General features: G+C 37.3%; 1 protein-coding gene across 4 annotated transcripts; it reads left to right on the forward strand.

Annotated features, from left to right (window-relative positions):
• The first annotated feature begins 18,395 nt into the window (after window positions 1-18,395).
• LOC121414226 (palmitoleoyl-protein carboxylesterase NOTUM-like) lies at window positions 18,396-60,205 on the forward strand. 4 transcript variants are annotated; one of them, XM_041607330.1, is made up of 16 exons: window positions 18,396-18,627; window positions 35,053-35,191; window positions 41,396-41,852; window positions 43,569-43,621; window positions 44,375-44,470; window positions 44,798-44,858; window positions 45,855-45,913; window positions 46,342-46,444; window positions 50,031-50,225; window positions 54,309-54,403; window positions 54,854-54,992; window positions 56,382-56,429; window positions 56,923-57,053; window positions 57,985-58,122; window positions 58,769-59,155; window positions 59,811-60,198. In XM_041607330.1, the coding sequence occupies exons 3-16, from the start codon at window positions 41,461-41,463 to the stop codon at window positions 59,969-59,971; spliced, it is 2,058 nt and encodes a 685-aa protein (XP_041463264.1). In that variant the 5' UTR covers window positions 18,396-18,627; window positions 35,053-35,191; window positions 41,396-41,460; the 3' UTR covers window positions 59,972-60,198. The 4 variants fall into 4 exon arrangements, with proteins under 4 accessions (XP_041463264.1, XP_041463265.1, XP_041463266.1 ...); XM_041607331.1 differs by lacking the exons at window positions 18,396-18,627; window positions 35,053-35,191 and adding an exon at window positions 24,534-24,900 and having other exon boundaries at window positions 59,811-60,203; XM_041607332.1 differs by lacking the exon at window positions 18,396-18,627 and having other exon boundaries at window positions 34,616-35,191; window positions 57,988-58,122; window positions 59,811-60,205.
• The last annotated feature ends 743 nt before the right edge of the window (window positions 60,206-60,948 follow it).

The raw sequence follows: 60,948 nt of genomic DNA on the forward strand, positions 1-60,948 counted from the left end.
TTCCGGTTTGAGACATCTTGGTATCTTGATCTCTGTCAGTCTGGGAAGATCATCAAGCCATTCTTGCCAGGTCTGGAGATCCTTCTCATCCACTGGATCATCCCATGCTAGGAACCCAAGGGGGTCGTATAAGGAACTTACCTTAGACAGTATCCCTCGCCTGGTTGTAGGTCTGTCCTTCAGACTTACCTTAAAGCCGAACTTGTCAGAATCGACATCCCACAACACTCCTAGCGTTCTCTCGATTGGGAGAGTATCCAGATCCATATCGATTACAGATGGAGCCTTTTCCGTTTCAGGTATTGAGTTAAGCACTTCTCTACTATTACTTACCCATTTTGTTAAGCGGAATCCTCCTTTCTGCAGAAGACTTCTCAGTTGCTGGACTAGCCTTACCCCATCTCTGTCAGAGGGCACTGATTTGAGACAGTCGTCAACATAGAAGTTTTCCAGCACTGTGTTGACGACGTCTCCGTCATATTCATGTCAGTTATCTTCTGCAGTTCTTCGAAGAGCGAATCCTGCGCAGCTTGGTGATGACGTTGCACCAAAGAGATGCACCTTCATTCTATACTCTACCGGTTCTGTGGCCGGGTTACCACCTTCCCACCATAGGAAGCGGAGAGCATCGCAATCTTTCTTCGGCACCTTTACCTGATGAAACATTGCCTCTACGTCACCAACAACCGCCACAATTTCCTGCCTGAATCGCAGGAGTACACCAACTAAGCTATTGGTGTGGTCGGGTCCTTGCAGCAATGTGTCATTTAGTGAAGTTCCACGATACTTTGCTGCACAGTCGAAAACAACTCTTACCTTGTCAGGTTTGTGAGGGTGAACGACCGGATGATTAGGGAGATACCATGTACAGGAAGTCTGAAGATTTGCTTCCTCTTTCTGTCTTGGTACCTTCTCCGCATATCCCTTCTCTATATAACCTTGGACAATCTCCGTGTACTTGACGGCTAGATTAGAATCCTTCTTCAGCCTCCTTTCCAAGTACTTGAGACGGACTTCAGCCATGTGGCGATTGTTCTCAAGTCCGAGGTCTGGATACTTCCAAGGTAGCCCTACTTCGTAGTGGCCATCGACGAGCTTGATGCTTTCCTGCATGAGTTCTCTCGCTCTCATGTCTTGGATGGACTCTTCCATCCTCCCTAGATTATCCTCAACCACATGGTCTAACTCCCAGAACTTCTTGACCTGGCTTTGAAGTCTTTCATCTTCAAGCCGGGCAAAGTTCACATGGAAGGCTGTAGTTTCCTTAGACCTTGTGGGTGGCCCATTAGCGTCCAACCTAGAGGGCAGCGTATCGCATAAGGTTCCTTCCTTTTCCCTCTCCTCTGTTCCAGGACCCAAAACGCTTCAGGGGTGTCGGCTCCTATTAGAAGCTTGACTGTGGAACTTTCCTTTGTCTTCTGTTGCCAAGTGGGATAACTTTGTGGTATCTCCTATTTCTTGGTATCTCTGAGTCATGTTTAATTTTGCATGCAGGTAACTTTTTTCATTAATAGACTTGGGTTTCAGACCTTATTTATATTTCATGCCGCAACAAGGATTATCAGTACCATATATTAGCTTTTACAGAACACTCTAGACAAATAGCAATGTGCTTTTTGCATAAATGGTTATTATTTTCTCATTTTATTTTACTTCACCATGTTGGTGTAATAGTTCATTGTCTTTTATTTCAACTCGTGTGAATAAAATCGATTTTGTGAAATTGGGCTTCCAAAAATTAGCTTTGATGCAAACACAATTGAATGTGGTTTAATCATTTTGGGTAGGCTAAATTTAAGGAGGCCTACAGAGCTAATTAATGTGCTTTAAAACATACAGCTGACTTTGATATTCTATATGCTCATGGTAAAACAATACTTTTAAACTACTTTTGTGAATTGGTTTCTGTGTTGTATCACATTACTCTCAGGCAAAAGCCAGATTTGGTGTGTGACCAAAAAAAAACCAGGTTACCCTTAAAATTGGACTGTAATGTTGTGAATTATAATGCAATATCTTTACTTTCATATTATTTCTATTATTATTATTACTATTATATTTATTATTATCATTACTATTATTAGAATTATTATTATTTTTATTATCATTATTATAATTATCATCATCATTATAATCATCATCATTATTATTGTGGTTGTTATTATTGTTATTATTCATTTATTCATTTTGGCAAATAGATATATATCAAAATTTGTACAATGCAATACAACATAATCATGAATATAGCAGAGCATAGATTGAGCACCCACTACCAGGGTCAAATAAAGTAATATGCATTACTGTAGTCAGTAAAAATAATTTGACCCTATCCAGTGGGTGCTTACGTAAAAAAATAAAGTGGGTAAAAAATTAAGTACAAATAAAAACGGTGAACAATATATACATGTAGAAGATTAACATGCTTGATGTAATAAATGTAACCTTCACTTTGACTTAGCTATACATGAATTACAAATTTTGTTTAGTTTTATTCCTTGATATATAGTGCTGGTTGATAGTATGCCATGAATGTAAATAACAATATAATTTTTTAGGATATGTTTCTTTCGGCTGCTAAGCATGAACTCTTATGAATGGTAATTAAATAATGAATCAGTAATTCAGGATGTAAATATAAATGAATGAAAGAGTGAATAAAGAAATTAATAATGTAATACATAAATAAATGAAAAGTTACATGACCAGATGAAACATAGGAACATAAGACAGAATTGAATTGATTTTGAATTAATTGAAAAGTAAAAATGAACTGCCATGTATACTCCGAAAATACAGAACGGAGGAATGTTGAAATGAACAAAAATAGAAAGCCATCCTTTTGTTAGCCAAAGTAGTATTTCAAATATTGTTGTTAAGTTTCTGTAGTGTTTTCTATTATTAGGATTGAAAAAAAATGCCTTACGAAAATATAGGGCATTAATCAAGACTCGTATGTCATTAAAAGACAGTTTTGTAGTGTTTTTTTTACTTTCACAAAGATGCAATTAAATATATTTTACTACAACTGATGTGTGAAACACATGATGTAATGATACAAAATAAATTATGAATAGAAAAATAAACAACATCTTGTTTTTTCCGTTTAATAAATCTGTATTGCCATTATCTTTAAAGGAGAATGAAACCATTGGAACAAGATAGCTTATGTGAAAACAGAAAAATAAAAGAAACAGATCAACAAAAGTTTGAGAAAAATCGGACAAATATAATGAGAAAGTTATGAGCATTTGAATATTACGATCACTAATGCTATGGAGATAGCAAATTGGCAATGCGACAAAGATGTGTGATGTCACTTGTGGACAACTCTCCCCATTACTTTAGTATATATTTCACTTGAATTGCCTCTTTTATCACATCTATCCATAGATCATGTGTTCTTTCTACATGAGGGCATGTAATACATATTTTTTAAGAATACATCTTGGATAAAGAGTTTGTATCATCATCAGAAAAAGTAAAAAGAGACATTTTGAGGGTATTTTATAGTCCACCAAAGGGAAAGTTGTTCATCAGTGACATCACACATCCTTGTCGCATTGCCAATGGGAGGATCTCCATAGCATTAGTGATTGCAATATTCAAATGCTCATAACTTTCTCATTATTTGTCCGATTTTTCTCAAACTTTCTTTATTCTTATTCTTTGATTTTTCTGTTTCTACACAAGCCTATTTGTTCCAAAGGTTTCTTTCCCCTTTAAATGAAATTGAAAATATCTTTAAATGAAATTGAAAATAGAATTTTTTACCCTTGTGAAAATATTTGATTCACGTATATATATTTTTTAAAGAAAAATTTGCAAGTACGTGTACTACCTGCAAAAAAATATTGTATTTCCTTTCATACAAATGTTGTAGAGAATGTTACAATTGTGAATATTTTACTAACATATGTGTAGATATAAGTATATATGAACAATGTCAACCAGGTATCAACCGCCACCCCCCCCCCCCTTCAACTAATTTTTTTCAACTTTGTTTTTCAATGAAACGGGGGAAAATATTTGTTTGGCGTCACCTGTGCCTGGGAGGCGACAAGGGAACTGAATTACTATGACCCACACGTCTCTCATAACGATGGTTACATCCGGGGGGGGGGGCACTTCCATTCACGAGTGGATACCATGCGCGACCGTGGGGTCTCGAAAAGCACTCTAAACACGTAATTTCCATAATCTGAAAATGCACCCCTTAACCCCTTGGTGTGTGAAACCCTACCCTTAACAAGTATTGGAAACAAAACGATACCATATTCCCTGAAATGAACCCCTAAACAAGTACAGGAATGTTTTTTTGTTACGGGTCCTTCGGTCGTCGGTCTTACCTTATTTGGTTTAGTGCGACCCCACCTTCTATATACACCTCGCGCTAATAGGACTCTAAACACGTAGTGTTGGGGCAAAAATGACATCCTTTACATAGCATTTTAATTTTGTTTTATCATCCCCGCAAATTCGACCCTAAACACGTAATTTTCCTAGCGAAATAGATACCCTTTTTTCATTATTTTTGTGTTTTTGACACCCTTATCACGTTACGTACGTAACGTTCCCTATCGTGAAAAGGACATCCTTTTTACGTGTTTTTTTGGTCGCGCATGGTATCCACTCGTCAATGTAAGTGGCCCCCCGGGGGTTACATGACATTTGCTCCGGCAACAATTGCTCCGCTGTGAATTCCACTCACAAATCGAATGACCAAACTTCAACCCTGGGTTTAACACTATACCCTACCCTAAATATAACATGAAACCCTGTCTTTTCGAAGACGAAGTCAGGAGCAATTGATGCAGGAGCAGGTTTCGTGTCGATCCCCCGTAATTACTTGTGTACCCGACGCGAGAGGGCGGTCGACCACCACACACAAGGCCCTATAGGGCCTTGACCACATAGGGGTTTCCCCGATAAGGTCAAAAGAGAATGCATGAAAACACCTCAATTCTTACTTGGAGCCTCTCCCCGTCCCCCCCCCCCCCACCCCTTCCCTCTTCATTCCTTTATATATGGTTAATAATGTATTAATGAGGTAATATCTTGGGGTCCTAATTGCCTGATTCCCACAAAATTTGGGTTGTGTTTTTACCATGCCCCGTCCATGTTTTGTATAAAGACGCTGAAATAAAAAAAAAAACCAATGTGACATCACTTCGGTGATATATTGTCTTTTATTCAGCTGTAGCAAAACCCTCCCTCCTAAATTCTGAAGAAGGAAACATAAAACAAGAAGTATAATGAGAAGAGGATGAAGAGTTGGAGAAAGAATCTGAATAATGTGAAGAAAAATAAAAAGAACAGTAAGAAGAAAGGAGATAGAAGAAGAACAGAAAGAAGCAAAAAAAAATGAGACAAAATTTGATCTGATTTGATTTATTGTTGTTTTCTGCATCCATAACATTTGCATAATACATTTTTCATAACATAATAAACATAATATGTTAGCATTTTTGGCATGAATCATAAATAAAGAGTACTAAAAAGATAATTCCAGAAAAAAAAATGATTAACTATAGTGATATTCACAATTTGCAGGAGGATTGTCATCATAAACAGATTGCTTGAAAAAAAATGACAATCCCAAACTTATACTAATTGAATTGATTAATACATTTATAAAAAGGGACAGGAAAGAAAAATAAAAAGAAGGGAGGGAACAGGATGAGAGGAGGTATATCATGGAGTAGTGAGAGAGATAGAATTAATGAGAAAGGAGAACGAAAGGGATGGGGACCAAAGTCCATGGGGAGACACTCCAACAAATTATGTCAAAAAACTCATGATCTATATTAGGCATTTTAAGGACATGCAGTGCCATTAAACGGATATGTATCTCACTGATTAAATAATGCGAGCGCGAGCTGAACATTTTTGACATTTAGACCTAAAAACGGACATTATAAGCAATTTGTTTGTAATCATGATGCGTACCTCTAGCTAAACAAACAATGCGAGCGGCGAAGCGCGAGCTGAAATTTATGTATATATTGACCCCAAACGGACATTTTAAGGACTATATTTTAAGAATCCATTAAGAGTATACATATCTCATCATAGTCATCTAATGCTATGATGCCATCCTTTGCTGATTTTGTTAGAATTACATCTAAACACATGAAGCACATTTGTTGTCATAGTCACACGCATCTCATTATTAAATTACTGCAAGCGCGAAGCGCGAGCTGAGAATTTAGGAAATTCAGACCTCAAGAGACTTGTTTGCAGGGATTCATTAAGACCGTACGTATTTCACTTACCAAATGATGCGAGCGCGAGCTTAAAATTCTTAATATTGAGATCAGAAAAGTTGACATCTTAAGGACTGATTTTAGGAATTTAAGAGCAGATATCTCACCAATCACCAATGTGAACGTTAGCACGGACAGGAAATGTTTTATATTAAGACCTTAAAACAGGGCAATCACTTTAAGTGGTCATGAAAAGAAGCAAATGTCACTACATAAAACAACTCGAATTGCGAGGAAATATATTTGACGTACAGTATATGAAAACGGGAGGTTTTAGTCAATACAGGGTTATAGATCTCGTTAAAAAGTCTATGCGAGCACCACAAACAATGAAGACATAGGCCCTGAGCAAATAATGTTTCATAAAGTGATGAAAAAAATGTTTTTTTGTGATATAACATAACATAATGTAAGATAACATATTATAATGAACAATAATTTCTTCATTTTATAAAAATAATATAATTTCCTTCTTTCTCCCTCTTTTTTCTCCTTTTCAGCGTTATTTTTAGCCAGCCGATTGGGGGGCACGTGCCCCCCATGCCCCCCCCCCCCGTAGTTACGCCACTGTGCAATATCAAGTGGCACAATGAACAAAAAAATTTGAGGGGGGCAAGTTACACTGTATCGTAAAATTTGAAAAAAAAAGCTACGAGTGAGTGAAGCGAGCGAGCCAAAATTTCGATCTTTTTATTACAAAACTCTAATTTTGTGATAGATTTTGACATAAATTAAAAAAATAATATAATATTTCACCCTTCTGTCTTTTCTTTTCTTTCTTTTTCTCTTTTCATTTCTTGTAGATTTGTTTTTATTTTTTTTTGGGGGGGGGGCTTGGGGACCATGCCATCTCTTCGCAAGTGTTAAATTGTTTGGTCTTCAACGAGTGTATTTAAAAATGTAACCAATATTTATGGAAGAAAATGCATTTATTCAAGCTGTTGAAAATCATGGAAAATCCTAAGAGATCAAACATACCTATTGCAGCACAAACCAATTCAAAGAAATTTAATGGATTTTCCTCAAACTTTTACCAGTATTTTGATTTTATTTTTTGTATTGTTACAACAGATTTTTCTTCAGGGTGAACTACATCATCTACTACCATGCCTGTATTCATCTCTGTTCCCCAAGCATACATCTCTTTTATATCATCTCTTGCCAACTCGGGTAGTGTTTTACAATCACAGTTCGTTCCATTTTCAATCTCCCTTGTGGTACAAAGTTCATGATTAAGGTCAACATCTTCATTGCGGGCAGACCGTTGAGCGGTCCCATTCTACTCCTTCCTACCAAGATTTTCCATTTTGACCAAAAAACCACATCCCTCTATTTCCCCTCTTTCTATTGATTCGAGAGGTACGACAGAGGGAGAGAGAGAGAGAGTCAATATTGCGGAAACAAATGGAAACAAAATGACAACACGGGGTAACAAAGTAGCGGTCAAGGCGCTTGTACGCCGAAAATTGGGTTAAATTGATAACTTGGAAAAGGATATGGCGCCGATTTGAGGAGCCGTTTGGGAGAAAAGGGCTGTCGGCTGCGCCGGGCTCCTGGTTGGTGTTAACAGCGGAGGACGTCGAGAGTGGGGCGCGGCGAACATCAAAAGCCCCGCGCAAAGAGGGTTGTCGTTGCATGTAGCACAGATATCCCGGGCAACAGTTGTCGGGGAAAAGCCTTTGATAGATAGAGCCATTCCATTAATGATGTTTTAAATTGAGCCAAGTTTGTTTACTGCTCGAGTAGAATAGAGATATATCATGCCCATGAAATTGAGAGATATGTAGTTCAACCAGGATGCTACTGATGTATTTTAAAGAGGTTAAAGTGATCAGGAAGGTAGAAATCTTTTATTCTTATCTCAGATATTGCCCGTGGCGTAATGATGAACCAAACAAATGGCGGGACAGAATTTTGGTCAACTGGGGAAAAAAGAGAAGATGATTAGAGGGGAAATGGCAAAAAATATCATTTACTTAATATTGAGACAAAATCTCATGATTGAATATTTTAGATTTTCATTTTGAAAAGTTAAGAATTGTTGCCAGCCCTCTTCGCTTGCTCATGACATTAAAGATTTTTTGCCGCACAGCGCCATCCCCCCCTAGCTTACAGTTTGGTTCATAGCGCCACGGGTCAATCTTCTTCTCAGGTAGTCGAATACCAGATTGATTTAACTGATTTTGTTTTCAATTGGTTTAATTGCCGTTGGGTCTATGCTGCAGTGTAAAAACTGTGGTGTTAAAACTGACACCAGTTGGTGTCCATAGAGGACCACACCCTGAAGTGTTAAAATTACACCCTAGAGATTGAACATAACGCCAAAGAGTGTAAATGTAACAACCAAATGTGTTGTAATAACAGGTGTTAAACTAACACTGTCAATTTAAAACCGGAGTAAACAACTGATGTGGTCCTCTATGTAGACCGGTTAACACCACAGTTTTTGCTGTCGGTGCTTTTGGTCTTATGCCAACTAAGTCTGAATCTCATTCAGTCTAATGTGCAGTTTCTCTTATATCCACATCGTCTAGTTATTTTTTTTTTACTTTGGCAAAAGAAAAGTCGGTTAATATACTTTAAAGAATACAAGTAATTTTTACACACTGTTTCCGCACTCGACCCAGGTGATGTGAATTGGTACCCGGCAGGAGTAATTCCTTGCATGCACTGAGCGCCGGTGATGGTAGCTCGAGCATAAGACGATTTATAAATCCAGCTATTATTATTAGTAGTAGTAGTATCATCATTATTATTATTACCATTACGTGGTATTAGACCAAGTTGATATTAGTTGATATATATCGATTTACCGTATTGGAACTTAGACGTAATGGTGAATAGGCTGAATGGAAATTAGACCAAATGGTTAGCGGACACGAACCGGTTGTAAACGGATTCAACGAGGTGACTGTGTTGGATAAGACGTAACTGAATGTATACGAAATGTAGTGGTGAAGCACGGACTCATAATGCACTTCAACCAATAACAGGTATAGAGTGAATAAGACTATAGGCTCCAAAGATTATGTCTGTGATAGGTCCATGGTCAGAGCCAGCCGCAGTACATAGTGAATCTAGTCTCATTACTTCAGACTCTGCAGTATGCACTGTGCGAATTGCGAAACCCAAGGGTCTGTGCGTGCAGACTAGACGACGTGTGTATTAGTCAATAGGCTGTTTGCCCTCTAAAACTCCCTATTATAAACACGATTGTACTACGTACGTGCGACACGAGACGCAGCGGAAAGTAGACGAAATGGATGTTGACCAATTGGCGATTTACCTGTAGAACTCCCACTTATTAATACAATACACAGTAAAAAAAAATAGGAAGTTGTTTAAGCCTGTCACTTTAACAACAGGTTGTTTAGATTTTTTTTTAATTGATTGTTGTTTTTAAACAACTTGTTTAAAAAAGTTTAAACAACTGTTTAAAAAATAAACAGCTGTTTAAAAAGTTTAAACAGTAGTTGTTAGAGTGGCAGGCTTAAACTACGTCCTAAGAATTTTAAAGAGCGTTTTTACAGTGTAGTCGCAGTTATTTATACTACTGCATGGGATATAACGCGGAAAGGTAAGTAGACGAATTAGTGGAAGACCAAAAGGGACTACATCTACTCCCTATTCTAACTACGATTATACTACGTAAGATATGAAATGATATACGGTATAGTAGACGAAATGGGTGTTGACCGATCGGCGGTTTATCATCTTATGTAAACATTGGGGTACGTATACATCACCGCGACATAGCTCAGTCGGTATAGCGGGTAGAGCGGGGGGGGGGGGGGGTGGTGGATTCCGGGGACCCGGGCTCGATTCCCACTTGGTGCGCGAGTGCCCTTTGGTAAGGCATTCATCCTCATTTCAGGGTCCCTCGGAGAGGACATTAAGCAATTGGTCCTCTGGTTGATTGCTTATACAAGCATTCATACTTTCCTAGAAATCAGGTAAGAAAAATCGTTACCATTTTATGTCCATGATAATAATATTATTAATAACAACAATAATACTAATAACGATGATGATGGTGATAATAATAATAACAATAATAGTAACAATTTTAATAATAATAATGATAACATTGTCTCTTTTATATTTATAAAGCGCCTTTGACAAGAGTTTTAAAGCCCTTTAATACAACCATACAAAAGCCAAAAAAGGCTATAACAAGAGAATAATTTACCAATGCAAAATAAAATATTGCGTTATTAATTATTATTATTCATTCGAATAAGCACACTTAATACATAGCTGAATAATGGCAATTAGAGAATGTAAATTAAAAACATAACTAGTGTCTCGGGCCAACGTGGGGTTCACTGAACTCGACTTTCCCAGCGGTGATCTTATACCGTGGTATTTTATGACGGTATTTCTGGCGACGATAAATATTTTAACGTGGCAGTGACAAGCATCACGATGTCAGTGGGAATATCAAAAGGATCCATCCGGGATGTGGCGTATCTAAGGTGGGGCTGCATGCAAAGGGGCCCGTGACTTGGGGCGCTGACGACAACGGGCGTAAAAAAAAACACGATGTAAAAACTTAACCTCCGAAATAGCTTTGAATCACCGCTATATATGTGTCGAATTGATGCTATTTTATTTGGCACACTGCGCCAAAAAAGAAAAAAAAAGAAGAATGTCTCTGTTGAATCTGCCTGTTTTATACTTGGCGGTTGATTGTTCCAGTTTATATGAGGGGATGCGAAATCAAAAGATCTTTAACCAGTATTGGTGGCAGTGACTTGTTTCGTTTCTTGAGCGGGAAGGTGAATATTCTAATATTGACTCTTGACTACTGGGTCAAGATGACTGCTACTTGACCCCCAACTTATAGTTTGTTGGCAAAGCTTTTGGAATAAAAGAATGTAAACAATTTCAGAACAGAAGTTTCCGCTTGTGATCATGGTAAATAGACCTTAACCCCCGAATAAGTATGAATCTTAGTCCCGTCTTAAAGTGGACTGAAAATATATCTAAATAATAGAGTAAAATTCACAGAGCAAAATGCTGAAAATTCCATCGTCATGAATATTCATTAGATGGACTGATGATGTCACTTCCCCACTTTCCCTTTTTCTTCTATTATTACATGAAATCATAAATGTTTCATTTTTTGTGTAAAGGAAATGTCTCCATTATGATGAAATAAGTTGCGCCAATAAATAGCTTATGCACTTGATCAGTTGTCAAGTTAGTTCTTGGTATATAGAAACATTTTGAATAAACCTAATTTCATGTTTGAAAAAATACAAGAGAAGAAGTGGAGATATGACATCATCAGCTCACCTAGCAAATATTCATAAAGACATACCTAGAACCGTTTCACCGGAATAATGCAAATCTTTAAGATTAACATGATCAAATAACTTAAGATTAAATAATAATTGTTATCCGATTTTGATTAAATTTTCAGCATTTTGCTTTGTGAATTTTACTCTATTTATTGAAATATGAATATTTTAAATCCGGACCATTCCCTTTAATTATACCCAGTTTCCACTTTCACGATTCGCTCCACGATTATAACTGTGTTCTTGATCGTAGTGGTCTAATCAGGTCGTATCGGATCAGTCGTGGCTATCGTATTGATCGTAGAAATCCCCGACGTCGCCAATTCCGTCGTCAAATTCGCGACGATATTCACAATGTCACCAATTTCGTCGTGAATTTTGTCGCAAAATATCGTCGTGAATTTGTTTTGCTTGCTTGGGCGGTACATGCGTATATGGAACTCTTGCCGAGACTTTGAACCATGCTTCTTGTGAAAATTTTACGTTTTTACTTCAAATTATAAACCTTTTGTACAAAGTGGAATAAATATGTAGATTTGTTAGATCTAAGGCTGTCATCGCCTAGACTATCTAATTCTAAGTAAGTTGAAGACTACCGGTAGTAGGCTAGATAGATAGGTCTCGTTTCTTAATTCAGTGCCAAGCCCATGTCAACATGCACGTGTTCGACTCGAAATCATAGTCGTCTTCTGGCGCTTGTGTACGAGGACCGCCCAAGCAAGCAAAACAAATTGGCGACGTCGTGAATTTCGTCGTGAATAATTCGCGACGAGCGACGAAATTCACGATGTTCTATTTGCGATGTCCCTATAGCATGTTTAGGGCCACCAAAATGAAGGGGTTATCGTGTTCTGTTGTTTTGCTTTTTCCTCCTTTATTTTGCCCGTTCTCATTAAAGATGAAGTTAGTGTCTCCCACAATAACAACAATGAAATGAATAATAAATATAAAAAAGTAAAAGAAGCAGTGGAGATCCAATTTCTTGAAAACTTAATATTGCCTCGTTCTAGAGACTGAGAAATGCTTGGTCGACTTTTATTCTTGACCATATTTAGCTGTTATTACAGAATTACTATGACTCTCACAGTAAACTTTTCAAAATGTTCGTGAATGTCTTTCATCACCGTCGCAATGAACCATGCTTGCAGTTGCATTTATTTTGTGAAAAGTTTGCATCCTGAATGATGTTTTTTTTCTGGAACGGGTATGTTTAATTTTAGATCAATTCAATGACCAGGCACAGCGAGTTGAAATAAAACACTCGCCGTTATACAGTGCGTATAAAAAAAGGTTAAAATTTGAAAAAGCCATGGGAATTAACAAATATACAGCATGTTGGTATTTTTTCACGTATAATTATGGGTTTGGGTCTCATCTATCCAATGACAGTAAAAATTTTGACAGAATGTTACACTTGAGTGAGCACTGTCCATTTTTGTAAAGCTGGCAGAAATCTGTTTGCGCAGAAATGCTTGTTTTCACGCTTTGTCAAGGGGGAGGGCGAAATCAAACTTACCCTGCGAAGCATTTCTCATAAATTTCCCTAGCACTTTTAGCCAATTGACATAAAACGGATACATTCAAGCATTTTGTAACAATTTTGCCGCCCAAATTTGAAATTTCAACACTTAGTAAGCACAACCTTTACCCTTTTTGTGCCAGCTGGATCTGAGGACATAACTGAATCTGAACAAAATTTTATATCAAACATCTCCAGCATTTTTCACTAAGTTTTTATCATTTAAAGTTGGTTTACATTTGATTTTTCATTTAATACTTGTTTCTCCACACTTTTCCCAAGCTTGGCAATGATTAACAAAATGAAAATCAAGCCTAAGCCATTTCATGTAAATCACAGCTCAGTGTAAAGCAAATATCGTCACGATGGACTCGGTGTGTGGGGGAGTGGGGTGGGGTGCAATGCACTCTTCGAAGTGTTTGGGCAAGGAAACAAGTTTAAAAAGGTAAAAGATATCTTCAAATCAATTTTACTAACTAATTTCCACGTGTTCTTCATGATTAAGGTCTACTTTTATTCGCATAACTATTTCAAAGTTCTGCGCAAATCATTTTTCACCAACTTTTCAAAAGTTAGTGGTGCTCACTCAAGCAGAAATATTTTTCGACTGTTGTATCGTCATTTGCTTAAATGGATCTGTACCAATGCTAAAATGTGGAAAAATCGTCAGGATATTACAAATATATAATTTTACAAAGTGTAAACTTTTTTTTGAAACGCACTGTATAGGGCCCTGCTTGGACACCAATGGAAAAATTGAGAGTGATTTAAATAGTTTCAGAGAACACTAGCACTGCCAAAGGGCAAGACAATTTCGAGAAAAGATTGGTTTGTGTTATACTTTGGACATCACTCACATCACTCCTTTTGTTATTTTATTTGTTTACAATGTTATAACTACAAACGCTGTTCATTCGAATTCGAAGAAAAGCTTGTATTGTTTGTGTGTATTAGATTAATTTGATCAGTAGGATTAGGGTATTCAAGCAGATACATAGTGATAAAAAAATTCAAAAATTGGTAAAACATATATTTTACAAGAGAGTGAAGAGGCCGGGCATATCATGGGGCAGTTTTTTATTTACCCTATTTCAAACCCGAAACGAATCGCTCGAGTCGTTGCAAGATATATACTTCGTGCAAGTTTTCAATTACACACTCCGTGTATGATACACGGTGTATCTTATTTTCGCGATGAGTGTTGTCTTTGGGTGGATCGAATGACCTAGATTTTTCTGCACCAAAAAATCGAACTCCCTTTCCAAATATGCATATTTACCACGACGTGGGTTTTACCCCTCTCCAGGGGAGGCGCCGCTGTAGAATATGGGGGCGTCCCTGATGATTTTCAAGTGACAAAAACATTTGCAGATTTCATTCTTTCTTTTGTCCCCCAAATGTCCCCCCTACGATTTTGGGTCTTTGGTGATGCTAAGAAATATAACACTCAAAATGTTTTTGCTTGTCAAATATATTTTCGTCGAAATGACCTTAAATTTTAGGTAATAGTCTTTCTTCTTTTTTTTTTGCTTGTCAAATTTTCCAGACCCTTGTCCCCCTACCTTTTGGGAGAGATTTCCGCCCCTGTCCAGAGCCCATGACGACACACTACTTTTTTTATTCACCAATTTTCGACAAAGACTGTTTTGTCATGGAAGGTCTTTTGACAATAGGTTCTTTGCGTTATAGAAAGCGTCTGCGTATAATTGCGAGAATTCTCTGATGGGAAGAAGACACTTCAAGGAAACAATGTCAAGTTGAATGTTTCCTAACCGCAACCTCCTTTAAAAGTCGCCGCGCTAGTTTGCACTATAGGCACCCACCATGTCTGCTCGACTTGCTTCGTCTCGTGCAAGTGATTACCAGCCCCCTACCGACCATTAGCGGGGTCTACCGACCAATCCCACTGCTGCTACCCGTATGTTTCCCATTCACTCGCCCACGCCCCTATCGCACCTCAGTCACACTCTGAAGATAAGCACAGAATCGATAATGAACTACGCGTTCACGCAATAGCTAAGTTTTAATCGGTAGACTGTCGAACGAGAGTCGTGCCGCTTGGGTCAGCACGACCTATTTTTTAAAGGACAAGTCCACCCCAACAAAAAAATTAATACGAATAAAAAGAGAAAAATCCAACAAGCATAACACTGAAAATTTCATCAAAATCGGATTTAAAATAAGAAAGTTATGACAATTTAAAGTTTCGCTTAATTTTACAAAACGGCTATATGCACATCCTGGTCGATATGCAAACGAGGAGACTGATCACGTCATCCAATCACTATTTTTGTATTTTATTATATGAAATATTCTAATTTTCTCCTCATTTTCAAGTGAAACAGTGATTAATTCCTCCCTATATACGTGGAATTAGCATTGTTTAATACTATATTGTTCAATCAAGTCGGTCCCTATTGTCAAAACTGTAAAAATGAAATATTGTATAATTAAAACAAAAAAAAAACAAAAGAAATAGTAAGTGATGGACATCATAGACTGACTCATTTGCATGTCACCGGTGCATACGACGGTTTTGTGAAAAGTTAGCGAAACTTTAAAATGTCATAATTTTCTTATTTTACATCCGATATTGATGAAATTTTCAGTGTTATATGCTAGTTTGATTTTTCTTTATTTATTCATATCAACATTTTGCTGGGGTGGACTTGCATGGTGTGAGTTAAGCTAGGGTTACAGCAACGCCAAATTCTTCCGAATACATTCGGACCGATCCTGCCCAAATGTGGCCTGATTCGATGGATTCGGTGGTTTCGGAATTTATCCGTCTTTGATTAGGGGTGCTCCCCGAATCAGAGGTGAATATGTCTGGAACATGTCCCAAGTATGAGCCAAATCGCCTAGAATTAACTGCCGAGAATAGTCCGGATGCCTCTTAGAATCAAACCGCATTCAATCCGAATTCATCCCGAATGTGAACATTTCAAAACGAGCCAAAGCTCTCCACGAATGTTCCCGAATTCTTCCAGAATTCTCTCGCATTCGGGGAGGGAGACAAGAATACTCGCGAATCCTTCCGAATTCGGATGGATTCGCAGCTGATTCGGTTCCGCTGTAACCCAGGCTTTAGTGGCACGGGGTAGGTCCTCGACCTCGAGTTAAGGTCGGAACGAAACCCGACGAGACCAGGAATTACTTAAAAATAATGATTAACAGGTATTGATAAATCAATAGAAATTGACAATTGTGTTTATATTAATACTGTGATTCTCGTTCGAGGTCTTCGCCGTACATCACGTAGGCCTACCTGATAGTCAAGAACAAACGTACTTTTGTATCGACTTTATAAATACCTTCACAAGAGCTTTAATTTATACAAATAATTTTCAGTTGGCGTGGATTTGGCAATGAACTAAATAGCATTATGAACCACAACATATACTATTAGGAGTTGAAATGTATGTTTGAATTTACGGAAGCACCCCCGCCCCGTCAATTCAATTCTTTATCGGCCATTTCCATTCAAAACATAATACAAACTATATACAAATTAAGTACATTTTTACAGACAAGCTTTCTTATTTCGTTAATCAAAAACAGTATTACATTGAGCATAAATGCAAATAATAATACATAAGATTTATATAGCGCACTTTCCATCTTGATTAGATGCTCAAGGCGCTTCAGAGCAGAACAACAAAAACTATTTACATATACATGTAATACATGTCTGAACAATAAGTCAATGTCTATCAAAAAACACTTTTATACAGGTAAGTTTTCAGGTTGCCCTTGAAGGTGGTCGCTGAATGAGGGGGTCCACTAAAAAGCACTCTTGTAAAGTGTGGATACCCCTAAGAATTGAAGAAAATATAATCGACTTATTCATATATGCGTTTATTGAATATATGCGTCCGGTTAACCGGACATGGTGGCTCAGTGGTAGAGCGTCCGCCTCATGAACGGGAGGTCGTGGGTTCGATCGTCGGCCGAGTCATACCAAAGACTTATAAAAATGGGACCTTCTGCCTTCTTGCTAGGCGTTCAGCATTTAGATTGGAGAAGGGTAATAATAACACAGAATGTTATGCAGGGCCCCATGGTAGAGCAGTTTCCTAACTGAAGTGGCTACCCTGGGTAAATAAAACGTTATTATTATTATTATTTATGAGAAAAAAAAATTGAAGGTCGAACATAATTACAGAACAAATGCTAAGCTATTCACACTAGGCCTTCGCTGTGAAAAATATGTTTTGCAATAGACAGAAGAAAAATAGAAAGAGAGAGGGAATGACAAGACATAGAAGACAAGACAAAACAAGTGACAGGACAGTACAAGACAAGATAACATATTAAGTATTTTTTTCCTTAAGGTGTCATCCTCCCTTTATCTTAATTTGCATGACACGTACTTTGTTCATGTTCGCTAGTCTACCGTGCAAATCCTGCAGTTAAAAGAGTTTAATTGCGCAGCCTAAAATGGCTTGTAACAGAAAGTTTTATATGTGCCAGTCTTGTGCCAAGACCACTTGTTGAACAAAGTTTCAGTCAGGGTCTGTGCCCGCAGACTAGCCCTTTGCTGCGCAACTCTTTCAACTTCGAGCCAACGGGGGCATTTGCTGATTGAAATAAGATGTAATTTATACTCAGGGACATCAAATATTTGATTCCTCGCTCTTTAGACTGATTTCGTCCTCTTTTACTTTGTACAAATCTGTCTGCCCATAACCTTGCGCCTCTTTCCATGACTATCTCTCTTCGAAATGTTACCAATCTTCTTTAATCTTCTCTCTTTGTCCATTAATATCAGACGTTTTCCATCCTTTCAATCCATTTTTTTCTGTTTTGAGGGAGGGCACCCTTCTGCGTTAACTGGCAATTGTAATCAGTGAATCTCCGGGAAGCTTTCGGTATAGCTGGGCTGTCAGAAGCCGCTATCTGACCGCGGCACGAGTTCAAGAGGTTCTGTTGGCATGCCGCGCATTGCTGAATAGCAGGGATTGCTCAAGAATATCCCATAACATATCGGTGGCTCACAATCTAAACAGAGCTGGATTCGATAACTGGTTCGCCGAAGCACTTCGGCACGTGTTCCAACCCCGATTCCCGCGTAAAACAAAACTCCATTTTCTCCGAATATGTCGTCTGCTCTGATATGATCCTTGCCTGATTGACTAAGTTTGTAGAATTGCGCGAGATGTACGTCTAGCTACACCTGGACTTTGGCGAAAAGGATGAGGTACCAAATCTCTTTAGCTTTCCGAAAGTAAACAGACGGTGTCCACTTTCATCTCTAAAGGCTGGGACACCCCCCCCCCCCCAACACACACACAGTCGAAACCTGCAAGCTCTTATTTTCTTTGCTCCAATCCTACTTTGTAATTGGATTCATGCACGCGTGTACATGCATAGCATTTCATGATTTTGTTTTGAGCCCCGAGGTTCCTGAAACATGTGTGTAACATCTTTGGATAAACTTTATTATACATTCACGAACATATCAGCAGCATTTACTTGGCAGCAGTAGATCAACTCGTCGATAGTTAAAAGAACATCTTCTCAGGACTACCAAGACTCTTTGGTAAGTGCATTCTACTATATTCTGCCATTCATAAAGTTAATGGTGGGGTTAAAGTACTGATTGATAGAACTGATCAGTGCTGTCAAGGGGAATCTGGTGCGTTCGCACTCATGTAACAAGCCTTCGAATGCCTAAAACAGATCAAGATGTTTTGAAAGGGAGGGGATGAAGCCTCCCCCCCCTTGGTTCCGCGGCTCCTGCCAAACAGGCCCAGTATCTTATGGAGTTTCTATATAACATGGCTAGACAGGAACTTAAACTAGATGCCCTAAGTCGAAAGGATAATCATGTAACAAGTTTAACTATATCTAAATTAAACAAGGAACACGCAACATTAAGAGAAGTAGAGACAAAATGATTTTAGAAATTCTATAAATTGTCCCTGTTTTAAAGCGTGATTCAAGTTCAGTCCCTTCGTTATTTTCATTGACCAGTTAATATTCCCTTCGCATTCCTCACAATCTCCGTAGTCCATCCGATAAGATACTGCACTCCCGTTTTCAAATGGCGTCAAAATGACGATTTCGTCAGAATGCATTACGCCATACTTCGGGTCACGCGGAAAGCTCCTTTCTGATTGGACGTGCGCTCTACGTTCTCGCTGCCCAATGAGTAATCCGGTCCGATTGTTCACTCGGGCGTGATACATGATTGATCATGTCAGACCTACGTCACTGACAGTACGTGGAAAGCAACGACGACATTGTTTTCGCAATCACTGCGTAGACACTTTCTTCAACGCACCAATTCCTTTGAAAATGTGGGTCGAATCACGATGAACGGCTGAGAGGTTTTGTCGAAAGTTGGTGGAACTGGACAGCAGATCGTCCTAAGATTCGGACCGGACGAAAAATTGCAAATGCAGGTTGTACAGAGTCCAGGACGGCGCAGCTGCTTTGATTCGACAAAGGCTGACTTGTCATTGAAGGGCTTTTAAAAAAATATTCCCTGCGTTAGAGGAAGCGTCTGCATAGTTATTGCCAAAACTCCATATTTCCACGGGTACGAGGATGTTTTGCGAATAATATATACCAAAGAATCGTCAAAATAAACACCCCATATCCAAAATTATTATAATCCAAGGTGTTTTGAAGATGATATTTGTTTTACTGCAAAAGTTTTTGTACGTGCTCAAGAACCTTAAATGATTTCTTACAAGACCTAAAAGGGCTCCAAAGTGGATGTTCAAGGTAATTCGGAATTTATCAGCATGATCAGTTAATCTTTTAAAGATCCAAATACTGGACAAGCATAGAACCCTCGATGAACCATGTTGCTAAGAGTGAGTTACTTGAAAAATATCACTGGAAACATTTGAGCTAATTTTGACCTATCGTATTCTCCAGTCACCATAATATCATTCGTAAAGTCATGCATAAAGTCATTGATATCTTTGTGAAACAGTCCCTGTAGTGTGGTACCCATGCTGACATGATTAGATTATACAAACCCAAGATTCGGTAAGATTCTAGTAGTAGTAGTAGTAGCAGTAGTAGTAGTAGTAGTATAGCAGTTAAGGCGACCGCACACCTTACGATTAGTCTGCGACTCAATTTTGGAATAAAACGTAGTAGATTTTGATGCTATTATTGCCCGGGGGGGCCACTTACATTGACGAGTGGATACCATGCGCGACCAAAAAAACACGTAAAAAGGATGTCCTTTTCACGATAGGGCACGTTACGTACGTAACGTGAAAAGGGTGTCAAAAATACAAAAATAATGAAAAATTTATTTCACTGGGAAAATTACGTGTTTAGGGTTGAATTTGCGGGGATGATAAAACAAAATTAAAATGTTTTATAAAGGATGTCCTTTTTGCCCCAACACTACGTGTTTAGAGTCCTATTTGCGCGAGGTGTAGAAGGTGGGGTCGTACTAAACCAAATAACATGAATAAGGTAAAGCCGACAACCAAAGGACCCGTTACAATAAAACATTCCTGTACTTGTTTAGGGGTTCATTTCAGGGAATAATTGCCAAGAGTATCGTTTTGTTTCCAATACTTGTTAAGGGTAGGGTTTCACACGCCAATACTTGTTAAGGGGTGCATTTTCAGAATATGGAAATTACGTGTTTAGGGTGCTTTTCGAGACCCCATGGTCGCGCATGGTATCCACTCGTGAATGGAAGTGGCCCCCCGGGTATTATTGAGACTTGGAAAATCTTACCGTGTAATGTTCAAAATCATCGTCCGAATGCCTATGTTTAAATCTGTGACTATGCTATCATCCTTCCTGGAATAAAAGCAAATTTAATATCTAGTCGTAATGACGTCATAGCAGTCGTACGATTGGCTACGATTTGAAACTAATTTGTGCTATACTCCAAGATAAAAGCTTACAATGTTACAAAATGGTTATATTAGCATTCCTTCAATTAATTTAACCTCAGATGAAAAAATATGTTCCATTCACATTCAGAAAATGAGCAAAATGCGATTTATTCCAAAATCGGATCGCGAACAGTCGTAAGGTGTGCGGTGGCCTTTAGTAGCACTCAATGGTAGAAGTAGTAGCGGCAGACTGAACTTGTCGATTAATGTTGCACTGAGTATTGTTGTTCGCATCATCAACATCATCGTATGATTATTTTAGGGGGATTCCCCCTTGTTTTAACTTTATTGACATAAACTATTAAATCATCACTAAATTTGAGCGTTGTGGCCCAGTGGATTAGTCTCAGGACTTTGAAACAGAGAGTCGTGGGTTCGAATCCCAAGCAGCCATGACGTAATTTTCTTCATCAAGAAATTAATCCACATTGTGCTGCAATTTACCCAGGTGGGAACCTGGCTGTAATTTATTCCTTTAAACGCTTAGAGCATGTCACATATAGCATGTATCGCTTGGCTAATGCCAGGGTAATTATTTTTCATTTATTGTTGAGCGCTAAGAGACTTTTGATAAAGACTTAGTATGCGCTATCATATGAGCGAGTATAGTTATTATCATTCATAATTGAGTACTCCATTTAGCCTTTTGAAATTATGCTACTAATACGAATCTCCAATCGCTGATATCAAACGGCTCCATTAGGGATAATTCATAACTGATTCCTTTATAAACCAGTTGCAATATAATTTGCTTACACTGCAAAAACTCTGGTGTTGATTTGACACCAGCCCAGAATCTATGTATGTCCACACCACAGAAGTGTTAAACAACACCGGTTTTGGTATTAGTCTAACACCAGATAGGTGTTTATACAACACCAAGAAGTTTTAAAACAGCATCGGTTTGATTCCAAACTGGTGTTGTTTTAATACTTCTCTGGTGTGGACATATATAGATTCCGGGCTGGTGTTAAATCAACACCGGAGATTTTGCAGTGTATGATTCATATGATGCCAGATGGCCTTTTATTCTTCTAAACTTGCATTCTTTGTTAAAGAAAATGTCTTCCGACATCACGGGTTAGTGTCCAGGCCATGAAAGTACTTTCCCAGCTCAAAACAACCCCAAGGAAAAAACAAGAAAGGAGGTTCCAAAGCCAATTCCTGGGCAACAAGAAGTCCATGAAGAGAAAGGGACACCTGAAATCTTTGCTTCTAGGTCGCTTCCAGAGTGCATGCATGTACACCTTCTACCGTTACCTTCATTTTCCGAATTTTGCACTTTCTTTGTTTCGAAGAAAATAGAGACGAGCGCTTACAGAACGACCGGTAATGGATATTGTTACGCCTTTTTGTTCGCTTAAATCGACTTCAAGACGGTGCTCCTTTGAAGCGCGTTTGCTTTTACGGAAAATCTGTTATTGTATGACCTATTTAATAACCCCTGTACTTTTAACCGAAAACCCTTTCTTCCTTATGTTATAGATGTTGTGAATTCCGTTCTGAGAAAGTCGATGGAATAATTTAGCATGGTCTGAACGCCCGCCCCACGCCATCCTATTGATTAACGTAGCTATACAATAACAACGTCATTTAAAGGGTAACTCCAGGCTGAATACAATATGGCTTACAAAGATAAAGACATATCAGACAAGCAAAACACTGAAAAATTCATCAAAATCTGATAAAGAATAACAAAGTTGAAATTTCAAAGATTTGCAATACTTCTGTGGAACAGTTCTCGGCAAACCTTCATGAATATTCAATGAGCTAATCGATCATGTTCATTATCCCCTAACCTAGGGACGGGGGGGGGGGGTATAACAACACTTTTTTTGTTAATCTTTTTTCTCTCTTATCATTTCATACATCTTGTTAATATTTCATTTTGTAATTGCTGAACCGCATTAGTATTAATTTCTAGTATCTTTGAAGTCTGATGTATAATTTGTATAATTATATTTTTGTTATGGATTTATTGTGTAATTTATAATCATGTTTCAAATAGTTTGTACAACTTGCTTATGGAATGTTTATTTTGATTTGAGAGAATACAATAAAACATCCTTTAAAAATCACAATTTCTTCGTTTGTATTCCATTATATAAATTGATTTCTATTCAAAATTTGCCCTCCAAGAATTAAAGATATTTGATTGGGAACTATAATGCATTTGATAGTCATCGCTGTGCAAGTCATTTTTATTTCAAGGGAGGCATATCGTTACATTGATTTGGTCAACGAACATGATTAAAAAGGCTGAAGACATGCTTAGGAACTGCTGGCAATGTATGCAGGGATGCGCGTACCCACACATGAGAGATGACTTTCAGACATGTAGTACATGACTTAAAATATAAAATAATCTGGGGCCCGTTGCAGAAAGAGTTGCAATCAATCGCAACTCTAAAAAAAATCATGCGCAACTTGATTTTCAACCAATCAACAGCGCGCATTTGGGACCTGCGATTGATTTTTTGACTTGCGTTTAAACGGGCCCCAGGTGCACCCTTTAATTCATTATTAGGAAGTTTATTTTCAGCACACATGTCTGTAGCTCACTCGTCTGATGTAATCTTTAAGATTAAGTTGAGATAATGTTAATCATGTTAATGAGCATTTTTCTCTATATGTTGCTCTCCTAACTTAAGGGTCCACCCCCCCAAAAAAAAAAATCAGAATGGTTCGATGTACAAAATGGAAGAGGAACAATTACAGAGGGGACAAAATGGCAGGGGTACAAATTCAGGGGGGGGGGGCACTCACGTATAATGGCAGTGTGGGTACGCGCATCCCTGCATACATTGCCAGCAGTTCCTAAGCATGTCTTCAGCCTTTTTAATCATGTTCGTTGACCAAATCAATGTATCTATTAATTAGTTAAGAGATGATATTCATTTGTTATATGTATTGTTTGTACATAATATATCAAGAATTATTATTATTTTTTGCGGGGGGGGGTGGACCCTTAAGGGGTCTTCACTTTCAAAAGTGGGAGGGAGCACACTTCTGTATGGTTCAGTGGCGTAATGAGCAAAAAAATTATTAGGGGGCTTGATATGGCGTATCGGGCAAAGTATACAAAATTGGGAGCGATGGTTGGCTGCTTAACTCGTGGACTGGTAGTCTTAATGGTGGTTTGGGGGATGTTTTTTGGGGGTCGTACTGTACGTCCCATGGCTCTCAGATGGTTAGCTCTTTGTCTCTTTAAATGTTTCGATGCTTTTTTTTTGTTTCATTAAAAGGTAGACCATAAATGGACGACATTTATGACCAAAGGTGTGTACAAATAATCATTTGTACACCGAACTGAATAATTATTAGGTGTTACCAATTATGTTTGTTATCTGTATTTCGTCTTCCTACATATCCAGCCGAAAACATTCCAACTCGTGTAATCGTGTTTAGTGGGACGATGCCGTCAAATCGTACGCCTGAAAAAGTCCCATTTGGGAACTTTAGCGCACACTCGTTTTGACAGCTAAATGAATCGGCACGCGCTGATAAAAATATCATTTTGGATCGACTTTCGAATCGCGCGGCAGTACGAGCAAACATCAAAGCTGCCCCCGACAATTTGAGCAGGCTCCGACATTCTCTGTCATTATCGCTGCCCGTATCAGCACTGATGTGGCCTTCGATAATAACACGAAGTGACAGATATTCTTTGGAATTATTATTTTGGGCTCTGTAAACACGATATTAAACGGCCATCGAATATGAAGGGGGACTAAGAGAGAGGCGAAAGGAGGTTCTTTTGACGGAACGTTAGACTATTAGGGTTCGGTTACATGGGCTCGCAGTAGGGGGGTAGCGGCCGCTTGGCGTGCGTGATCACCCCGTTGGCAATCAGACGCCTTAAGGCTACCATAGGTCGTCCATTTCGGGCTGGCAAAAAGTTTTGAGTGATGTCATTCATCCCAACTCCAAAGGAAAAGGTAGAAGAGAAAATACTTTAACAGTAGCTCTATTTGTTTAACAGTTCGACAAGGTTACCCCTGAAGTGAAGAGTTTAGGCAATTTTCCCGTCGGGTGTGTGTGTGGGGGGGGGGGGGTACATGATCAGTCGGTCCCAGCGCGTGAAAATTATATTCACTATAACGTTAAACCTACCATCCAGTTATATACATTCAACATTTATTATCAGCATAAATACAATCAAATAAACATACCTTATTATAGTACCGGTACGATAATAACACCTAAAGAAGCCAACTGCAGATGCTCAGTTTCAAGGCCCATTTATATCTAAGTTATATCTATTTTTTCAATATCGGCTTCTAATGGTCAGTACAAAGTTATTTTTCATTCGGTAAAAGTTTTTTTTTAATATTTTGGTTGTAAAATTGAAACTTGAGCGAACGTGCTGCGCTAGGAAGGGAATGTATTTGTATTTGTATTTGTATTTATTTATTTACCGAAATTCACAATAAAAACATAAGTGTACAAAGGAACATATAAAAGCAAGATATGTAAAAAAAAAAATATCAAGTAAGAACAGATATATACAAACAAACAACAATATCAAATAGACATGTGAAATCGGAAGGACACCCGGTTCAGCTCTGCCCATAGACAGTACTGTTCTTCCACGGGGTCCAAGGATTTAAACACAAGAAATTAAGAAAATACTACCAAAATCTCTTAGAACAAAAGGGGGAAATGGGGACCATGGGGGGGGGGTTCCAGTATCAAATTCAAAATACTTCATAGATCAGGGAGGAAGGCATTGAGCCTATGTAAGAAGACTTTGAGACTACAAGGGACCTTTAGATTCGCAGGGAGATTATTGAATTGAGAAGCACCTCTGTATGAGAATGAACGTTTACAATAATTTGTTTTTGGTTTCGCTAATATTAAATTTCCATGGGACCTGAGAGAATAATTATACTGGCTACTTGTATGTTGGAAAAATACTTTTAAATATTGAGGAGCAAGTTCGTTTAGAGCCTTAAAGACCATTGTATTTAGATGATAACAGCGTCTATTTGATAATGTTTTCCAACCTAAACGAACATGTAACTCACGTATAGACACGCGACTGTATGGACTTATTCCTAATATACTTCTACATGCTCTATTTTGAAGTTTCTGCAATGACTCGATGTATTTTGCACATGCTGAACCATATACTATATCACCATAGTCAAAAATAGGGAGGATAATGGCATTGTACACAATTTTCAAATTTTTCTGATCAATATAGTGACGTAGTCGGGCTAATAAACGTATGAGTTTGCTTATTCTAAAACATATATATTCGATATGCAAATTCCATTTTAAACTGGGATCTAACAACATGCCAAGATATTTGGTTGATTCTACTTGTTTTATATGTATTCCATTTACATTCAAATTCAATCTATTGCATTTACCAATCATTTTTCTAGAGCCAAAGAGCATACATACTGTTTTATCACAGTTAAGACTTAGTTTGGAATCACACAACCAGTTGTTTATTCTTTTCAGCTCAGAATTCAGTTGGGTTTCAATAGTTGTTACATTTTTATGGGAGAAATATACTACCGTGTCATCAGCATATAGGTGAATAGAACAATTTTTAATATGCTTTACGATATCATCAATATAAATTAGGAACAAAAGCGGACCCAGTATAGATCCTTGAGGGACACCGTAGTTTATATCGGAGTCCGCAGAAGTAGATGAGTTAAATTGGGTATATATACGACGACCCTTTAGATAACTTGAGAACCAGGGTAAGCAAACAGTAGATACACCAATATAAGATAATTTCTTCAAAAGAATATCAGGATCCACAGTGTCAAACGCTTTGCGTAAGTCTATAAAGACTGCACCAGTGTACAGACCATGATCCATTGCATTTAGCCAATCATCGGTAACTTTGACAAGTGTTGTTATAGTCGAGTGATTTTTTCTAAATCCTGACTGAGCTTTAGACAATAAATTGTGACATTTCAAATATTCTGTTAATTGTATCTGAACGAGTTTCTCGAGGATTTTTGAAACAGAAGGTAATATGGATATCGGTCTATAGTTGGTAGGTGACTTTTTGTCACCCGATTTATGAATTGGTACAATTTTTGATTTCTTCCATCTTGTAGGAAACACATGTTCAGATAATGATCTATTAAAAATAAGTGTAAGAGATGGTATAATAGTAGGAGTTGCCATTTTTAACATCATTAAAGAGATATCATCAACACCAGTTGATTTTTTATTGTTCAACTCCAAAATTATCTTCTGAACATCATCCTCGGTAACTGGATTAAATTCAAAACACGATTGTGGAGGGCTATAGTTTATATAGTCAGTATCTGCACGATTATTCGTTGCAGTGGGGATGGCAGAAGCCAGTTCAGAACCAACATTTGCAAAGAAATTGTTGAAGTTTGTAGCTAACAAATAATCATTATTATCTTCAGTAGCACCGATTTTACATGATTTTTTAGAAGGCAATAAAGGTTTGAGTACAGTCCATACATTCTTGCTTGAAGTAGTGGAAATATTTTGTAATTGCTTTGAGAAATGATCCTTTTTTGCTTTCCTGCACATTTTAGTAACCAAATTTCTTGTTTTACGATACATGCTCATAACACTTTCGTCACTGTTCTTTGATGCTTTCTTTTTCAATTCATTCCGTTTCGTCATAGTTTTCTTAATATCTGCATTTAGCCAAGGAGCGGGTTGGTGACGAATGCGTTTCTTTTTCATTGGGGCAAACTCATTTATAGAATCCATCAAAAAGGATTCCCATAAATTAACAGCATCGTCAATTGTTCTAGAAGCACTTATTTCATTCCAAGAATGTTTGGACAAATGACTATGAAAAGATTCTAGATTCACATACTTAAGATTTCTATAGTTGATTATATTAGGAATATGAATAGATTTAAAGTTCAAAATCAAAAAGCACAAGTCATGGTCACTTAACCCGAGACTGATTACACCATGAGATTTAATATTCTCAATTGCATTTGTGAGCATGTGATCTATTAAGCTCCTAGTATTGTGAGTGACCCGAGTGTACAGATCACAATTTATTTGTTGCATTGAATACAAATTATTTATTTCTTCGTAACGCTTCATAACATGTGACTTGAAACTTTTACTTATATCAAAGTTTACATCACCCATCACAATGATATTTAAGTGAAAAGCATCCGCAAACGAAAGGACATGTTCATACTTATCTAAAATATCAGCTTTACTGTCTGGTGGGCGATACCATGAAATGAACAGGAATGGAGTGGAGAACTTAGGTCGCACTTTAATTAATAAGAGTTCAAGCGGGTCAAGAACTTGTGAATTTACTAATTCATGCGATATTGAACATTTAATGTAAATAGCAACACCGCCCCCATTACGATTACGGTCTTTACGTATCAGTTCATAGTTCTGTATACGAAGTTCATTATCATGAATAGACTCGTCTAGAAGAGTTTCATTAAGTGCTAGGATATCTATGTCGTTATCATGCAAGAAAACTCGAATTTCATCAATATTTCTGTATAGACTGCGAATATTAAGGTGTGCACATTTAAAACCATGATTATCAAAATCGGAAAACTTCATAGTCTGAACCGAGTTAGAAATGCCCAAATTTATTTGTCTTTTTTGAAGAGTCACAGCTTTTTTATGCTTGTGACTTGTATGTATATTTGATTGAAAATCTGCAAAAGGTAAGTATTGAAATATGCATTTTGTGCATTCCCAATTAGAGAATTCATGGTTTACATCATCATATAGCTCATTTTTAACTCCCGCGCATGACGAGTGCATCCAAACAAGACAATGTGTACATTGTAGTCCTCTTTGATTATTTTTAACTGGTTTATCACAAGAAACACAGGGGTATTGTATAGTCATAGCATTAATATGATAAACTGGATATATTCAGGGAAAGATAAAATTCAAAGTATACGGAAACAAAAGGTATAACAGAAAATGCAATAAATAGGGAAATTTTAGCTACTTTTTAAAGGATAACTAATAGTAAATTACATTAGTAAAATAGCATAGGGTTTGAGACAAAGTATGTTAATCAACTCTTAACAAATCACTAAAAAAAAAAAAAAAAAAAAAAAAAAGTGGAAACAGACGTAGAGGGATGGGGGTATGGAATGTTTTCAATTAATACAAGGTGTAAAAAGTCAAATTAAAATATTACGAGAGGTAGATCGCAGACCTCCCAGGGGAGATATCAAAATCATATAACGTATCGTTCACCTCAGTTTTCGTGCTTCTTCAACAGAGCTGATAACTTTTCTGATGGATTTTCCGTTTGTTGCTGGTAGAGCTACAAGGATACGTCCATCTTGTGACCACGCTGCAGATATCTTTGGTGATGTTCGTGCTTCTTTCAATATCTCGTAGTTTGATGAGGTTAGGTCTTCAGCAATGGATATACCGGAGTTTTTCAGTCGACGCCTCACTGCCATTATGGATTGTCTCGCTCGGTACGTCGCAAATTTCACGATGATCGGGCGATGGTGGGCTTTTTTTCGTTTGGCTTCCGACGCGATCGTGGCCCATGATGTCGGTGTTGACGTCGACTGTGAAGGTGCTTGTCTTTGTCTATCCGGCGTTGAATTTGCTGTAGACTGCGACGTTCCAATCGCTGGATCTCTCTTCTGGATCGGTCCGACGCGGTGGCTACGGTCGATGTCGTCGACGCGCAGGTCAATGCCGAGCTTTTCTTTGGCAAGTTGAAGCATGATCTCATCCGTATTTTCACCTTTGATTTCGGGTATACCAAATACTCTTACACAGTTTCTCCTCGAATACTGTTCAGCATCCTTAGCTTTATTTTGCAGTCGAGTTATCGATTCCTCTTGACTTTCAAGACGTTTCACAAGGTTTGCAATTTGTGTATCTTTGTTTCCATTTTCGATCTCAAGTGCAGTGATTTTGGATTCGTTTGCCTCCGCTAGTGTAGACACTCTGTTGAGTTCTTTCTTAAGTTCTTGAAGTTCTTCTCTGATTGCTTTTCTCACTGCTTTCTTTATCGTTTCCAAAAGCACCTTATTGTCGTTAGGATCACATATACTTAAACATGGACAAGATGTTTCACTTGCCGGTTGTGATTGCCGCGTTTGTCTTGTGCCAGCATTTCTCGTCACTTTCTTTTCAGAGGTGCCACGATCTTGTCCTTCCATTCAGAAAGTTTGGCAGAGGGGTGCAGCAAACAATAGACAGGGGTACGGGCTTTTGTTCCAGTACACGAAGAGTTGACCAATCGATTAATCCGTCATGGGCTGAGAGGCACAGTGGTTAAAGATTTCGATGAACGGTTTGAGAGCAATATTCAGCCCGTTACTGCCCGGTTTGAGTGAAGGACATCACCGTGTATAGGTTTCTAGATTGTAGGTGCCAAATTGGGTCAGCTTTTTAAGAAGTAAAGTCAGCAAACTTATATACGAGAAACTCACATTTCACTCCTGGGGGTCCACATTACACAACTGATCCAAAACTGTTCACATATTCACGATGATTTTGAGAATAACGTGCAAAAAGTTCACAATTTCGATGAGGTTTTTCTCTGGAGCTTTGACGGTAATATTAACAACAGAGGCAAATCAGTGTTTTACGGCCATCGTGCTGGGCACTGATATTAGAACGATGAGGATGATGATCAAAATCGTAACTGGTAACATTTTTTTTTCTCTCTTGTCATTTAATACATCTTGTTAATATTTCATTTTGTAATTGTTGAACTACATCAGTATTAATTTCCAGTATATTTGATGTTTGATGTATAATTTTATGGATATGGATTTATTGTATAATTTATAATCATATTTCACAAAACGTGTACAACTTGTTTATAAAATGTGAATGTGTATTTTGATTTGAGAGAATATAATAAAAAATCCTTTAAAAAACAGTGCGAAAAAGGAATTAGCCATACCATTGGATAACAGTTTATGTTGGAATTATCTGGCAAACGTTAAAATGATACATTTGCTTGTTTTAAATCTATATTGATTCATTGTTTTATTCGGAAATTATAAAGAAACCCGGTGTAACAGAATTAAACCAACAAAAAAAAAGTTACGACGCAGGTGGATGGCTTGTTATAATGAGTTCTTTTTTTTACCCCAATAGGCTCCTTATATAATCATGTAATGAGCCAAAACATATGCAAAGATATAACAGAATGGAGTGACTTGTAAGGAGTATCAAATTGTTTAATTTGGGGGTTTACAAAGTTTTTGATTCGCAGCACCAAAAGTCAAGCATGTCAGAAATGCATTTTGAACATTTGAATTGTGACACCGGTAATTTTCTTGAGTGCGACTTTGCAACCTTATACATTTTTGTTTACAGAGTTGTACCGTTTAGGAAAAATCCAACTTTGCAACTTTTCAAACGAACGCAAAGCTTACCTTACCCGTAACCTGAATATACAATTTCTTTTGTTTATTCTGAACTTCTAAAGAAACCCATATTAAAACAGAATTAAACAAAAACAAAGTTGGACTGTCCGTTAAAGAACTCTTCTTTTTAATAGGATCAATTACACTCTAAAAACAGAGAGTAAAAAATTACCCAATTTTGGGTAGAAAGGGAACATGCATGTTTGCTGGGAAAATTTTCCACCTATTAGGCGAAATGCATGCTTGAAGGGTAAATTTCAACGCAACTATTCGTAATATTTACAAAATATTCTTTAAGAAGATACCCAACAAACATGCATGTTCCATTTTACCCAATATTATTTGGTAAACTTTTTTAGAGTGTATATGATGAGCCTAATCATATGAGCAATAATATAACAGAATGGAGTGACTTATACGGAGTATCAAATTGTGCAATTTTGGTGAACAAAGAGTTTACTGATTCTCAGCGACAAGTCAAGTCAAAAATGCATATTGGACATTTGAAATGTTATAAGTGGGGTACTTGTCTTGTCTGCAACTTTTGCACCTAGATGCTTTTCATAGAAAGGCTATTGTTTCAAGCAGTTACCTGCTTATTATAGCTGGCCCCTGCATTTTTACCCACGTTACTGCTTTTACGTGCTTCATTTATGTATTTTTCAGCCTTATTCATTATTTATATTTTCAATTGTCACACAAAAATGTACTCATTTATGTCATTGTATCATTCTATTTTCATTTGTTGATTTATGAATAAAATGCAGAAACTCCTGCAAAAGAAATTGTACCGTTTAGGGAAGTTGCAACTTTGCAACTTTCCGAACGAATGCAATTGAAGCTTATGCACCTTACCCGTAACTGGAGAATAATTTATGAAATGTATACATAAAGCATTTGTATTCATTACGTACATTCAGTATATGTATGTAAAATGTGTGCACCATGATTGAAATAATGATAATAATTATAATAATGGTAATCATAATAATTGAATAAAATCCATATTTATATAGCGCTATAACTTCTCCGTTACTATACTATATGCGCTTTGCATTTAAGTATTATGTATCCAAAAATGAGCAACCTAAGAAGATGCATTCAGCGTTGCATTTAGGTTGAAAAACTTGACATACAAAATGTGCAATAAATTAATTCAAGAAAAACAGTAATTGTATGGGAATATAAAACACAACACAATGATATAATGAAATAATAATTGGCGCCACAATTTATGTACATGCACAAATGCACATGCATTTATCGTCTTATTTCGTTCGTGAGAAACAAACACATGTCGATACTCTGACGAGGGTACCATATCGCTGGGATGATCGGACGGAATGCGTTCTGTTTAAAGACTAAGCACGCATCTTTATGGCCATCTTTATTGCCGTTATCAACCATAGTTGCTAAATGCTAAATTATAGGGTCTAAAGAAGCCGCCAGAAAGAAATTAAACGGTCGAGTGTGTTCACAGTGATTATTAATGTATTTCTTACTGCTATCCGCATATCACACAAAATGGGATAAATACTCTTCGCCTTTGGCACTTTTTTATTACATGCACATGGCGGCAGTCTTAATTTCTACAATTTCTAGTGAGCGGCAGCTACACAGGGCTATCATTTTGTTTGTAAATCAAGGATTGTTGATTTGTTTAGCTGTTTCTTTTGTTTAGTTTGTTTGTTTTTACGGCTCTCTGTTCCAGCTCCTAATATCTTTATTTGAATATCCACACGCGCGCTCTCTTCCCCTCTCTCTCTCTCTCTTTCATTACTTCTCGTTCATTTCCTGTGCTCTCACAATCTTGAATAGCTAGTAGAGATACTGCATCATATACTGAAATCATATATTCTAAAACAAGAATATTTGGTCAATAAATGATGAAGAATATTATCAGTATACCTTATCTCGAATATGTTTTTGCTACAGATTCAATGGAAAGCAGTTCCTGATTGGCCGCTGATGATTATTGTTTGGTTAAAATTACATTTAGCCTTGATACAGAATGGTTTGTTTAAACATGGGCCTAGAGTAGTAGTCCATGGTTTAATACGGACTATGGCATCACTCGGCGACCAAGGCAAGCTGCTGATAAGTTCACTGACATCCCGCCATACACTTCACTTGCCACTAAATATGTGTTTATAACTCATGCGCATGTTCCAAAGTTTTTTCGGCGCATTTTTACTTATCAGTGTCCCGTGAAACCGGGCCCATATCTCCAATACAGATGAAGTTCAGGAAAGCAAGCAACACTCGAGAACGGCGTCTGGAGTAAATAAGCGTTTGATCTTTCGCCGTCCAGCGAGCTGTAAAAGCAAAGCTCATGTTACCCAGTGCTATTGTTTTCTTTATGCCATGCATCTCCTGCACGCTTTGCGATACCTTGGGATGCATTTCATCAAGGAGCTTTCTGATTTCAGAAAGGGGCTCGGGTGTTGGGGGCAATGGGGGGGGGGTCGAGCTGAAAGAGGGACAACTTTCAGTGTTGCTCGGGAGTAGAGAAAACAGTTATAAATTGGGCCATTATAATGGTAAGGGGAAGTTGGTTCCACACTTTCGGATCTGCGAAGCTAAATGCACAGTCTCCAAGAGTTGCCTTTCCTTTACAGAAGGGTATTCTCAAAATGAATTTATCCTTAGCATGGAGCCAGCAAAAACTTGACGGAAAAAATAGAATGGGTGCAGAAAGGTAGGAATAACGGTGCGCCGAATCTTTAAATCCGCTTCTATTATCAAGAGATGATGGCAAAGGGAGCTAAATGTATAAAACAAATGTGCTCCTGAAAACTTCAGGGGAAAATAAAATTCAGGAATTGTGACCGGTCCACTCAGTTCAAATGACAAGGATTCTGTTTAGATTACGGATCTTGCAGCGAAGTTTATTAGGAATGTGTTAAATAATGAACCTGGAATCTATGTTTGTAGAGTTTTTATTCAATGCAAAGGGGTATAACCCTTCAAATACGGTCCCTCCTTTGAAGCGCCAGACCCCTTTTCTTCCCCCTCAAAAGTCAACTAGCAAGTTAAGAGCATTCATCCTCATTGCACACTGCGTCAATGGGATGGTGTCGAACTTAAGTGACCGTTACGCGGTGAATAAAGACGCGTATTATCTTCGGCAACAACAGAACCGCTTTAGAGTTCATTCATCAGCTACAAAAGGAGTCCCCAAGAGAGAGAAGAGGAGAGAAAGGAGTGATGGTCTTGTCGATGTGTCCTCTTGTATTGTGTGCTCGGGTTTGTTGGTGTGAGAGAAAGGACGAGAGAGACGGGACAAGAGAAAGAGAGGATAACACCACCTCGCGTATGCTGGTGCGTTTTGTCCTCGAAGTCTCGCAGGCCGCTGCGTTTTATTTGCCTTGTATGCAATCGCTTATTGTTGGAAGTGCTTGGCGGCGTCTCCCTTTGATGTTACAATTGTTAGAAGCGGTATCGTTTGAGGGTAGATGGGCGAGAGGGAATCAGAGATGAGGGAGAGAGCGCTAGAGAAAGAACGAACCAGAAAAAAAGAAAGAAAAGAAAAAGGGAGCTTCATGGTCATCACGATATGTATACACTTTGGAGCTGATATGAAGAAATAGCAAAATCCGAGTTCATTTTGCGTTCGAGCGAGTGAACGGTAAGGATGTGTGATGGTTAACGGGAGAGAGTTTCTGAGGAGATATCATAAAGCTGAAATCCATTAACGTGCCCATCTCTTGGAATCTGTTATTCCCTGTTCAGATGCGACGCTCATGTGATGTTGGTACACCAGGACTTTGGAATAATACATTCTTTCGTGGATAGTTTCCTCCTGGACGATTCTATTTTGTTTTAACTCTGGACTGTTTCGGAGTATACTATTACCTCATACGAGAAAAGGGTAAGAGTCTTCCCTTAAGAAATAACTTTTTAAACATGTTGAATCGTTCTCTGACTTCAGCTTGTGTCCTACCGTACAGTTAAAATCACAGGACTTACCCTTGCTAGTAGAATGATACTTGTTTTGTGGCTACCTCAGCTCACTAAGCGATGCTAAGCAATTGGGTCTATGCAACACGTTAATATATATTTCTTTAACTTTTCAATGTTAAAATTATAAAGAGTATTCAGACGAAAATATATTAACCCCCCCCCCCCCCCAAAAAAAAAAAAATGATACCATTGAACATAGTACAAAGTTTGTAGGGGTTTTTTTATAATAGTTTTTTTTTTACAAAATGTTTATCTCGGAATAACTAGAGGAGCTATCTAGAAATTGATGTACGGTAATGAAGTAAATTTCTGCCAGGTAGACGCATGTTTTTTGCCTATGTTTTTTTTACTATTCAATGGGTAACACTTTACACCCATCTTATACCGCTTTGTGGCTCCGTGGCTGTGTAAAAAATTCTTTAATTTTTAAAATGACAACTTTCCTGAGAATTACCCGACATAGCAAGCACTGTATGCTAATAATTTGGTTTATCGTTTCGTCCAATTTGACGTATTAGCACAAAATAGTTAAGTATAATTGTTGCTATTATTCTTATCTGTTTGTTTGGGGTAATTAATTCATGAAAACATACTGAATAGCAATATTCGTTTTTAGGATATATACTTTAGAATACTGCTTCCATATTTTCATAGGATAAAAAATCCTATACGTACGAGTTCAACTCTTCATGCTGGGTTGGCAATATGCCAAAGCTCCAGAAAGCGATGTTCCGTAATCTCATGTGTACATATGACATGTATGAAGCATGAAGGGATATGTATTTGTTTTAGGAAAGGTTCGATGTAACTTCAGCCTTCAATGCACATGTATGCATGTGATAACTTTAAAAGTCAATAACTTATATTTCATTGTTAAAGGGATGGTCCAGGCCGAAAATATTTATATCTTGAATTATATCTAGTAAAATTCACAGAACAACAGGCTGAAAATTTCATCCAAATCGGATAACAAATAACGAAGTTTTTGAATTTTAAAGTTTGTCAATATTTAGTGAAAACAGTTATATGTGGTCATGAATATTCATTACGTGGGCTTTCCTATTTCTTACGTTATTACATAAAATCATAAATGTTTTATTTTTTCATACATGATGTGTCTCGATTATGAAAAAAAAAGTTGCAGCAATTAATAATGCACGTAATCAGTTGTCAATCCAATTGTTTTCGTTCTTGGTAGAATTTGTTTTTAATATACCTAATTTCAGATAATAAAATACAAAAGAACAATTCAAGAAAGAACAATTCAAGAAAGAACAGCCCAGCTCATAAAAATTCGTAAGGACATGCCGAGCTAGCAGTGTTTTACACGAATAATGCAAATCTTTAAAATTCAATAACTTTCTTTGTTACCCGATTTTGATCAAATTTTCAGCATTTTGGTTTGTGAATTTTACTCTATTGAGATATATAATATCTCCAGCCTGGACCATCCCTTCAAGGTGGCGGAATATTATTTGCTCAAAGTGAATATTAAACCCTTTCTATTATAGCAACCGATTGATTTATCAAAGTCAAATTATTGCATTTAGGTGGTCATTTTTGTGATATATATAATATATATATATATATATTTAAAAAATGGCGGCTTGTCATTGTTCAAAACCCACCTTCACCCGACAAAGGAAATTATGATTGGTATGGTTTCGAAAATCTTTCAAATTGATGGACAATCGGATTAGGGTCGCCCTAGCCTCTAAACTGTCTCTATGGTCTAGTGGTTAAGGCACCGGCGTTCAAAGCTGAGGGCCCGGGTTCGATTCCCAGCAGAGACATTTTACGGCATCACCAATTTTTCCAAAAGGGTAGATAGCTCTGGGGAACCTTGATTTAAGTTACGCCTACCTTTGTTCTCTTCATCCATTTCTGTCACACAATATATATATATTATATATATATATATATATATATATATATATATATATATATATATATATATATATATATTTATATAGAGAAAAAAATGACTACGAAGTGGTCGTTGCTCCTTGCTTCTCCATTTAATCAAGCTTTCGATCAATGCATGATCTTCCTCAGGACTATAAATATATAAACAAAGTACAAATACAATGCAATAATATAATAATACAATATGATGGCCTCTAAAATAATCTAAACATGCTTCACGGTTACTTATAATTATTAATTATTTTACACTATATAAACAAGAGAACATATTATATGATATAAATGATATAAATGATATAAAAAAATAATTAATAATTATAAGTAACCGTGAAACATGTTTAGATTATTATAGAGGCCATCATATTGTATTATTATATTATTGTATTGTATTTGTACTTTGTTTATATATTTATAGTCCTGAGGAAGATCATGCATTGATCGAAAGCTTGATTAAATGGAGAAGCAAGGAGCAACGACCACTTCGTAGTCATTTTTTTCTCTATATTGACCCTCACCACTATGAATGACCGCCAGTGTTACGAGGCTTTTGGAAAATTTCTTCCGCTATATATATATATATATATATATATATATATATATATATATATATATATATATATATATATATATATATATATATATACATATATATATATATATATATATATGTATATGTACATTGTTAAGACTAGGTTTTTTAAGGATATGTTTGGCGCTCAACATATTAACGATGAAGTGGATTATTGCATATAAGATTATAAATAACTATAACTCTCGAGCATGTCGAGTCGTGTAAAACAAGCGGACATATTGTTTTCCGTGTTTCAATTTTATACATTCTTGCTTATTACTTTGCCTATTGGTTTGATGTATACTTATACGTGTATATTTATATATATGTAATATATATATGTTTATACATATATATATATATATATATACACACACATTTATATGTATTCATATACACAAGCGCAAATGTATTGTAATGTAAGTGGTAACCTAAATCAAAGCAATATAATATCAACGACTTCGGAAAATTAAGTGAAACGTCGCACTCAAATTACTGCTCAGAAATTTGTAAGGCATTCTGACTTGGTGAAGCAATCTAGATTTTCATTCATGATCTTGAAATCGTAGCAGCCGCACACGTACGTTATAGTCCCATGAGGGAAAAATATATCCCTTTTCAAATTACATCTATTCATATGGTTTTTCCCAGGAGATGTATGAGGAAAATTAAAATACACGTAGCTTAATGTAATGTTATAATATTTTTAGCTTCATTTGTTAAAACTATGTTATACGAATGCATTGCATGTCACCTGGAAGTTTGAACTTTAAGTTTTGAAAGTTTTACTGAGTTAGATTCACACGCATGAAATGTGGCAGAGTATTTTTCTAAATCCAATCAAATTATAATTGTTTACGATGCGATATATTTTCTTTTAGTTTATTCATATCAAATAATAAAGAGTACCTTGCATGAAAATCTTATGTTATTTGCGATTCCACTCAATACATTTCTCAAAATACTTTTTCCATTTTTACGGCATATGGCGCTTTTTCTCTAATCATAAGGGGGATTTACTGACCAACATCATGCGTCGTGGTCTCAGTGGTTCTGACTCTCACCTTTCAAACAGAGGGTCGTGGGTTTGAATCCTAACCATGGCGTGTTTTCCTTCAGCAAGAAATTTACCCGCAATGTGCTGCACTCGACCCAGGTGAGGTGAATGGGTACCCGGCAAGATTAATTCCTTGCATGCACTGAGCGCCGGTGATGGCAGCACGAGCTAAAGCCGGGGTAATAATAGCAGCGCTTTGTATCCTCAGGCAAAAGGCGCTTTATAAATACCGCTATTACTATTATTAATTGAGTGTATGTTATAAATAGCTACTCGTAGAATAAATCTTTTTTAGATGAGTATTGTAATAGGGGGTAAATTAGCCGATAATTTTATTTGTGCATTGAAGCTGATTTTACTTTTAATTTTTAGTTGAAAGGTACCCTTTCCGCAACTTAGCAACATAATTATCGCGATATGAGTGAATTGAATACTAGTAAAGTATTATGTTGTCATCCACCTGGGCCTATGTATTATAACAAGACTACACTGCTGAACATGATGCATTGTGGGTAATGAACAAGGCCAGATATGACAAAGTAGTTCAGGATTTGAGGTAGGGAAATGTTAGGCTGCTGGTTCGTATGCATTTTTAAAACCTGTAAATCTTTTTGGTTTTGCTGAGCACTATACGAGTTTGAGAAATATGAATATTTGCTCTCCCTTGCATGTTAGTATTTCGAGAAGGCAAAGAATGCATCAAACGGCATACTTTCTATAGCAACACTTCCAAATGTCCCCATCCGGGTCCCCGCCATGGGAGGACAGTCTCTCCCAGTTCTACACCCTCCCAGCCTCGCTCAGTGCCCCCCCCCCCCATTTTTCTGAAGTTGATGACTTTAGAAAGCACCGATTAACTCTTGCTCTTGATTGACGAAAACCAGAGAAACACTTGTTAGCGCTGAAACGGTTCGAAGGTGTCGGATTGACTACACTTCTACCACCCCCCTCTCTCTCCCTCTCCTATCTTTTACTTTCTCTTTCTCCATTTATCCCTTCTTCGGTCTTCGCAGTTTGTGCAGCAATGTTTGTTTATTTTATTTTTGTTGTTGTTTTGTTTTTTGTGTCTTGTTGTCTTTTGTCTCTGCTCATCTTTTAATTTCAATTTCCTTTATTATAATTATTATTTATATCTTTCTTTCATTATCTTTTTTGTATAGATGTATAGTTATTAGTGTTATACTTTTTTTCGTCTTGAGTTGTCCACACTTTACAAGCCTTGCTTTTCAGTGGACCACTCCGTTTTTCCAACATATTTGATATATTATCTTCTGTATCAGGTGCATATTCTTTACATTTGATTTATTTGAATATTTATGTCATTTGTATTTTCTGATGTTATATTTTATTTATTGTAATTATTGCTTCTAAATTTGTTGGAAAAATTGAATAAATGAATGAATGAATGAAGGAGTTAACATACGTCGTCCCACAGCTTTTCTTGGTATTTGAATGGCTGAGAGCCACATGTGTTTGTCATGTTGGATATCACAGGCTGTGTCAACATCCGACAACGCTCTCCGGTTTTTTCGTAGTTCATCATGTTCATTTTATTTTGGTGTGCTCTTAAACATGTTAAATGCTGTCTTATGTGAATATTTGAAGGGAAGAACTAAAATATCTCCTTTGCTCTTTTCATTTCTCTCTCGCGCCCTCCCACTCTATCTCCTTTCTTGGTTTGAGTCCTCATAAGATGCATGATTTCGACATTTTCTCAGAAAATGGTGAAAAGTTAACAGAGCTATTGAATTCTGTTTGTCCAACTTATTTCGATCTTTCCTCACCTCTTACCACTTCAAGTTTGATACGGTTTGTTCGCGAGAGAATGACCTATATAAAATGTTATAAAGGTCATTCTCTCGCGATGTTATATAGGTCATTCTCTCGCGAACAAACCGTATCATCAAGGGATTTATGCAAAAGAACTGATGTTTGCATTGAAACCCTGGTTTGGGGAAGCGTATATGGCGTTCTACAGTCTATATCCGTGAGAGAGCGGAAACTTCTGAAATAAAGTTTTATCCACGATCGAAATCGGGAGTCGACGACAAAGTGATCAATTTGCATCTGCCTTTGTTGTAAATGCCGGCGACTGGTTTGGGGTAACAGAATTTAAATTTACACTCTTCCTGATTTGGAAGTAACTAAAGAAACTTTTGGGTGTTTTCTCTTATACCGATGTGTATGCTCCATTTTTTTTTGTTGAAATAATGATAGATGATCATATCCAAGGAGTTGAATTACATGATGAAAGGCATTCTACATGTTTTTTATGCTTAGGTATGTACTGAAAATAGATAGAGGCGAAATATGAAAACTCTATTGAAGAAAATATACAGAGATCTTTTTTAGACATCTTGTGTTCTATTTCTTTGTTCTTCAAGTAATGTTTAAAGCAGGAAAAGTCAGGGATCTTATTTATAAATTCGCACAGAAAGGCATATATCGTAGTTTTAATATTTCCACGATCGTGAGTAATATGTAGAAGATATAAGGCTGTAGGCTTTTATTAGGCCTATGCATTGATCATTTTCATTATACATTTTTCTTTCGGACAGAATTCAATCTTGGGCTAGTAGGCCTATTCATAGTTCATATGCTATCACATCAGTAACTTACCGACATGTCGAGACCATCATCCCCTCAGCGACTTCAAACGTTCCTACCTCTCTTCATCTTTCTCCTCAACCTCATCGACAACGGTCGCGGACGAGCAGCAATGCGACCTCGGAACAACGACCCCGGTGGCCAGGACCATTTCGACCAGGAACTACCCGCCCGCACCCAAGCCGTCGTTCGAGGTCCTGGACCCGGCGCGGACCAGTTCCAGCCAGGGCTAGACGAGAAGGAATACGTCCTGGACCTCAATAACCTGAGCAATGATAATATTGTGGAGCAGCTTCAGCATCTCGCATCCGCTCTCAGCACGTGCGGTTTCGATGGTCAGCTTCAGAAGCTCCGCCTCCATCACGTGACCAACCGTTCAGTCACGTGCAATGACGGTTCACCGGCAGGGTAAGTGATGATGCATAGAGTAATCATTCATTCAAATAAACATGGATTTCCCCTATTGTCATGCATTATACAAAATCGTTTGTCATAAAAAGTTAATATAAGAATACATTTGTTCACAGAAGAGGCGTAATTCCCCAAAGCAAATGCTTGTGGTGGGATATGGCTGTAACACAAGAAGGCCTACAACACAAGATCAATCCAGTCTGTCTGCGTGTATATTGTACGTTGCATCATTATTACTGAAGTAAATGATACAAATATCCACTATAAAAAAAACGTGATTTAAGCAATAAAAAATGCAAGAAGAGAGGTTAAAGTCACGTTGACTTTCAGGCAGAGTGTGTCAGATATGACTATTATTTCAGAACTATGCAGACCTTTGGTCACTGTTCATGTACATGATGTATCCGATATGTACTTTATGGTAATTCAGAGGTGACTTACGGTCCTTGGATATTTTTAAGGAACATAATTATCTGAAAACCCGGCTAGAGTAAGAGAAAAATGCGTAATTCCAAGCTTGCACACACCAACGTTTTACTCCCACACTCTTGTTTATCTCACCATGGACCCTACACTGTACAAAACTCCGGTGTTGGTTGATTTAACACCAGCCTGGAATATATATGTCCACACCAGAGAAGTATTGAAACAACACCAGTTTGGAATCAAATCGATGCTGCTTTAATACCAATTGGTGTTGTATAAACACCTATCTAGTGTTAGACCAAAACGAAACTGGTGTTGTTAAACACTTCTCTGGTGTGAACATATATAGATTCCAGGCTGGTGTTAAATCAACACCAGAGTTTTCGCAGTGTACTCAGAATTATCCCACACACTTGTGCCAAGAAAACGGCAATTCTTTTGATCAGTACACACTAAGATGCAGCAACTCACACTCATTCTCAAGCACACAACACCATAGACCTTAAGTGTGGGTATCCCGTGTGGTGGTGTGTGTGTGTGTGTGTAAGGGTTTGTGAGTGTGCGTGGTATATGATTCTGTTATAGCATTGATCATCGTGACGATTGGCTATCATTTCTGTTAGCGGACAGTCTTTGGACTGAACTCTTTTGTTCATTCAACCTCCACGTGATACAATTTCCAACATCCACACCAAAATCACACACACACCCACACACAATCACTCTCTTTATCCCACATACCCAACGCACAATAGTCATCTTTATTTGTCCAAGTCCTTCCAGTTTTGGTCGAATGTACATAAGATCTGATTGTTTTCTGCCTTGCCTTAACGTGATCTAATTCATGTCGACTGACAGTGATATAGGCCCATTTAATTTTGAAACTAATGATCAAACGAATATTTGTGGACTCCCCCTTTCCTCCGTAATTGTTCTCATATTTTAAATTTAAGTGCATCTTCTCCTTTCTATACGTTCGTATGTTTAGTATAGATATCAAGCTAAATACGTTGCTTCTTAATCAGCTTCTTGGTCCTTCAGTGATCAATTTTCTTCGATTTCTGTTCATGTCATTGTTTTTTTTTGGGGGGGTTGCACATGCAAGAACAACATGCAAGAACCCGTAAAACTGGGGGAAAAAAAGATGACGTTTTAGGATGGTATTTTGGATGCATTTTTAGACAAGAGATATATGACATGCAATGACAATGTTGGATATTGATAATATTTTGTCAGTATCGCGTTTTAATAGCATTTTTGTTTGTCATCCATATCACTGTTATCCAGGTATTATCTTCGAAAGTCTTATGAGAGCAAAAAGTGGCTCATCTTTCTTGAAGGTACGTACATCTGGGGCCGTTTCACAAAGCTTCTTAAAACAGATTTTAAACCTTGTTTTTAACTTTTAAGATACTAAAAATGATTTCATTTGAGCGAATTTCTTGCAGAAATTGTGCATTTGTATGTATTGTTTTACAACGGAACCCATATAATCGTGATTAGAAATCTCCTATTGTTGCTTTTGTGGAGCCAGGTGCAGAAAGCGTTGCAATCAAACACAACTCAATTTTCAATCAGGATGCGTATTTTTGACTTGCGCTTAATTTTTTTAAAGTTACGTTTAATCGTAACTCTTTCTACATCAGATCTGTGCTCATAACACTTGTAACCATCGTTCAGGTGGACTACGTGTCCATTTCTTTCAAAGAATCCACCTTTTTATGCCCCTTTTATTTCGAACAGTTTGCATTTATATGCTACATCAATATAATCATGATGCAAAATATGAACAAGTACATGATATGATTGGCAATGTTTGCTATATATACTGACATCAAACTAAAAGCTACCAGGACATTCAATTCATTTCAACCTTCGACATGAATGTATAGGCCTATAGGACTTATGTTTAATTATAAATTTTAATTGAAATTTGTAGGTCTATTTTGAAGTTCATATTGATCGTTGTACATGAATAAGCCAAAGTTGATTGCGTGAATTTGTTTCTAAAAGGAATAAGATTTTCATGTGAAAATTGATTTTCCCGTTGAGAGCTAGTAATAACTCCTTTTCTGTTTATGTCTCCACAACAGGTGGTTTTTATTGTTTCGATAGCGAAAGCTGCCGAAATCGATACAATCAATCGATCAACCAAATGAGCTCAAGAGCATGGCCACAAACGAAGACAGGTATTGATGGTTCAACTCTTTCTCCCCACTCTCCCCCTTTTTCTCTCTCACTCTCTCATTTTTTCCTCCTCTCTCTCTCTCTTTATTTCTGTTGTCTTACTCAGTCTGTTTTCACATTTAATTAGCCTCTCTAACATTGATATTGATTAATAAAGTATGACCAAGAAACATATAAACACAATATTTGTTAAAAATTTCTCCCATTTTTATTATTTTTTTTTTTTTGGGGGGGTACTTTTGGGACTTTACCCTACATGCCCTATGACCAAAGAGTCATGGACCTGTCCACGGAGGATTTAACTTTGTTTCAATTCACTTCCTCTACAGGGTCAGGTGTAATGTCGGCCGATCCTGAAGAAAACCCCATCTGGTGGAAGTCAAATGTCGTGTAAGTCTTCAATCAATGATCAAGCCTATGCTAAATAGAGATAAAACCTGGAGAAAATATCATTGTAACAAAATCTCTCCCAGAAATCTAGACTTGTACTCCGAAAATCCCCCATTTCCGAAATAAATTGCCATTATTGACATTCCTAATTACCTTTTTTACAGGGGCGGATCCAGGATTTTTAAAGGGGGAGGGGCTCGTTTTCCCGATGAAAATTTGATCCTCCTAAAGTCCTCACTTTCAAAGGATGGGGAGGGGGGAACTTGGGTAAAAGACACATTTACATTACAATTTTTCTATTCCTCTCAAAGGAGGGGGGGGGGGGGGCACGGTCGGATGTGTACCCCCGCCTGGATCCGCCATTGCTTTTTTTTTTTTAATTCTCAATGAATTAAGCCTGGTTGTTAAAAAATACTATATGATTCATATAGTAGACAGCGTTGTATAAACTTTACACAGCGTTTTACTGACGACTTAGAATAATTCTTTGACATCTACTTTAGATATCACCGTATATACCCTGCGCCCCGTTACATTGTACGTTACTATAACAACTTTGCCATGCAATGGTATCTACCATGAAATCTTTGCTCTTGATTGGCTATTGAGCACTGTTGCCATAGTAGTTATCTTTCGACGACATAGTTACCAAGTTGACCCTACTGGGAAGGGTGCCACATAGTGTTATCACAGTGTGGACTGTGTGAAAATATTATCCACACTGTTAAAATGCTCAAATTCAACAGTGCGAAGATGTGTTCACACTGTGGACACCTCGACAGTGTGATTATTCATGGTCGACTATGTGAATATTGTGATTCACTCTGCTGACATGCTTAAATTTAACAGTGTGAAGGTGATTTCTCATTGACGTGTAACCGCACTGTGGACATACTGGGACTTTCAAGCAGGAGAGAACGTCCATGCAACAGTTTCCTGTTCAAGTCACTAGGATATGTAAACTTTTAACCTACATTTCTTTTTTCTCTATTTCAGTTTCATCCCATATTGTTCGAGTGATGTCTGGACGGGAAGGTCTTCAGCCTCTGAAACGGGTAGATCTTTGTTTAATTTTCTTTCTGTCTGTCTTTCTTTCATTCTTTCTTTCTTTCTTCTTCTCGATCTTCCCTTTTCCTCCTCATTTTAGAAACAGAAAACTCTTAATTTCTGTCAGATTGCTATTCGCGCCGTGCGAGCATTATCGTACTCACTATATCGCGTATTTTTAGTAAAACCTGGTGAAAATAAATTTGGGCCATTAGACTTTTGGAAGGAAAAAACCCCGGTAGATTTGTATTGTAAGGAGAGTAAAAAATCAGTAGGCGGTGAAAATCTATGAAAAGTGATAGAGTTGTCAACTATGCTAAGCTCTCCATTGTGATTTGATGGGCATTTTCAATAGATTTACTTTGTTGTAGAATCCGTCCCCGTTGCAACTCCGTTGCAACTGCGAAAACCGATATCATTATTTTGTCCTTATCAGGTACTTATTCTTTCATGGGAGCTGACATCTTACAACAAGTCCTCATCGATCTTTTATCAGAAGGTCTCATGGATGCCAAGCAGCTGGTTCTGGCAGGAAGCAGGTAATTCTGGAATGTCGTGCATGTGCGTGCAATTTTAATGTAATACTAATATTAATCATCATCATCAGCTCTTGCAGCGCGCATATACCCTGCCATAGAATGTCTCTATATATGTGCTTGGAAATCATTACCCTGGCTTTAGCACGGCAAGCCCTTTGCAATGCAAAATCATTTCAAGGATTGAATCCCTACCAGAACCCAGCACACCAGAGCCCCGTTGCATAAAGAGTATACCAGTATGGTAACTTTGTCATCCAAGGGTAACTTGTATGGAATCCTTGATTCTGATTGGCTGTTGATCAGCGTTGCCATGGTAGTTACCATTGGATGGCAAAGTTACCATAATAGAAACTTTAATGCAACGAGGCCCTGGATTGAGTGCAACACAATGTGGATCAATTTTCTTGCTGAACGATATTACACCATGGCTGGGAATTGAATGAACGATCCTCTGTATAAATACTCTGAATGTTACATCCATGCTGCCAGCAAAAAAAAAGTTCCTGTAAAAATCATTATCTCGCATTCGTTTAATTTGACCTAAATGGTTTATTCATGGAGCTCCATGGTTTATTGCTGAAATATTGGAATATAAAGAATGTTAGCTCCCAGATTCTGAAGAAAGAACCTGATGGCTAGGCATGTCAAGAAGTAACGAACAAGAAACGAAAACATTTTAGATTTGGTATTCGCAAATGTTCCATCTTTACTTCAAAAGATAGAGGTACTCCCAGGCATTTCAGACCATGATGTCGTCTCTGTTCTGGTGGAATGGCCCCACAAGAAAAAGTAAAACGTAGAGAAATTTATTTGTTGAAAAGGGGAAACTTTGCTAAAAATAAGTGATGATCTGGATGAGTACGCAGACTCACTTTCTGACGAGGTTATAAGAAGTTCGAGTGTAAATGATCTGTGGATAGGTTTTAAGAACTCCCTATCTTCTTCAATGAAACAGCACATACCAACAAAGTTGATTTCGTCAAACAACGACTTGCCTTGGCTCAAACATACTCACGAAAAACTCATCAATCAAAAGAGGAAAGCATATGATAAAGCTAAATGCACTACATCTGCAGACGACTGGACTATTTTCCGACACCTACGCCGAAACCTGGATAGAAGTCTAAGGAAAGCACGCAGTGTATATCTACGTGAAATGGGGGAAAATTTAACTACAGAAAACAAAAAGTCCTTCTTGAAATTCATAAAGAGCTTAAGACAGTGTTCTACTGGAGTAGCCTCTCTGAACAATTCAAGAAGTATTGCCGTAACTCTGCAGGAGAGGGCAAATGTCCTCAACTGCCAGTTCGAGTCTGTTTTCACTCAAGAGGACTGTCACAGCCTACCTACACATGTAACTACTTCCTGTCCATCTACATGTATGACTAAAATTGTGATAAAAAGCCAGGGAATTGTAAAACTCTTGAAAAAACTCAAACCACAAAAGGCACCAGGCCCAGATGGAATCCTACCATCAGTTCTAAAAGAATGTGCAGACAGCATTGCTCCAATTCTAAAACAGATCTACCAAAAGTCAATAGATACTGGAGAACTTCCTGAGGGTGGTTAAGGGCAAATATCTCTCCTATATTCAAAAAAGGGGATCGCTCCGAAGCAAGCAATTATAGACATATCTCGTTGACGTCTATTCCGTGTAAAGTGTTAGAACATATCATCCACTCAAACATTATGAATCACCTTGAGAAACATGGAATACTAAATAAAGAACAACATGGCTTCCGGAAAGGTCACTGCTGTGAAACTCATCTTGCAGAAGCTGTCAACGACCTGGCGGAGACTTTGAATCACCAGGGCCAAGTAGATGTTATCATAACTGACTTCAGCAAGGCCTTTGACACCGTCCCTCACCAGAGACTACTTCTAAAGCTGAGACAATCAGGCATCACAGGACCCCTCCATATATGGATTAGAAACTTCCTTACTAAGCGGTCTCAGAGGGTAGTACTAGAAGGCGAAGCATCAGCCTCTGTCCCAGGAAGATCGGGCGTCCCCCAGGGTACAGTTTTAGGGCCTTTGCTCTTCTTACTGTACGTCAACGATCTTCCCAAAGATAAACAGTCACATGTTCGACTCTTCGCAGATGACTGTATACTTTACCGTGAGATAAAATCACAGGATGATGGGAAAGTTCTACAACAGGACATAAATACTCTATGTAATTGGGAAGCTACATGGCAAATGAGATTTAACACCGATAAGTGTCACGTTATGCACATCAATCATAAAACGAAACCCATGATATGAATGGGAAACGTCTAAACGCTGTCCCAAGTCACAATTACTTCGGTGTCGAGGTAAATAGCAACTTAACCTGGTCGGACCATGTTAATACTACCATATTTAAAGCGAATAGGGTTTTAGGCCTCCTTCGAAGAAACTTGTATAGTTGCCCCCGAAATGTAAAAGAAACAGCCTATAAAGTGTTAGTACGTCCAAAGTTGGAGTATTGTGCTTCTGTGTGGGACCCATACACGAAAGACCAGATTAGTAGACTAGAAGCAGTTCAACGAAGAGCCGCTAGATTTGTCTGTAAAGATCACAGGAGAACCAGTAGTGTTTCCTAGATGCTGAAGTTACTTGAATGGAAATCTCTCGAAGATAGAAGGGCTATCTCAAGACTTACACTTTTATATAAATCTATAAATCATAGTGCTTCGGTCAACGTAGGTCGATGATTAACAGCTCCCTCTCAAGATTCTGTCAGGAATCATCGTCAATCTCTTTTTCCCGACCAATAACAAAAAAATATTGCTTCAAGTACTTTTTCCTTCCAAGGACCATGGCAGAATGGAATCTGCTACCAGTAGACATACGTGAAGCTAAATCGGTCGATGGTTTTAAGACAAGGCTAAACAAAATTCAAATGTCTACTTTCATCCGGGGGGCACATCATTAATTCAAATTCACCACTAGCCACACACGCCTGCAGCAATTATATCCCAATTCAGGATCGAGTTTGCCTGCAGTAATAGGAAGAAGAATGTAGGACATGTAGGAAGTGCTTGAAATGTTACCAGCAGTATCTTCCGATTGATCCCTTGGCGAAGAATAAATCGGTGTGGAGGTCATATAGGGTACGCCATGCGTTCTTTTCTGAGCATGTTTGTCATGAAAAGGACAATAGGGCCTATTCTGTTTCTGTTGGAGTAACTCCCCTAGGAACTCGCAAAAGCAGCTTTCCGCCGTATCAACGCCAAACTGGAAACTATTTTTACGTCTAACTTAATCAGTTACAGCCCTAGTGGTTGACCTTATCGACGACAGAAATTAGTCTCGGACCTTATTGGTTGAAATGAAGTGGAGATAATGGCCGAGCGGCGATTCGAACTCACATTCATGGATCAAATCTTGGAACCACTAGATCACACGACACTAATGTTCTTGCTGTCTTCATGATATTTATTGTCTATCTCTTTATGGGCCTACTCTCGGCACCAAGCCATGTCCACAAAAGAATTCATGGTGTATAGTTGGGCCTCCATATTGAAATCTTACCAGATTTTCTATTTCCTTTTCAGACATTTCATTATCCGTTTTTGGTCTATTCTCATTTATGGCACTGCAGCGCAGGTGGCACAGGCGTGCTTCTTAATCTCGACCGGGTGGCTTCCATGATGGACGAAGCAGGGAGCACAGCAAAGGTGGTTGGTCTGGCGGATTCTGGATGGTTCCTTGACACAGAGCCCTTGGGCAATCCTCAAGCAGATTGTATCCTTGATCTCTACTGCAATCCAGCAAGGACACTACAAAGAGGCACCAAGTAAGTATCAAAGTACCGACGATTGGAAAGCTCTAGATCATCCGGCAGCGAAATCAATTTTCCCACAACTTATTGTTCTTTCTGTTCCAAAGTTTGATTTGATTTGAATTTATTTTTCCACTTTCGTTTACAATAACAAATCAAATATGACAATAATACATATCAAACAAGAAATAGTTACACAAAATCGAAAAATTAATAATAATTAGTCAAAAAAGATAACAAAAGTGGGGGAACCTAAATTAAAAGCAAAGCTTGTATTGCTTAGGACCCAGTGAAATAACATTTTTTATTTATACAACATTAACAAAAAAAATAAAAACAAATTTGTTGGTTGAAAAATACTTGATTTTGTAAGAAAAGAGAAAAAAAAAATAAATAATGATAACGGTGACAATATTTATAATAGCAATTATTATGCTATAGTAACTATAATCCTGCGAAGACGGACATGTAAAATAGAATATAGGACAGACAAAATTACAAAACACAAACATATAACAAGAACAAAAAATTATAGCACAAAAATTAAACGAAAATTAAATATTTCATACCCTGAAGAATTACTGTCGAAACAAAATTGTCATAGCATCAGATAAAACATTTAAAATTTAAATATTTAAATAAGGTAACACTGCGCGTATGGAATAAATAATAAATGAAAGCAAGAGTGATAATGCAAAATCATTCAGATGATCAGGACAGATAATGTATGGGTGCGCGCGTAGCAGGAACAATAACTTAATATTTGTATTTTAAGAGTAACGATAATTTCAATCTTTTTTTAAATACATGTAAAGAAGGAGAATTTTTTAAGTAATCAGAAAAGGAATTCCAGAGGTTTGGACCTTCATATATAAACGTATTTTTAGCGAAGAGAGTTCTAAGCAAAGGCAAATGAAACTCTTCTGATCGTCTCGTTGGGTAATAATGAATTGCGCGATTTCTTAAAAACATATTCTCGAAAGAATTTGGCAACAAATCGTTAGTATACTTAAACATAAATTGACCTAATTGAAGCAGATATAAATCTTTTACTTTCAGAATACTACTATCATAGAAAAGTGGATCAGTATGAGCACGAAAATCTACTTGATTAATAATTCTAACCGCTCTTTTTTGCAACATTAAAAGTTTGTCTAAGATAGTTTGGTGAGCGTTGCCCCAAGCAAGTAAGCCGTAATTCAAATACGGTAATGTTAGAGAAAAATATAATGTTAGTAAGGCAGAAGGTGGAAGTTGGATCTTTAGTCTATTTAGTATACCTATGTTGCGTGAAATCTTTTTAGAAATATTATCGATATGAATCTTCCATGAAAGCTTATTGTCAATTATTACACCAAGAAACTTAGAATATAATACCTTTTCTAAGGGAGTGTCATCAAAAACTATATCAGCTGGTAAGGCATCAATTGAATTACTAAAAAGGATATATTTGGTCTTTTCTAAATTTAGAGATAATCTATTTGCTCGAATCCACTGAGTAATGTTTTTTAGTTCAGTATTCACAATTTCAACAAGGGTGTTTGGATTTGAATGAGAAAAAAACAAGTTTGTATCGTCAGCAAATAATATAAAAGATGCCATATCTGATGATCTATAAAAATCATTGATATAGATAATAAACAATAGAGGGCCTAGCAAACTCCCTTGAGGGACACCACAAGTAATATCCCGCAATTCAGAGGAACAGCCATTCAGAAAAATATATTGTTTTCTATTGGATAGATAACTCCTGAACCACTCCAAAGCCTTCCCACGTATACCATAATGTGAAAGTTTATGAAGTAAAATGTTGTGGTTGATAGTGTCGAAGGCCTTGGAGAAGTCCAGGAGTATTCCAACCATATGAGAAGATGAATCGAGAGCATGGGCTACCTTTTCAACAAGTGATAATAACGCATGATTTGTACTATGTTTTGCTCTAAACCCATATTGATTATCACAAAAAATATCATGATCTTTTAAAAAAGCAATTGTTCTTTTATATATCAATTTTTCTAAAACTTTTGAGAGGGATGACAATAAAGATATAGGGCGATAATTGTTCACATCTTGATTGTCGCCTTTTTTAAACAATGGAATGACCTTTGCTATCTTCATCGTATTTGGCACTATCCCATCTAAAAAAGACAAATTAAATATATGTACGAGTGGATCAACAATAAAAGGTATTATCCCCTTTAATATAACATTGTTGATACTATCAAAACCAGAACTCTTTTTGTTATTTAAATGAGAAACAATATCCATTACCTCATTCCTGTGAGTTGGAACAAAGAAAATAGAGCTTGAATTTGGAGGATTTAAAAAATCTCTAAAAGATTTATTTGATGTAGGTATTTTTTGTGCTAACTTCTCACCAATTAAGGAAAAATGTGTATTAAACAGGTTAGCAATTAGGTTGGGATTATCGATTACATCATTATCTCTTTTTATCTTAGTAATTTCATTTTTGTTTTTGGTTAAATTCATAGCTTGTTTGAGGACTTTCCAGGTATTCTGCATGTCGCGTTTATACAACTCTAAGCGACTTGTGAAATATTTCTTCTTTTCAAAACGCAAAATTCTGGTTAAAGCATTCTTATATGAAGTATATTTTTGTTTTGTTCTATCTGTAAATTCGGATTTGTATTTGTAGTACAATTTATTCTTTTTATTTATACACTTTAAAAGAGATTTCGATATCCAGGGAAGTCTAGGAGTAATTTTATAATTTGTTTGACATTTTTGAAGGGGAATACACGCATCTAGTTCTTTATTCAGAATATCTAAAAATATGTTGTACGAACTATTAACATTATCAGTGTTGTAGACATTTGACCAGTCTACGTGTTCTAAACTCACTCCGAGTCTAGCTATGTTTTCAGGGGAAGCTTGACGTCTTAATTTGGGAGGCTGTCCACCACTACTTAAATTAGAAAGAGTAAACTGAGAGAAAATTGGGTAATGATCAGATATATCAGACAGTATGACATATGAATTGGGATGCGGAATAATGTTACTGAAGATATTATCAATCAATGTTGCCGATACATTAGTGACACGAGTTGGCTTAGTAACAAGAGGAAAGAATGCATTTGATAAAAATGTTTCTAAAAAATCATGACATGAACTTTCATTATTATATTTTAGTAAGTTGATATTGAAGTCGCCCATTATACAACAATCTTTATTATTCATTACTGGATTATGCAAAATATTCCTGAGGAAGTCAATGTTATTGCTATTTGGAGGGCGGTAAATTACACCAATTATCATATTTCTCCGGCCTGGCAATTGGATTTCAATAAAAAGGGATTCTAAGATATCATTCATTATAGTAACATCCTTGCAAATATTGAAAGAATATTTTTTTGAAACGTATAGGCCAACACCGCCCCCAGACTTTTCTATCCGACTATTGAAAATAAAATCGTGTTCATATAAGGCAAAAGGTGGGTTAGGATTCTGTTCCAAAGTTTACGCTTTCAACTCTTATAAATAAGGATGAAATTCTTGGCTTCGCAAATTTTTCAGGGTGACACGGCATACTTTGTTCCTAGGACATTTGGTTCGGTCTTAGTTATCTCAGAATGCACAAGGTTAGAGTTAGATCTGTAATCGACTTTTTGTTCAGCGTAATGTAAAGATAAGGATTAGGGTTGATTGAGTCTTTGTAGAGGTTAGGTTTTATGTTCGGCTTTACGCGCAGATTTTCCATCAGAGCAATTCTCGCCAGAGCAATTCTCGCCTGAGCAAATGCCATGGAACCATTTTCACAGTCTCGCCTCAATTTTAAACCAAAATAGGACAGTGTTTTAAACCTAAAAAGGAACTTAAACTTCAAATTATTTAATACCGATATCGTAGGCGTAATAATTATCCCATTGCGTCACGATGACGAATTGATAGAAGTGCCGTTATTTACTATATTCCGTAGATATAAGATTAAACTTTTTGAATATTCATGTTTTGTAGTATGTTCCTAAAATATCAGGGGAAATCTATTTCGTCGAAGACGTGGAGATAGGATATACTTGCGTGTTGATTAATGTCGTAGTAAAAATTAGAGTTGTAGTTTTCTTATTTCTTTTTCCCCAGATTATGGAATAGTTTAGTTCCGGAAACGTGTCTGAATTCATACTCGGAGAAATGGAAGTGTTTCTACGGTTTTAGGATACATCAATCTCTTAAAAGTGAGTATAGTCCTACTTGTCATAATTACGTAAAATTATGAGAAGTTGTTACATTCTATGTAATAATTGGAATTTTGACCAAGTAAATACCAGACCAATGCTTGTAATTAGAGGGGAACATTTTTTTTGATATACCGAGTTTTTCAGAGTATCTGACTTGGTCTTGACCAGGTGCGGGTTCAAGGGACAAAAAGGGTATGCACCCTCCCCTTTTGAATTGAAGAATATTTGGTCTCCAGAAATCACCTCTTTGATATAGTGTGCCTCCGCCTCTAAACTCTACTTTGGGGTTAGAATTTAAAGAAAAGGGGCGGAGTGAGGTTAGGGGGAACTTGTAGGATTTTTTTCCACTTCACTTTGTTTTCTGTGACCTTAACACAAAAGGAAACGTCACTGATAAAACACTCTGTTGCTTAATATATGCAATTTGTGTACTTTTTTTTCTTGTAGCTCCAGTTTATATATTTCAGTGGCTTTATGACGAAGTGCAGCTCACGATCAACATGCAAGGCCCTCCGATCGAGGCAAGACATTGGCATTACATGCAGAAGGTCGGAAGGCAGATGAGAGGCTCCCTGAGAAATGCAACGTAAGTTAGAGTCAGAAGGTCATGTGCTTACTTTCAATTATAATGGAACATCCACACTTTGTGTCATTTCGTTCTCTTTAGTCGGAAGCTATTATGATACATTGTGGAAGAGCCGTGGTGTAGTGGTTCTGACTCTCGCCTTGTAAACAAAGGGTCGTGTGTTCGAATCCCACCGCGGTCTAGCGTCCTTTGGCAAGGCATTAATCCACACTCTGCCACTCTCGAGGTAGGATGCGAAAGATAGTATATGCTTGATTTTGCCAGCGCCATAATGAGGCTGCGATGAATGCAAGGAATGCTCCCCAGGGAGTGGAAATTGTGCACTTTTCGTGCGGGATTGAAATGAATCCAATGACCGGGGTAATAATATACCGTAACGCGCTTTGAGCCATTCTGGGAAAAGCGCTCTCTAAAAATTGGCTATTATTAGTATTCTACAATTTCAATCGCATAAACCTAGCAGCAGATTACGTTTCTCGCTGTAAGCTCCATAGGAGGAACGAAATCTAAGCCCAGAAAGCTCACAGATGTGTCAGAATCATGATGAAATATAATTCTACATTTTAACATGAATCGAGATAAACAGTGACATCACTTCATTGTTTATAACAATTCGCCTATTCATGATCCTTATAGTACATTGACAGGATTCTTAACAGAAGAAAACCCATTTGGCCCACTTCTGTTCAATCTCTGACAACGAGGAGTTTCTGTAAAAAGAAAGTCCCCAATCACAAAATTTCCTAGTAATACCATTACTAAAAAAAGAAATTGAAAGGAATATTGATTTGTATAACAGTTATGGAACGACCGGACCAGACAAGTCGCATTTGAGTTCAATTGTGCATCCTTTAGTGTAAATGTAGCAACTTAGGTGATGTATATATAGTCTTGTACCTTGCATGAGGATCGACTTTTGTGTTGACTGCTTTCTTAAAAAAAAAACATCTGAGGGCAAGAAATGTGCGTCTGCATCATGGTGGCCTATCTCCATAGATTAAAAAAAAGCAAATTAAAACAAAGTACATACTTTCCTTGCGGTTATGACATTTAGTTCACCTTAAAATGGTATATACTGTTTCTTTTGGTGCAAAAGTGTGTTATGGCGCCAATGGCGGAGCTTTTGATAGATGTTGATAAATTTTGACGTGAGTAATTTTTTGAAATTTCTTATGTTGGGCAAAGTATTAATTGTAATTATCTTGATCCATTTTTTCTTAACTTACTTATAATTTCTGTTCCCATTAGTAATTGGCCTACCCGTAAGCGGGGCATTTCAATTGAGAATATGGAAGATCTTGATGAATTTAATGTGCCAAGGAGCGTTTTAAACTAACTTAGCTATTTATATTTTTAAATTTATTTTCTCTTGTTATTTTTCTTCCGTAGGACTGTATTTGCTCCAGCATGTTATGCGCACAATGTGCTGAGGAGAAGGTAGTGTATACGAAGAAACTTCCTATTTCATATGTAATAAAAAGTTAGTGTAAAAATATTTATGTAATTATTGAAATCCTCCGTCAGAACTAGAATCCTGGTAGTCAGCTCATTACCTCACTGTAAAAAAGCTAACAGAATGAAATACTGTGAAATATGGAATATGAAAAAACGTTATTTATTTAAATGTATTTGCGGGGGGGGGTATTTTCGATTTTACATCAAGTTACGTGAACATATACGAAGGAGTGATTGTTATACAACCTGTATATGTTTATATTTGATTATGTCTGTTCTACAGTATAAAAAAAAGATTGTTGAAAAAGAAATTTTCGCCGTTTGAATTTCACCGCAAACATATTTTTATACGCAATTTTGAAGTGAATGAAATTGTTATTTTCTTTTTAGCAGGAGGAGGAGGAATTGTGAAATCGTATTTTGGAAGGTGGTAACACTGTTTTTGTTATCAATTATGCTTTCTGTATATCGTTAGTGATTGGAGTAATATTAAAGTACGAGATGTCAAGCTGTATAAAAGCCTACAATGCTGGTTAAAAGGCCAAGAAGAACCGAGACAATCAACTTCAAGCAGTAACAGGCAACCGGGAAGACAAAATCAACAAGATAGCTATCATGCTGATAAATATAACATGATACTTGTACTTATGTGCATATCACCAAAATAATAGAACGTCTCTTTGCTTCCAAAGGACGTGGATATTATTTACCCGGCTTTTTTAAATATTTTTTATACATCGCACGAGCATTTCAAGGAATAAGTTCCAGCCAGGTTCCCATTTTCCGGCTCGCGTGTGTTGAGTGCAGCATAGTGTATATGCTGCAAACAGCTGTTGTCGAAAATCGGTAAATCAAAACAAAAATATATTTTTGCAATTGTTTTTTTTTCTGGTCCGAATCTGCTGTCCCGATCCACCAACTTTCGACAAAGACCTCTCAGCTAGCTGTCCATTGTGATTTAACATGCATTTGTAAGGAATTGGTGTGTTGTAGAAAGCAACTGCATATAGTGATTGCAAAACTACACTATCGACTGGAAATGAAAAAAAAAATATGCATGGAGGACAAATTTCTCTGATTTTCTTTTTCATATCATTTTTATTTTTTTACCAGAAAAAAACTCACAAAAGAACATAAACAGTCATTAAATTATGAAATTACACAGTAACAAAATTATACAACGCTGTTTACTATATGAACCTTACAGTAATTGTTTAAACAGTCGAAACAACTGTTTAAATCTTAAGCAACAAAGTTTAATTTTCAATATCTAATTGTCAATAAATTAAACATGATTGTTTAAACGGTTAAACAATACTGTAAGGTTCATATAGTAAACAGTGTTGTATAAAATCTTAAACAGCGTTTTTACTGTGTACACTAGAGTCGCGCTCACAAATGATTTGTTTCTATTTGATTTTTTTTATTCATTGTTTCACATTCCACAAAAATACATCTTGAATGAATAATAATATGATGAAATAATTACATTCAATGTTTTCATATTCCGACCCTGTTTCTTCGATTTTCATTTTAGCAGTAAGTTCAACGGAGATACCACCTCGAGAAGGTTCGAGGCGATACGAAACACCATCAAGTCAAACCGCCGATGTTGATGTCGACGGGGTTGTCGAAAACATGGATGAGAGGACGACGACGAGGATTACGACAACGGGTATGTCCTGTACATTATTTTTTGTTCCTTTATTCTGAGGAATATGATGATGACGATGCCTGACGATGGTGTATTGCACCTGCCCGTCCTGGCAAAATTCAGGTCAAGTACCCGATGCGTTTATTCCGGAGGGCCCCTGCATCGTGTACATCCAGATCCAGTGAAACTAATAATGATGATGATGATGATAATGATGATGATGATGATGATGATGGCGATGATGATATTGATACTAGCATTGTTATTAATTGTATTAATAATGAGCATTTATATAGCATCACATATTCAGATGTAATCTATTCCGGGTTGCACTGTCATAATTCTCGGCTTCAGCCCTAGCTGCCGTCTCCAACGCTAATTGCATTCAAAGAATCCTGCGTAGTACAGGCCACCTCTCCTGGGTTGAGCGCAGCACAATGTGGGTAAATTTCTAACGGAATGATAACACGCCATGCAAGATGGGGCTGGGCTTAAGAAGGAGAGGGGGAGTGAAATGATGTTAAAATTATGATGTGTTGAGATGTATCACAAAACTACATGCCAAGATTTTCGCTAGCTCGCGACATATTAGCAATATTGCAACATGTGGTGCTTTTCAATAATTTTGGCACATTTACTTGACCACTTTTTTGTACTTCATTTGCAGATTCGACAACAGTTACATCAAAGAAGAAACGAACGCGGCGACGGAACAAGAAAGGCAGGCGGCATCGCCGACCACGCACCACCGACATCCCCAGACAACTCATAGAGGATGTCCCGGTGTCGAGCACGGAAGCGAGCTCGTCATCGAACCGCGAAGACGGGCGAGAGCGTCGAAGAGGAGGGCGAGGTGGACGAGGAAAGCGCGACGGTCGAGGGAATATCGACTTTGTGGATAGGCTAAGCGGACTGGGAACTAGCGGGCTAGTCGGAGGGGAGGCAGGAGAGAGCCGGAGAGCGTCGGGAAAGAAGTGCGTCAACCGGTTGGTGGACCACGCGACTTGTCCTCATTGTAATCCAACTTGCCCTAAGATGACGAATCCAAGAACTGGTAAGCAGTTTTTATTTAACGGCTAGATCCAAAAGAGACTTGGATCAAACAACTAAAAGGGACTTAGTAGATAAAACATATTTATAGTCATTTAAATCATTAAATTTAACTTTTTCATTTGCCATATCATCTGGACTTCGGAAGTCTTCCATGGGAGGACTTGAGGGACGTTTCACCCGACAAGTCCCGTTTTGTTTTACAGTTACAATATTAACATTGCTTCTCAGCCAATCAAAATCAAGGAAAGTAGTCGGATCTGACAAATTAATGGACGAGAAAATGTTTATGAAGTTCTCCCCGGGGATTTTACCTGTGATGCCGCCACGTCTTTCACAATAGCTTAACAAGACAGAAAAATCCGGGAGAAAATATTCTTAAATGTTTTTGGACTGTAAATCAGAAACGTAATTATCACTGGCGACCGAAAGAAATGTGTTTTTAATTTTTTTCCCAGTGTGAAAAAACAGACTTCACCTTATACTCGGCTATTCATTTCACAATGTGCCTATACTATACCGTACAGTTATATGATGCACATTCCATATGATTGTAAACCTCACATATTATTCTTCTTATTTCATTGGCATTTGCAAATATTATAATCGCTGAATGTACTGAACGATCCACGTCTACCCTTCCTTCGTTTCGCACACAGGTGAAGACATGGAACTACTCTCTTTTATGCAGCTCTTTGGTTTTAAAATCAGCGCTCTGGCCGAGCAGCTAGGCATCGATGAGAGAACGCTCGCCCTGGTCGACCCCGAAGCAGGTCTGCGAATGATCGCCGTCGCGTCAAAAAAGAAAGGCGGGAACTAGCATCTACATGTGTCTGTGCTGGGTTTGAATGTCCGTCGTCGTTTTAAGGAACGAACGTTAAATTATTTCTTCCTGGTTTCTAAATGTTTCAAACTGAAGGCATCCCCAATGGAGGTAGTTACATTGATCCTAAGGATCTGAATTAAAAAGGGAAATGTCTTGACTCTTGCAGAGGATCTACTAAGTACTAATTCACTGCTACTTAATATAGCAAAGTTCACCTTTACATTATACGACCTGATCCCGAGCGGACTCCGAGATTCGTTTAACAAATCACATTTTGCATTTGAAATATGAAAATTCTAAGAATATCTGAAGTTATGCACAATGCTAAGAGTATTAAACTCTTTATTCCGCTCTACTACAGTGCTACAACCTTGCAATGTGGTCAGAGCAAGTTACAAGTCGGTTACAAGTCGCAGACGCTGTTTAGAATCTTTATATAACGACATTTTCTATATAATGAACTTTACATTTAGTTCTTTAAATGGTTCAAATAAGTGATCAGTATCTTAAACGTCAAATCAAGCATGGCTGTTTAAACTGTTAAACAACTACTGTAAGGTTCATAAATTAAACATCGTTGTATAAAATTTTATACAGCGTTTTTTTTTTCTTCTGTGTATATTTATCAGTCGTGGGAACGAGTTAAGAAAAAAGGCATGTTATGTCGCCTATAGCGGCTCCGTATCTAAGCGCTTTGTACAGATACAGTATTGATCTATATAATTCAATCAGCAGTATATAGTGCCCTCCTAAAAAATGTCATTTTTTCGCAACTCAGTAATTTTCAGGTAAACTTCTTTTCTCTATTATTAAAAGAAATAAAAGTTCATTTGGAAACCAGGTTAGAATTTTCCCATCGAAAATACCTTTATACTCATGTAACATAATAATGATTATAGATTCGGGTATATTCTTAAATTTGAATTTTTCTATGATAATATTTTGTACACAATACTCCATTTTTGTATAAA

Source organism: Lytechinus variegatus, chromosome 4 (genome assembly GCF_018143015.1).
Source record: "Lytechinus variegatus isolate NC3 chromosome 4, Lvar_3.0, whole genome shotgun sequence".
Classification (NCBI taxonomy): domain Eukaryota; kingdom Metazoa; phylum Echinodermata; class Echinoidea; order Temnopleuroida; family Toxopneustidae; genus Lytechinus; species Lytechinus variegatus.

Bases quoted from the DNA above. Each gene is read 5' to 3' on its own strand.
- LOC121414226 (XM_041607330.1), top strand. From the start codon at position 41,461: ATGTCGAGACCATCATCCCCTCAGCGACTTCAAACGTTCCTACCTCTC. The intron at 44,471-44,797 runs GTATTGATGGTT...CTTCCTCTACAG, and splicing joins ATGGCCACAAACGAAGACAG to GGTCAGGTGTAATGTCGGCC. The intron at 56,430-56,922 runs GTAGTGTATACG...GTATATCGTTAG, and splicing joins CACAATGTGCTGAGGAGAAG to TGATTGGAGTAATATTAAAG.